We start from the raw sequence: 72,089 nt of genomic DNA, 5'->3' as shown, positions 1-72,089 counted from the left end.
AGGAGGAGGATGATGATAATAAGATGATTGATAGTCAGGACAAAGAAGGGGAGGGTAACCCGGTTAAGGATAATTTGGAAACTGTGGAGACTGTGAAAACCACTATACTACATAACAAGGAAAAAGGGGGTCAAAGTGATAGTGGTGACAAAGATACCATTAAGGCTTTCTGTGAGACCATCACCACTTTGGTGAAGGATATTAATAGTTTGAAAATAGATACACAGGCCATGGCAAGAATTACAGTTGGTGACAAGCCCTTGGCGGAGCATGTTAAAGAGTTAGTGGTCGTTCTGCATAATGCGCAAGCTATTGAATGTATGGTTGGAAAAATCTTAGCCACTAGGAAAAAGTTCAATGAGATGGGAGATAGAAAGGAAATGGACAACAAATTGAAAGATTTTGGTAGCAGAATTGACAAGCTGGAGCACAATGTCAAGCAGCTTGCTGATCAAAATTTCCAAATTCTTAAATCTTCAATGGACAACATGAACATCTTTATCAACAGGTACGAGAACAATGCGGAGAAGGAAGGTGATAAAGAGTAGGTGAACAAGAAGGGCCCTGAAAGGAGGACCAAAGCCAACACAAAGAATAAGGTCGACATCAAAGGTCGTGAGCTGGAGGATATGAAGACCTCAGTGAACAACATGAAACAAATGGTTGTTCACACTGAGGAGATCCTAAATAGTATTTAGTTCCAGTTGCTATCCTTGGTTCTGTCTCTTTGCTATCTTTTGCTTTCTTGTTGCTGTCTGTTTTGAGTTTTATGTAATTATGTAATGATGTTTTAAGCTGTGCCCTTCTGGTGGGTTCATTTTGACTTTTTGAAGTGATCAGGCACTTTTTTATGCTTTTCTGTTCTCCTGGCTTGTAAAAGGTTCGGGTACCTTTCAAATACCTGTTTTTACTTAATCAAAACAACACCTCATTCATTATCCTTCACAAAAAATGATGACATGTTCTTGCAACATCCTCATAATGCTCCACTTCATATTGAAGTGCTTATCCACAAAACACAAGTAAAATGTGTCTTCATAGATGGGGGAGCTGACATGAACATTTGTGCATTAAGATTAGTCCAAGCTTTAGGTTTTTTTGAAGAAGCAGTGGATCCCAGAAAGAAGATCACCATAAAAGCGTATGACGAAGAGGAGTGCTTTTCTAAAGGAATGGTGATATTCCCTCTCAGAATAGGACCAGTATAGAGGGACGGAGTTTGTCAAGTATTAGACTTGAATTTATCCTACAACATACTTCTAGGCAAACTTTGGATCCATGGTATGAAAGCAATTCCTTCAACATACCATTGATGTGTAAAATTCCCCTATGATGGACAAGAGATCACTATTTTAGTGGATTCAAATCCCTTTCAACATTGCAATAATCTGAGACCGTCTTAGGATGTAATAGTTCCCCATAGTAGAGAGTCTTTTTCTCTTAAACCATCACCCAAGGAGAACTCTTTCACAACAATTGACCGCCAATGGAACAAGAGAGTACTCTCTACAAGATTTACCACTCTCTCCTAGGTCTTATGGAAAATCATCAACTTCAAAAAAACAACCCACGACAAAACCTCTCAAGATGTTTGATGGAGCATTTATTAAAGCATGAACCTTATCTGAAGAGATGGAGGAAAAATATGTTTTACAATGGCTATATAAGGATGAGGAAACTCAGAAAAAAGTCAATAATGTCAACATACCCATAGATAAATATGGAAAAGGATTCCACACCCTACAAAGAATGGGATATTCTGGCACATGTCCCATGGGTAAAAGGAAAGAAGGTATTATAGAGCCCATACAACCTAAATCTGAAAATGTAAAGGACAAGTCAGGATTAGGTTTTGGTCAGTATACAATAAGAACAGAAGAAGCGACTTCCACTCTGCAAGGACAAGAAAGAAGGCCAGAAGATCTAGGGGCAAGACAAGCAGAAGTAACATATAGCCTAGAAGAGAAAGAATATGAGAGAATATAGGAAGAGAATTCTATTAAGAGATAAGACGAAGCAACAACTCACAAACAACAACAAGAAGTAGGAGAAAGAAAACAAGAAGAACTTGCTAAAAAGACATAAGAAGCTCCTCATAACCTTTATGAGAAAATATTCATATTGCAAGCTTCTAATGAAACCAACTCTCAGGAGTGGGAGTGGGACACATGTTTAGAAAAATCTTTTGAAGAATCTTGCTCTATTAAGGATGTTAATGTCGATGTAATCCATTCGCATGAGGGACAAACATCAACTTACATACCACTTGAATTAGAATCACAATTTATCAATTCTAACTTCACCAAGGACAATTAGAGAGTAATCAGGGGAGTTTATTCTGAGGAGAGTGACATCGTTAACTCAATTGACAAAACTAAAAAACCTTGACACCTCTGTTATGACCATTGAGGTCTTTGAAACCAACCAATCAAATGATCCTTTACCCTTAATACACCCAAAAATTATTGACTGGGAAACCACTAGACTCAAGGAGATATAGACCTTCTTGAATGATCATGCCATTACTTTGTATCTCAATGTTGTCTAACCTAAAACCCCAAACGTGTCTTCCACTAGTGAATTTGATTACACTTTGTCTAGTCAGGGGAGTGTCAAATCTTTCAGTCACAAAACTGAAATAAATGAATCAAAAAATAGATCTAATGTTGAAAACCATTTTATGGCAACATTAGATCAAGGAAAAGTAAAATGAAAAGGATGTATCAGATGGTGAAAACCTCCTTGAGGCGCCAGAAGATGGGATATTTAACACTCTAGCCTAACATTTTCAAGTGAGATCTGCCATATTGATTGAGCCGAAAAAAGCAGTCAACATTGACATTGTAAAAAATCCTAAGATTTTGCATACAACAACATCACTATTAGAGCAAGAAAGGAAAGAATACAGTGATTTCTTCAAGAGGAGACAAATCAACTTCACTTGGTCATATGTAGACATGCCAGGGTTGGATGTAGAACTCATAATGCATCACCTAAATGTCGCTCCAGGAGCTAAAGCCATCAAACAAAAATTGAGAAAGATGCATCCTCACATAGTTCTTCTCGTCAAAGCAAAACTGAAGAAGTTGTTGGACGTAGGATTCATAAGATTAGTTGCATATCTAAACTAGGTGTCCAATATTGTACCAATTTCCAAACTAGACAAAAGTATCAGAGTATGCACAGACTTCAGAGACCTGAATAAAGCATGTCCAAAAGATGATTTTTCACTACCAAGAATCGATATCATTGTAGATCTGACAACCAGACATGAAATTTTTTCTCTAAATGATGGATTATCCGAGTACAACCAAATCAAAATAGCACCTGAAGATTGAGAGAAAACAACTTTCGCATGCATTATGTTTGATGTAAAAGTAGGTATACTAGCAATAGGAGTTGTCAAAGGAATAGAATGATTAACTTGAGTAGGAGGTTGTGTATAACCTAAGGTTTCGGCACAACTCTTCATAGGCATCACATTCAAATCCACAATGTGTGCAATACCATGCAAAATATCAATTCCATTCTTATCACTTTGAACCATACGTTTTAGACACTCAATTAATGAAAGAGCTTCACTATCAGGGTATTCTTGAGACATCCATTGTCGAAAATCATCAAATTGGTTATCCAACTTTGAAAGTTGTTCTACAGAAACCTCTTGGAGAGCTTCTTCATCATTAAGAGGATTGGAGGAATTACCCATGTCCTCGTTAAAAGGGCCATTCAAATTAGGTTCCATCTCCTCAGTAATTAAACCTTGGAAAGACTTAATTCTAAGGCTTCATCTAACGGGAATAGTGTAAGTAGGGCTTATTGTTGTAAAACTCATGCACTAAAGAAAGAGAGAAGATTTTGAATTTTAGAGGTAGCAAATTTCAATAAAATCAGCCAATCTCCTAGATTTAAGGTGTAAAATACAATCAGGACAATCTCCCGAAATTTCGGAAAAAATGTCCAGGACCGTGGCGCTCGGAGTGCACACGGTCCTCGCAACTTTTTTAAAAATTTTCAGGGATGAAAGTAATGATGATTTTAAAGCTAATCTGAAAAAATTGAGTGATTTTACAATCTGTAGATAGGCCAAATTAAAGTTGTAATCTCAAAATTGAACCCTACCAAGATTGTTGAAAAATGTAAAATTTGAATTTTTAAAAAGAGAGGGAAACTGAAATTTTTAATTTTATGATTTTAGAGGGAATACCAAAAGCAATGCAGGTTTTGAATTTTAAAAGTTGACTCAATTTCATGCAAAATTCGAATTTGAAAGTGGAAATCAAAGTTGTAACAATTAAACACTTAATTTCAAAAGTCACAAACTGCAAAAATTTGAATAAAACACTGAAATTTCGAATGAATGCTAACACACTTTTCAGATTTAGGACTGTAAGAAACACAATTTTGATAAAAATTTCAATTTCAACAATTTTTGAATGATTAGAAGCCTCAATCCAAGCAATCCCTAGACCAACTTTGACTTTAATTTTGAAGGTGTTTAAAATTGATAAAATCAGCCAAAATTCTGGATTTTAGCAGAAAAATACAATAAGATCTAGCTCCCGAAATTTCGGAAAAAATGTCGGGGACGATGGCGCTCGGGGTGCACACGGTCCTCGCAACTTTTTTCCAAATTTTCAGGGATGAAAGATATTGTGATTTTATTATGGAATCCAAAGTTACAGCCGATTTGGAAGTGTTTTGATCAGTGAAATTATCAGTCAAAGGTTGAATCAAGAGGGTTTTAAAAATTAGGGTTTTGACACTTAACCACTTAATTTTCAAAATTAAAGCACAAATATGAATTGACAATTTGCAATAGAAGGGTAGATCTGAAACAAGCATTAACAATTAAACATTTCACAAGTTCAATTACTAAAAAGAAAATTTTAGGGTTTTTATGCAATTAACCTCTAAAATTTGCAAAAGATCAAACATGGAAATATAATTAGGAAAGCAAAATTTTCAGATCTAACCATGAATAATCAGAATGAGGATGTTCACGTCGGGTTCACCAAAAGGTAAAGCGGAAAAATCAAACCCTAGTCGTTCTCCCCTCCCCAACTCCGAGGAGAGAGAAGGGAGAGTCACTAGGGTTGATGGTTTTCACTTAGGGGAGACTTTACATTCAAAAGAGGGGTTGAAACCCACAAGATCCAATCCCATGCAATGTAAGATTGTATTCTATATGAGTTTCAAGGGTTAAGACATCAAGGATACCCTCTTTTGTAAAGAAATGTGGATAGAAAGATTAAGCTAGGAATGCATGAAAAGTGAGAAAGATTCGCTTATAAACAGAGATAGGAATGTAGGATGAAGCTGCAGACCTGGAATTAGCAGTGAAATGTTGAGACGGTGCTGTTCTGCAAATTTGAGCGAAATTTGACGAGACGATGGCGCCCGGCGTGCACACGGTCCTCCGAAAAATCCGCGAAATGAAGGGGGATCTGTTCGTCTCTGCACAAGGATTCCAGATCTTCAATTACAGCCGCGTACCTGCAACCTACACACAGAAAAGAGAGGACGATTGGGGGGTTAGGGATGAGGGGTTTGCCTTTAGGTCAAACCCCGGTTTTGGAATTAACCAAGAAATGAGAAATGCTGTAAATGTAATGTAAAACAAGTACTAATACCTTGTTGTAAGGATGTTTGTATCCTTATATGCGAAGGTATAGATGTTGTTGTATGTTGTATGTTGTATGTTGTAGTATGTGATCTCCTCTTCAATGGTTGAATCCTTGTCTTGAATGCAACACTTAGCCTTGAATGGAGACTTAGAATGATCAATTGCTTGAAGGAATGCTTGAATGCTTGAATGCTTGAATGTTTGAATATCGTTTCCACGCCTTTTTCCCTCTTTTTCATCTACCAAAATGGGAGAGGAAATGTAGTTTATATACTTGTCAATTAGGGCTAATAGACTGATTTTCCCGACCTTAGGCCGACCAGGAAATGTTATTTTCCAATTTGCAAACAAAAAGACCCGAAGTCCCATAGGAGACCGGGCCCAAAATAGGGCCAAGGACCAGGGCGCTGGGCGCCATGGTCCCACCTCCAGGGACAACAGGGTGCAAGGAGGATCAGGCCAAGGTGCTGAGAAATGCAGTTTTTGGTGTCATGAACAAGTTTCGGGGTCTCCATTCAGGTTCCGTGTTGCATCGCCATCGTGAAGACCCAAATGCAGTCGAAATTGCAAGTGTTGCAATTTTAGGACGCTACAGTGATTAATCAGATTAACAATGAATATCAAACAAAGAATGATAAAATCATGCCTTATAAGAAGATGGTTGATGCTTTCAAAAATTACATTGTTGAGATCATTGCACAAGTTCCAAGGAATGAGAACAAAGCAACATATGCCATGGCCACAATCGTTTCTCTCTTACAAACACAGGAAGATCAAGATTGTTATGAAGTCCTGGTGGAAGAACTGTTTTAACCATCCCATGACTCTTCTGATACCCAAATCATCTGTCACATAACCAGACCGAATTCCTCCCTTTATGGAAAGACTTACACCTACTTGAAAGATAATATCATTCCTCCTGATCTTTCAAGGAATCAAAAAAGAAATTTCATCCATCAATCCCCTTGCACACTATCATCACTGACACTCTTTATAAGTGAGGTCTGGATAGCACTCTCCTCAAGGGGCTCGAACATGATGAATTTGAGAAGGCTTTATACGAAGTCCATGAAAATATTTGTGGCACTCATTCAAGTGGTCTCACGTTGGCTAAGAAACTCTTACGATTGGGTTATTATTGGCCTACTATGGAGAAAGATTCATTCACATATGTCAAGAAATGTAAGCAATGTGAGATTTACAACAATCTCATACATGCAGTAGCACAGGAACTCCATCCTCTAGTGAGTTTGTGACCTTTTTCTCAATGGGGTCTGGACCTGGTAGGAAAAATTCATCCTTATTCTTCTAACGGACACAAGTTCATCTTGGTAGCAACATAATACTTTACCAAATGGATTGAGGCAGTGGCTCTAACAATGGTCACAGGAAAAAAAATTTCTTCTTTTATCCTAAACTAAATTATCTGTAGCTATTGTATTCCCATCTCCATCATCACTGGTAATGGAAGTCCATTTAAGAATCAAGACGTCCATGAGCTTTGTGAGAAATTCCACATCCAACATAGATTATCGATTCCATACTATCCTCAGGGAAATGGTCAAGCTGAAGCATCCAACAAAACTATCTTGAAAAATCTGAAGAAGACAATTAATGAGGTTGGTAGAGACTGGCATGTTTAGCTAAATCTTGCTTTACAGGCTTACTGTACTAGTATCCATACACCCACTGCAACAACACCATATTTTCTTGTGTATATATTAGAGGCAATCTTGCCTATTGAAGTAGAGATACCTTCTCTATGAGTGTCACTAAAAGGGTTCATTCCACATGAAGAACAACAGGTATCTAGATTGCAAGAACTAGAGTTGCTAGAAGAACGCCATTAAAATGCTTCTGATCACTTGAAGGCATATCAGTAAAAGATAGCGAGGAGTTACAATCACAAAGTAAAACCTTGAGTGTTCCAATTGGGAGTCCTAGTCTTGAGGGAAAATCCACACAACCAGCAGGATCATGAGAAAAAGGGGAAATTTGAACCAAACTGGTTAGGTCCTTTTGTTGTGGTTGCTGCATATGGGTCTAGTGCATATAAATTATCAATGCTAGAAGGTGATTGGTTTGATGAACCCATCAAAACTATGCATCTAAAAAATTTCTATGATTGAAAAAGAAAAAGAGTCTAAAAATAGTGAAAAAGCAAAAAATCCAAAAATAGTGAAAAAGCAGAGAAAATCCAAAAACAACAAAAACAATTAAAAAAATCAAATATGGGGAAAATGCAATAAAAATAGATGGTGAAAACCTGGCAATAGGTGCTATCTGTCAGCTGGCTCTTACATCTATGAGTTCATGCTTCCTTCCGCCTTCTGCATCCATCTTTCACATTTGTACATATCCATCATGAAAAGCCTTTTGTACATAATCGATCATTGACATCTTACCATGACTTGGATCATCGTATATATCCATAATAAATTTGTTTCTAGACTGGGGAAAAATCTTGAATCTAGCTAGGGGCAAAATCATCAAGCTTAAACAAAATAGACAAAATGACATTTAGACAACACTCATTACAACAAAAACTGAGACACATCCAACATTGAACACAAGATTGAAACTTTCACACGTCAATTGCCAAACACAACATTCAAACACATATCAATGGATGATGTCTTCTGAATAATGGTTTAAATACTTTAGCATGATTATTCAACTGGGGTATTCTTAATTTTCTCTATCATGGTTTCAGAGTGACTCAAGGATGTCTTGACTAGAGGAATGAGGGCAGAACGTGATATTTTATTGTCTATTATTTTAAATTAATCATTAATATGTGTAAGTTTGTCTCAAGATATGATCCACAAGGCATCATTGAGGACACTTCGGATTTGAACATAGAAATGATTAATTCTTGTCTATTTTATGCAAGCATCACTCAGGTCATCTTGGTTCAATTATACCAAGATGCTTGTGATAACTTGCAATATCAAAATCTAGGGAAGCAGTGCTTAGGTCATCATGGTTCAATTATACCATTGATGTTTGCACTCGCCACATTTTAAAGGCTGAATGATGATAAAAAAACATGATCAAATGACTGGCCCAATTTTCCAAGGTTGAAGACTTCTAAATGGTGTTATCTCTTTTATTAAGTGATTATGTGCGTGTGTACATCAACAAAATCAAAGCCTATGAATCTATAGAGGTCCATCCCCAAAGGCTGTAGGCCTCGCTGACCCTCTTGTTCCCCCTTGGATCAATCAATACATTGAAATCTTCCTACAACATGATATCAACAAAATGCCAATTCTTTATCCAATCAATCACTTTGATCAATTGATCAGCTATCCTATTCAATCACTTAAGATTTCCATCAATCTCTTTGTGCACCCATCAATTATGCTCATTCATCATGAGGTCATGCATCTAGTCTATCCAATCTTGAGTTTACATAATTGACACTCATCAATCATGAAGTCAATCAAAATCATCCTATCAAATCATCAAAGCTTTGAGTTTATATCATTGACCCTCATCGATCAAGAGGTCAATCAAACTCTATCAATCATCACATCAAGAAAAACATTAAAGAAATTACATAACTAACACTTTCATCAACCAAAGTTGCAAGAATCAAATAAATTTTATCAGGAAATCAATTTTACAAAAATCCAATCCAAAAAAATCAAAAGGAGAAATCGTCAATTCTCTCAATTGATCTCCCAAGGGGGCATCCTTGCATCATTATCTGACAATCAGCATGTGGGGCATCAAATCAAATCATATCATCATATCAAATCAAATCAACATCAAATCAAAATTTTCTTTGAATCGACATGTCATCACACATTGCTTCAAAGAGGGCCAAAATGCATACACCTAAAAATGGTCTGGAGATAATTGATTAAATATGCAGTTATTTAATTAATTAACCTTCCCAATTAATTAGATACACAATTATTTAATTAATTCCCCTTTTATTCTTCTACTTATAAATAAATCTAAGGATTTGTTTGTACAGTTCATTTCAATAATTCCCCTTGATTAATTAATTTCCCCCTATCAAATTCAATTCTTCTAATCCCATAATTAATAAAACAAATTAAATCAATTTGTTGAAGTTAATTATCCATTTTCTAATTTATTTGAATTTCTAAATTCAAATGAGCACATGTCTCCTAACTTCTAACCACCTAGCCTAACCACCTTCTAACATAGCCCATTCAGTCTAATCTTGGGTCTAACAAACCCTATCCCTTCTTGCACATCCTAACCTCCTTATCCTAACCTCCCATGGGTTGGATATTCCCTCTTGGAGACACATGACACCTTTGTCACATGTCTTCTCCCCTTTAACATTTTACCTCTCATGAACAATTTGTTAGAGATTCTTAGACACTTGTCACCCCAAAGATGACATGTGTCTCTCCTTCAAACTTCTTTTCCAACTTCCTTAATATTAGCCCTTGATATCTCCAAATCGAATCTTGACCATTGATTCCTGCCACCTTAGTCTTGGCCTTGAAAATCCTATAAATACCCCTCATTTTCAATCAATAAACACCCCCTGGCGTCTTAGTTTAAATCTGCATTATTACTCTAGTAAATCATTTTGAGCATTTAATCTAAAGTCATGTAGCTACTCATATCTTGAGTTGTCATCTTGATGGTCATTGCTTGCTGCTGAGCCACATCTATACACCTTCAAGGTCCTTGAGATTAGAGGATGGAACATTTCAAAGGAGGCTAAGAGTTTGCATTTGTTTTAGTTTTCATTTGCTTCATATTAGTCATATTGTTTCATCTATGTGTTGTTTACTTTGCTTTATTGATTGACACACATTTTAAACACTCACTTATCACCTATGATCTGATTCTCTGAATGATTTAATCTTACATACCTAGGAGTCTTAGGATTTCTATGATTCTCAGAATCTTGAACACTTCTTTTGCACTAGCATCTCCTTCATTCTCGGGCTTTTTTGAAGCAATCTGAACTTGATTCAGGGTCTGCACTTGCTTTCCTTTATCTATACTGAAAATCTGATCATATAAATCATATCCAGAGTATTTGGGTTGATACTCATTTCCTTCATCAACATTCACATTAGCACTTCCAATGATCTTCCTCAATCTCTTATTATAACTCTGGTAGGCCTTACTCTTAGTAGATTAACCAAGAAAGATTCCTTCATCACTTCTAGCATCAAACTTATCTAGATCTTCATCTCTTTTGACATAGCATTTACTACCAAAAATTCTGAAATATCTAGCTATAGGAGAATGACCAAACCATAACTCATAAAGAGTTACCAATATCACCTTTGATATGAATTCGGTTAAGAGTGTATATAGCACTACTCATAGCTTCTCTCCAATAGATATGCAAAACATTTCCTTCAATCATCATGGTTCTAGCAACTTCTTGAATTATCTCATTCTTCCTCTCTACAATACCATTTTGTTGAGGGGTCCGTGGTGAAGATAACTGTCTCTTCACCCCATGCTCTTCACAAAAGGAATTTAACTAACTATAAGTAAATTCTCCTCCTCTATCAGATCTCAGACACTTCAGCTTCATACTAGTCTTTGTCTCAATCTTAGCTTTGAAAATCTTGAACTTCTCCAATGCTTCGGACTTCTCCCTTAAGAAAGTGACCCACATCATCCTTGAATAGTAATCAATTAGCAACATGAAATACATGTCACCCTGCAAGCTTCTTAGTCTAGAGGGACCACACAAATCAATATGCACAAGATCCAATATCCCATTAGAAGTATATTGTTTGTTTTTGAAAGAAACTCTTGTCTGCTTCCCTAACTGACATTCCTTACATACAAGATTAGAAGGCTTTACAATATTAGGTAGATCTATTACAGCTTGAGTAGAACTTATCTTAACCATGCAATCAAAATTCACATGACACGTCCTTCAATGCCATAACCAACTTCCATCAACCTAAGCAATCAAACAACTTTTACCACCAACATTCAAGTGAAAGATATTACCTTTAGTCTTTGTACCTGATGCAATATCAATTTCAAAGCTACTCAAGACCTTACATTTACCACTCTTGAATTGAAAGTCATATCCCTTATCAACCATATGTCCAACACTCAAAATATTATGCGTTACACATTCAACATATAAGACATCATCAGTGTTATGCTTATCATTAAGAGAAATAACACCTCTACCATGGATTAAACCAGCTTTATCATCTCCAAATCTTACAACAACATCATCATAATTTTCCATACTCACAAAATTACTCTTATCACCTATCATATGATGAGAGCAACCACTATCAATAACCCATTCATCTCTCTTCAACTTTAGCAACCAAAGCTTTCTCTTCAACAATGCAGCTAGTCGAAATAACAGTCACCAGACCATCTTACTTGATAGCAATGAACGCCCACTCATCTCCTGAATTTCCTTTCTCAGACCCACCATCAGTAGCACAGTAACACTTCTTTTGATATTTAGATTTATATGGCTTAAATGGCTTCTTAGAAACTCTTTTCGGACACCTTGAGGCAAAATGTCCTATCTTATTGCATGAAAAACATTTAAGAGGCAACTTTCCTTTATATTTACCGACACCTTTAGGCAATCTTCTGCAATTAGGGCTTCAAGATCTTCAAGCTCTTTTTCATCTTCTTCAATCTCTCTTATCTCTTTCTCATCTTTGGATACTATTGTTGAACTTTCTCCCAGATAATACTTTTGCTTCCCGGATACAATAGCTTTAAGTGCAGATTCATATTTAGGAGGGTCTTCACCAAATTCCCTCAACTCAAAAGCAACAAGCTTACCAATAAACATGTCTCTAGTTACATATATCATGTTCTGGATCTCCCCAATAGCAGCAGCCTTATGCTTGTAAGCCGGAGGCAAGGATCTCAAGACCTTACCAACAATCTCAGATTCTTCCAATAATCCACCACCACATCTGATGTTCAGCACCAACTCATTCAATTTTTGCATAAAGGAGGTAATTTTTTCATCTTCGCCCATCTTCAACATTTCATAGTTTTCCTTCAAGCTCTACAACTTGGTAACTTTCACATGACTATCACCTTCATATAGAGTCTCTAGCTTCTTCGAAATCTCATGAGCAGTCTGCAAATCCATCACATTAGTCATCTCATAATCAAACAAGGCACTCAACAATGCTTCCTAACCCTAATATTAAATTCAACTTCCTTAATTGCATCTGGAGTGGTAGGACCATTCTGAGAATTATACACATTCTTAGTAATATTTCAATAATCTCTACCAATGCATCTTAAATGACATTCCATCTGGTTCTTCTAGAGAGTGTAATTCATTCCATCAAATCTTGGACTATCCTTCTTAAGAGAAAAGGATGTCATCCTAGATCTTCTCAAGCGATCAAGCTTCTTCCAGAGGGTCTAGCTCTAATACCAATTGTTGGAAACATTACAACAAATTGAGAGGGGAGGTGAATTAGTTTTCTCACAAACTCTACACAACTCAAACTTAAATTCAAATCTAATTATTAATAATGAAATCATAGACCATCATCACGTCAATAACACATATAACACCAAGATTTTTGATGTAGGAAAACCCGATTAAGGGAAAAACCATGGTGGGAACCTACCCACAATGAGATAATACCCTGTTAGGAGTAAGTATAAATATTACAATGGGGAATGCACATGCATTTAGGCACACTACCTAGAGCTCACTTCTCAAATTAAAAGAAGGGATACAACCCCGAGGAAGACTCACTGTCTTACAAAGATCAAGCAACAATCCGGATTACATGAACTATGAAAATAACATTTCCACACGCCTGGTTACAGTTCTGGTTAAACACCGTCTAATTTTCTATACCACATAACTTCTCTTCACACATCTGAAAGATAACACTTATTTGCACTTACTCAATCACACACTCATAGATACAATATAGATACATCTCACAAATGAATATTACATATATTTATACAACTCATCAACCTATATTTCAAGGTTGGCTAAACCCTTAATGCAAATTATAAAATAATAACCTCACACGCTAAAATAATTAATGGGAACCAAAAAAATGTCGGCTAAGACATAGTCTGGACCTAAATCAATACCGCAAACAAGAAACATCAACAATTATGTCTTGATCATATGCAACATGCTACAATCACCAAGAATGTCGCATAACACGAAGAACATCATCGGATCAAAAAAATAATCAATAATGCACACAAAAATCAATATGGACCATCAACACAAATAGAAATTGATATAGAAACATCCACAAGCAATGTGAATCACCACAGAAACAACCACAACATCACCACTTACTAGAATCTCCATCAGCATTAAATTGAACCTTAAGAACACATGCCAAACTGAATGTCAAACTGATAGATTCACTTGCGGACTTCCAAATCATGAACCATCTAAATTGAGGACACATGTGAATGTCCCAAACACTCTACCAAATCCACAAACCAAGATATAGAAATTCCAGAGCAATTTGGAGTAGAAATCAAAATATCGAATAACACGAACAATTGAATAACCAACCATAATATCGGATCTCTCAACATGATCACATCATCATGCAAACCTCTAAAACTTCTGCTAAATCAACCAGAGATAAGTATCTCTAAACCCATTAAAGAGAAACAAATCATGTGCAACACACTGGCTAAACCAACTCACTATATCTGACTGCAACACTGGAATACACAAAAAAATATGTTGACATCAATGACAACACATCATTCCAGCAAAATTCTCAGCAATATCCAACATATATGTGGCCTCCTAGTTGCATTTTTTTAATTATCAATATAGGACTGTTTCCATACTTATGTTGCATCCCTATTTTGTCCATCATTTATGGGATTACTGCATCCTCATGCTTAATCCTCATTTCATCTTATCAACATGGGATTGTTGCATCTCATTCTTCATCCTCATTTTATGCATCATTTGTCTTATAGGGGGTGTTCATTCTGAAAACCAGACAAAAAAAAGTCTTACACGAGATGCCTCATGCTCGAGACCAACAACATATACAACAGGGTGAGTGGAACTAGCAAAACACAACTAGAATATATTGACTCTCCTCCCCAACATGGATCACTTATCTTGATGCAACTTGCTAGCTTGTGGAATCCATGTTCCTTCTCTCTCTCCCATGAGCCCATAGCATAACACATTTGCTAGCGTTGGATCATATTTTCTTGTGATTTCAATTGGTGTATGTCCTTGTTCTTTCTATAAGTCCACTTGTGCTCTTGCAATAACATGCCAAGAATGATATTAGTGGTTGAGACATTTTGATTATCGAGGTCTCTTCAACTAGTTGACTTGGAGCTTGTGTTTTAGTACTAGCATTGTTTGCTTTTGATTATGCTTGAAGGTTACTTGCATGGTTTGATAGGATCCTATGCTTGGGGGATTGATCATGTCCCTCAGTATTATCCTATCCCTAGTTTTTCTTGCTCTCAGATGCTCTATCTCTTCATTTCTACTTTACCGAGAGTATGACCATAAGATCATACTCCACTAAAGTGGGGGATAGATGTAGAGTCATAAATTTTATGCCCTTAATTAGGGTTGTCCAATTTCATGCTTAGGTTAGCACCTACCTTAGTGTGTTGCATTTTGCATTTTAAAAGTTCCTTTAAGCATTTAATTAATTAATTAAATTAAATCTAAAGTCCTCTCTTATCATTCCACACATTATAAAATTGGGCCCTTAACCCAAGTGTGCCCCTTTTTATTTTATCTTCTTTCATTAATTAATTAATCTTAATAAAGTCCTATTTGGATCTTCAAGGATCAATTTCACATATCTAAACACCTTGGATTGATGCACCGAGCTAGGATTAACTTTGTAATCATGATACCTTGCATCCCTAAAAACTTGGAAAAAAGTTAGTCAGACCACGGTGATTCACCCTGGTCCGAACTTTTTCTCCCTGATTTTCAGGATCATGTTTTGGCAGTATTATAATGTTTAAATCTTGCTTTGTGTGAAAATATATCAATTCTAAGTTGGCCTGAAGGTGATTTTAACTATGAAATCACTATATAAGGCATCTCTCCCAATTCATTTTTCATAACAATTACACTATATGCAAGCATTATCATCAATTCAAGAGAAGGTCTAATTCAAGGAGCAACAAGCTACATTAATTCATCTTCAACTTATGTTTCAATTATGATTTAATGATAGATTTTATGCAATTTATCATTTTATTACATCAACACATGGAGGACTTGTCCTAATAGCATTGCATCACCTATTGAAGGTATAATCATTTACATTCAAGCATTTTAGCCTTTCCCTCAAAGGGCAATATTTTCCATTTTAGTTCAAGTTCAATTTCTATTTCAATTAGTGTTAATTCCAAACTTGGGGTTTGACCTAAGGCAAACCCCTATCCCCAACACAATTTCCCTTCTTTTGGTGTGTAGGTGGTAGATTCGAGAGCCATGCATGTGGGAAAGGATAGAGGAGACTGAGACAAAGTGAGCTGCCTTTTGTAAAATTTATGAAGACTCCTCAAGACAAGGGCACTGCAGAGAGACTAGGGCGATCAAGGAGGACCAAAGCGCCCAGTGCTTTGGTCTAGACTATTTTTCCTGAATTTTCAAGTATAGGCTCTGATCTTCTTCTCCTACTTAGATATTAGTTTACATCTCTGTTTAATTTCTATAACATTACGTTTTCATCATTTCATTTCAATTTCTCATTGTTGGTTATAGATTTAGCATTTCAAATTCAAAATCTAATTCAAACACAATTTCAACTCAAACAAAAGGGGAAATTGGACCTCAATCAACATTCAATCCTCGTATTATAGAATTAAGGTTGGATCTATTGAATCCATCCTCCTTTTAATGTAAGCATAACTTGTGAAACCCTAATTTTTCATCCATTACACATGTTTACAATTTTAAAAAAAATTGATAGATTTTTCTCCTTTCCAAACAACTCTTCAATTTCTAACCTTAAGAATCCTAGCTTTACAAGAAAAATCAATTTTGTAATGGTTTCAAGTCCTTACCTCTTCAACAACAATGGTGATGGTGCTAGCTTCCTATGCTAATTTCTCATACTCATGCTTATCTCTCTTCAATGCCCAATTGCTTCTTTGAATGAAGATTAAAAGTGGAGAATAGGAATTAATAGTCTTTGCTCAACAATGTATTCAATGCTCACCTACTTCAGCTCCAAGTAATTAATGTTTAGTATTGTTGGGAGTTGTGTCATTTTGGCTTTTCAAATTAATTAGGTAGACTCGATGGGCTCCACCACAAGTTTTAGAACTTCATATTGGTTATGCCAAAACAAAGATTTTCTCTTTTCACTTTATCATTGTTTCTTCCTTTAATTGAAAAAAAGTGTCAAACTCTACTAAAGGTTTTAAAATTTCTTATAAATCTCACTTTATATGATGTTCCTTCTTATTTGTATTGGTCCCTCTTTAGTTCAAGATGTAGCGTTGGAGTTTGGTAGACTTTTCTAACATCTCCAAAATCTACTTTGTTTTAAGATCCCAAGACCTATGTTTATTATTTTTGTACTTGGAGTGTGAATTGGAAGATCCAGTTCTAATACTAGTTCTAAAATCTCTTGTGGTCTGATCTTGCTTTGGTTTCATCTTTCCACTTTTTCTTTCTCCTTTTTGGCACTAAGTATGATTTGAATCATTCGGTTTTGACATGGTTAGAAAACTGTGTCGAAGTTTGATACTTGTTTTAAAACTAGGACTTGAGTATGATGAGGACAGTTAGATTCTGACAAGGTTAGGAAACTACGTCAGGCTCTAAAATGACTTTTAAAACTTAGGATGTAGGCCACTAACACTTTGAAACACATACAAAGAGGATTATCAAATAATAGGACAAGTATATGAAGAATTGTTAGACCTCAATGAAGGTTTGTAAATAAGATGAAACTTTGACACATTTTAGAAGAAGGTTATGTATAGAACTTTGGTGGTATAAGTAGAAAATGTATGTTATTAAGGATTGATTTATCATATTCAAACTTCCAAGAGGGAAAGGAATGAAATATACATATAAGTGAGGAAACCATGGCAACACACATAAATCCCAAATTCCTATATTTTTTTGTTAGTATGCAATGTACAATGTATATAAAAAAAAATCATAATAATAATGAAATTGAACATGAGTTTTACAACAACAAGAGATTCTTTTCTTATTAATTTTTACATACCAAGGTTTACATTTCTCAAATAATCTTTGATGAATGCATATATTTGCTAACACAAAATTATCTAAGAATTTTTTTATAAAATCCAGTTTGAGTCATATCTAAAAGATGTTTTGGATGAGGATCACATATTTTTTACCCCTCTAAACTTCAAAATATCTATGGAATTAGATGACAATCTTGTATGATCATGCCAATATTTATCAATCAATGATTTAGTTTCATATCAGACCTTGGGAGTCTACCATTAAAACTCCAACAGTGGTTGATTGGATCATTTTCAATGGTAACTCTTCTTTTGGCCACTTATGCCAAACTTTTATGATCTTTATTCAAGTATCCACTAATGTTACTTAACATTCTTTTATTTGAAGTTGTTTTGTTAACTACAACTATTGTTATAACTCATCGTACTGCATTCTTATCTTTAGATCAACTTATTTTTCCAATAGAATCAATGGCACTAGTAACAGTAGATATAACTAGTTTAAGTGATTCATCTTTCTTTTTTGGTTTCATATAAATGTTGACAATTTGGAGGAATTGATTATGTGTTGCATTGATGTTTGTCATTGATGTCAACACTAGCTTGTTTGGTTGTCTACCAGGTTCTGGTAGAGTGGTTGGATTGTGATGTTGATCTGGAGACTATCTCCAGTATTCTCGGGTATGTTCAGACTGGTGGAATTGGTTCGGTTCGGTCATTCATGTGCGTGTCATGTTCAATTATTTCGGGATTTGGTGATCTGGAAGCTACCATATGTTCTAGTAAGCCTTTTGGTTATCGGTAAGGGTTTTACCGGTAGAGCTTTGTTGAAGATCTTTAGATGGATTCGATATGTGGTGTTGGTGTGGCTTCTAGAAGGTTTCCGAGATGCTGATGGGTATCATGTTCATGTTCCAATTGATTGGTGGTGTTGCATTTAGCACTGGACCTAATGCTATTATGTTAGTTTATGGACCAGTTTATGTAATGTTTTGGGGGATGCTCCCGATGCGTTATCGGTTGGATTTATTATTTGGTTAATGTTGTTTCGACCTTAGGCCGACTTGGATTATCATTGGTTTGTGGGTTTATGTAATGGATTTATTGTATTATGTTTTAGGTGGTTGACCTAATTATTTAGGTCCCAAGTTGGTATAAATATGATGTAAGATCTCTTCTATAGATCATTGTCATGGGTTATGGGATTATCTATGTGCGAATAAAGTTGTAATCACGTGCAGAAGTTTTGGTCGATCATAGGTGATCGAATTGGGTTTGTGTAAGAGGTTTAAGACCTTCGACATTGAGCTTAAATGGAATTGTACTCAGGCATAGGAGATTCTATACTTGTAGTTCATTCTTATTTCCGAATTGTAGACCAAAGTTTTCTTTACTCAGTGAGGCTCCTTTGTGATGGGTAGTGCGCTCTAAGTTGCTGGCCTTCCTGCATGTGTAGGCCCCTTATATGTAATTTTTATTCATCTGATCAGTGGATAGATATTGTGGGTCTCCAATCCCATCATAGTTTTTCGTCATTGAGGTTTTCCACATATAAATATGTGGTGTCATGATGTTCATCTTTGTGGTTGCATTATTACTTATTGTTATCTATTTTTATGCATATCGGTTGCTAAGTTTATATGTTAATAAGGCTAAAATTAATCATTCTGGGAGAACACTAATTCACCCCCCCTCTCAGTGTTCTTAGATTCCAACAATTGGTATCAGAGCCTGGTGCCTCGAAATAAGTATACTAGCTTGAGGAAGATCATGTATCCAGAATCTATGGAGATGAGTTCAAGGAAGGAACTTCAAGTAGCACTTGAAGACTATGATGTTGAAAGGTTGAAGAACATGAAGCTGCAAAATCAGCTAAGATCTGCGAAGGAATTCATCTTTACTCTATAAGAGAGATTGTCATCTGCACAAGCCAAAAGGAAGGAACTTTGTGATCAATTACAAAATCAGGATGATGGAGAAAATAATGCTTTAAAGGAACTATGTCAGAAGTCGAGTCAGGAAAATGGTGTCATGAAGAATGAAATGCAATCCCTACCATGAAGATGTCTCAAGAGATTGAAGATTGGAAGAAGAATGAAGAAAATCTTGCTAAATCTCTGAAAGACAGATCTGAAGAATGCATTAGGTTGGTGCATGAGAATGATATATTGAGAACCGAATTGGTGCAATCCCAAAACAATGAGCAAGAGTTGGAAAGAATGGTGACAGTCCTAAGATGTGATTTGGATTCTGCAAATGAGTACAAAGACAATTTCAAAGCTAGTTCTACAAAGCTTGATGAATTATTAAAGAATCAAAGGGACATTGGAGACACTAGAGGTCTTGGATTTGAGCATGGAGAAAGCTCCGGTACTACAAATCCGGATTATACATCTGGTCAGAAGAACAATCAGGAGGATCCACCAGTCAACCAGAATCAAAGGTTATCAATAATGCAACCTAATGCACATAAATTTAATGGTAGATGCTTTGTTTGCAATAAGTTTGGTCATATGGAATGTCAATGAAAAAATAGAGTCAATCAAAATAATAATTCAGGTACCAGTCAATGTTTCAATTGTAAAAAGTATGGTCATAGCACAAAAAATTGTAGAATGAATGTAAAATGTCATGCATGTGGAAGGTTTGGACATATGGCTAATCAATGTAGGTCAAGAAATGATCAAGGTTACAACAAGGCAATTCAGAAGAACAATGTCACCTATTATGCATGCAACAAAGTTGGACACATTGCTAAATTTTATAGAAGCAAGAACCTACCCATAGGAAATGACAAATCCAATGAGAAGGGAAAGAAAAAGGTTGATGATATTCAGATGGAGCATGAGAAGAAGCAGGTTATGAAGTCTGAGAATCAATCAAGAGAACACAAAGGTTCTTGCACCTACAAGAAACCCATCTGGTAACTAAGGCATTTTCCTTAGGGGGAGGCAAATTGATGACAAATCTTGCATTGCCCTCGGTAGTGGTCTGAAAGCCTGTTTTAGACTTTGGAGAAGTTAGTTTGAAGGTTGATCGATGAATATTTGTTGGATCTTGAATCTGGTTTGGTTTACCGGTAAGTCACTTTATGAGTTATGGTTTGGTCATACACCTACTATTAAGTATTTCAGAATCTTTGGAAGTGAATTGGAAATTTTGATCCTAGATGTGATGAAGGGATATTTCTTGGTTATTCAAATGAAAGAAAAGCATATAGATGTTATAATAAAATATTGCAAACAAATGTGGAGAGCGCTTATGTCAAAGTGGATGAGCAGTACATAGGTCAAATTAGAACTTATGAAAGAGAACCGAAAGTGGAAATGATCATAACTAAACTGATAACACCTGCACCAAAACAAAATGTTGAACCAATTACCCCAACAGTATTAGAAAATTCAACAGTAACTGAAAATGAGGGCAGAGAAACAGAAAGTCAAAAGACTCCTAGGTATGTAAGGTTGAATCATTCAGAAGATCAGATCATTGGAGATAAGAGCAAAGGAGTGATGATAAGGAGAAGGTTGGGCACTGATGAGGTATGCTTAATTTCTTAATTTGAACTGACATCAGTAGATGAAGCATGTAGGATGAATGTTGGATGAAAGCTATGGAAGAGGAATTAGATCAGATAGAAAAGAACAACACATGGACTTTTGTTCCCCGACCTAAAAATAAGAATGTTATTGGAACTAAATGGGTTTTAAGGAATAAATTGAATGGAGATGGACAAGTTGTGATGAACAAGGCTAGATTGGTCTGCAAAGGATATTCTCAAAAGGAAGGAATTGATTATGATGAATCTTTTGCTCTGGGAATAAGGATTTTCAGGTATGGTTTATGGTTGAATATGACTTTACACTATGTGCATATTCAGATTCAGATTGGGATGGAGATATAGGTAACCAAAAAAGCACATCTGGTAAAGTTTTCTTTCTTGAAAAGAAACTTATTTCATGGATTAGCAACAAACAGTCATGCACTTCTTTATCTATTGTTGAAGTTGAGTATGTTGTTGCTGCTACTAGCTGTACAAAAGTTCTATGGATGAAGAAAATGCTAAAGGATATAAGGGTAGATTGTAATGAACCGATAGTTATTCACTGTGATAACTCTGCTGCTATTGACATATCAAAGAATACCATATTTCATTCTAAGACAAAACACATATCAATCAAGTATAACTTTTTGAAAGAAAAGGTAGAAGCAAATGAAGTCAGATTGGTTTATGTGAACACTAAAGAGCAAATTGCAGACATCTTCACTAAACCTTTTCCCAAGGAATCATTTGAGTACTTTAGAGACAGATTGGGGGTCTCTGACCCTTCGGTAGAGACAAGTGATGTTGATTGGCATAAGTTCGGTATTCATTATTAGAATTATCATTCATTCTGGATTGATGAGTTGGTGCTACTACTCAGGGGGAGTAGTTAGTTGTGTTGTTTAGAGGATCTATGGTTTTTCTTTGATGTTTATGTCATATTTCTGGCATTGATGTCAAAGGGGGAGAGATATACATGTGAAAAAGAGAGATTAACAAAGATATCAGTCAGAGGGGGATGAACATAATTTCAGATTGGTTATATCCCACTAGGGGAGTTTGGTTTAGGTCTATGGATGGTTAATTGGTACGAAAATAATTGGTTTAGAGATTCATTGATATATCATTTGTGGGAGATTGTTTGATGTCTTCCATTGGGGGAGACTTGTTTGACATTTCTTGGCACTTGGATGTTTTTCACATCTAGTGTTGCCATCAATGCTAAAGGGGGATATTGTTGACAATTTGGAGGAATTGATTATGTGTTGCATTGATGTCAACACTATCTTGTTTGGTTGTCTACCAAGTTCTAGTAGGATTGTGATATTGATATGGAGACTATCTCCGGTATGTTCAGATTGGTGGAATTAGTTTGTTTTGGTCATTCATGTGCGTGTCACATTCAGTTGGTTTGGTATTTGGTGATCTGGAAGCTACCATATGTTCTAGTAAGCCTTTTGGTTATCAGTAAGGGTTTTACTGATAGAGCTTTGTTGAAGATCTTTTGATGGATTTGATAAGTGGTGTTGGTGCAGCTTCTAGAAGGTTTTTGGGATGCTGATGGTTATCATGTTTGTGTTCCAGTTGATCGGTGGTGTTGCATTTAGCACTGGACCTAATGCTATTATGTTAGGTTATGGACCAGTTTATGTAACGTGTTGGTGGATGCTCCTGATGCATTATCGGTTGGATTTATTATTTGGTTAATGTTGTTTCGGTCTTAGGCCGACTTGGATTATCATTGGTTTGCGGGTTTATGTAATGGAGTTATTGTATTATCTTTTAGGTGGCCGACCTAATTGTTTAGGTCCCAAGTTGGTCTAACTATGATGTAAGATCTCTTTTGTAGATAGTGGTCATGGGTTATGGGATTATCTGTGTGCGAATAAAGTTGTAATCATATGTAGAAGTTTTGGTCGATTATAGGTGATCGAATTGGGATTGTGTAAGAGGTTTAAGACCTCTTGCATTGATCTTAATTGGAATTGTACTTAGACATAGGAGATGCTATACTTGCAGTTCATTCTTCTTTCCGGATTGTAGTCTGTAGTTTTCTATAGTCAGTGAGGCTCCTTTGTGATGAGCATTGCGCTCTAGGATGCTTGCCTTCCTACATGTGCAGGTCCCTTATATGTGTAAAGTGGAAAATCGCGATCGAACCCTAGTTGCTCTCCCCTCTTCCAACTCCAAGGAGAGAGAAGGGAGGTTCACTAGGGTTGATGGTTTTCACTTAGGGGAGAGACTTTACATTCAAAAGAGGGGTTGAAACCCACAAGATCCAATCCCACACAATGCAAGATTGGATGCTAAATGTGTTTCAAGGGTTAAGAAAGCAAGGCTACCCTCTTTTGTAAAGAATGTTGATAGAAGAATTAAGCTAGGAATGCATAGAAAGTGACAAAGATTCGCTTATAAACTGAGATAGGGATATAGGATGAAGCTGCAGACCTGGAATTAGCAGTAAAATGTTGATACGGCGCTGTCCTGCAAATTTGAGCAAAAGTTGTCGGGACGATGGCACCCGGCGTGCACACGGTCCTCCGAAAAATCCGCGAAACGAAGGGGGATCTGTTCGTCTCTGCACAAGGATTCCAGATCTTCAATTTCAGCCGCGTACCTGCAACCTACACATAGAAAAGCGAAGACGATTGGGGGGTTAGGGGTTTGCCTTTAGGTCAAACCCCAGTTTTGGAATTAACCAAGAAATGAGAAATTGCTGTAAATGTAATGTAAAACAAGTACTAATACCTTGTTGTAAGGATGTTTGTATCCTTATGTGCGAAGGTATAGATGTTGTTGTTTGTTGTATGTTGTATGTTGTATGTAGCATGTAGTATGTGATCTCCTCTTCAATGGTTGAATCCTTGTCTTGAATGCAACACTTAGCCTTGAATGGAGACTTGAAATGATCAATTACTTGAAGGAATGCTTGAATGCTTGAATGCTTGAGTATAGTTTCCACGCCTTTTCCATCATATCGAATGAAAGAGGAAAATTTCATTTATATACTTGTCAATTAGGGCTGATAGACTGATTTTCCCGACCTTAGGCCGACCAGGAAAGATAATTTTCCAATTTGCAAACATAAAGACCCGAAGTCCAAAAGAGACCGGGCCCAAAATAGGACCCAGGGACCAGGGCGCTGGGCGCCATGGTCCTGGGGGACCAGGGCGCTGGGCGCTCTGGTCCCACCTCCTGGGACAGCAGGGTGCAAAGGAGGTTCAGGCCAGGGTGCAAGAAAATGCAGTTTTTGGTGTCATAATCAGGTTTCGGGGTCTCCATTCAGGTTGCGTGTTGCGTCGCCATCGTGAAGACCGAAATGCAGTCGAAATTGCAAGTGTCGCAATTTTAGGACGCTACAATATGTAATATGTATTCATATGATTTGTGGATAGATATTGTGGGTCTCCAATCCCACCGTGGTTTTTCCTCATTGAGGTTTTCCACATATAAATTTGTGGTGTTAGGTTTTTATCTTTGTAGTTGCATTATTACTTATTTTTATTTGCTTTTATGTAGACCGGTTACTAAGTTGTGTTAATAAGGTAAAAATTAATCATTCAGGGAGAACACCGATTCACCCCCCCTCTCAGTGTTCTTGGATTCCAACAATAAACTCCTAGCTTTTTTCATATAAATCTTTCTTTTTATTATAATTTTTTTTCTATAAAATATATTTGCATGTGCTCTAATTTTCCTCTAAGAAACTAAACCATGAAGATTATCCAAGACATTGCTTTCAATATTAAAAAATTTACTTTCATTTTCATTCAAAGAAGGGGTTGACTCATTCTCAACTTATGTTTCTTTCTCTTTGGGAGTAAAATTGATATCATTCACTGAATATTCATCTTCTTTCAAATCTTCAATTTGAATATCAGTATAGTTATGTGGATTTCAAGACATATGAGAGTTTGCATCAATAGTAACATTTTCCATGCCATTGAAAGTTTGATCTGGAGACATACTTTAGACTTGTTTATATATTCATATTGTCTTCTATATTGACCTCTTTGACATTTGCATCATCTACATTTCTCACATCCATCATGGTCTCATGACTGTCCTCATCTTCAACAATCATTGAACTAGGTGCTTCAATATTTTCAATTCTTGTATATTTTCTATTCTATATCTTTTTCCTTCTGCCTCCTCTCTATGCACTTGCATTACCTCAGGTGTTACAACCTTCCTTTCTCTCTACTTTTGATGTTGTTTTGATCCCATGTTTTCAAATCCCTCTTGATTCAAATATAATGAAATTTACTATAAACTCCAATTGACGAGTCACTTTGAAGCTCTGATATAAATTTTTATCTCCAATTGACACCTTTTTTATTCTCCTTCAAAACAAAGAATGTACAATTTGACTTCAAAATTCCCACAATAGTTGACTTCTTTCAAATCCAATTGAATATAAAATTATACATAAGCTAAGAACAAGCCAAAAACTACAAAATATTTTGTCAGTTGTACTAATCCAAATGAGAAGCTATCTAATCATTGTCATTTATCATTTTTTTAAAAAGATTTGACAAGTAACAACTATATTTTAAACAGGCACCCATTCCTAAAATCGGGTTCCATTTTTTAAATAACAGGGTCCCATGACATAAAAATAATGGACAAAAATATAACGAGTGCTCATTATTAAAACATGCATCCATTATTTTAAGTAATGGGGTACCCTTTTAAAAGCAGATGCTCATTTTCTAAAATTTTAAACCCAAGCATACCTATGCATTGGGTTTTGGGTCGAGAACGGTATGGAAATCCCAACCCTTAGCCTTGGACCTGCAAGTACAAGGTTGGATCAATGACAACAAAATACAGACTTCTGACATATGTTTGATGCCCTTTTTTACATAATTTTTTGATGAAATTCAAACCCATTATAGATTACATTGTGTAGATTTCAAATATGTATTTTTTTAAAGATTTAATTATGTTTTCTATTTTCCACTTAATTTATAGTGAATTTGATCCATAAACTTGAATTATCAAGTTTTCTTATTTATTTAATAACTTTGTATTTTTTATGTTTTTTGAAAAAAAAATATATGACATCAATATACACAGAATTCTTTTTAGAATCAAAATAAAATTAAAAAATGATAAGTTTAGGTCTAATCATGGAGGTTGTACATGAGGAGTTTTTAAAACAACAATTAGGGCCAATAAAAAATTCAAAAAAAAGTTACAAAAAAAAATCCTCATCAATATTCAATGTCTTATAGATCTTTTCCCAAGAGGGTTAAAAAAAACTTTTATTTAGATTAAAAAAAAATGGTGGTCATACACATGCATGGTATGGTTCTAAAACAAGCATTTTTAAATAGTGGTTTTTATAAATCTCTTTTGGAAGTTGATTTATATGGTTTGGATATTAAATTAAATTATATATTTGAAAACTAGATTCGAACTATTAGATTTCATATAATTGAACTTTTTTGAGATTCAAATTTTAGATCAATTATGACAAATTCTGAAAGTTAGGGAAAACACTTCCACTTTTTGAACAAAAAGTGGACCCAACTTCTTGCACACAACCTGTAGGGTAGGAGAAAATGGAAGTTTCTCCAACTTGACAATGACATGATGGAGCTCCAAGGTGGTGGCCTCATATGAGTGGCATTAGATAGTGCCAACGGGTGATCATATATGCAAAAATGATTTTTTCTATTCATCATAATCATTCCACAATTATTACAACCCATCCCATGTAGAGAACATCGTTAAAGATTCTAAATGCAATGGATATAGTCTAACATGAATTTATAGCTCAATAATGACATATTGAAGTACAATTACTTTTTGGTTGCCTTGGACACTATAGCATGCCACTCAATACAAAATTAGATTAAAAAATAATTTAAAAAGATAGGTTGTCTTAGAAAACATCACCCTATCAGGACATTTTAATTTTTTCATACTTGACCATAAATTTGTCTTTGTATACCGTGGTCAATCAAAATGATGGCACTACATATTTGGATTAAAAATACCAAATTTACTAGGCATAGATTGTGAAGCTTCTTTTTTGTCAATTGTTCACCCATAGGTAAGTTGACACATTTATTGGAAGTTGACCTAACAATAATGAAAAATCAACATAGATAATCTAAAAGGTGCAGCTAAGAAGAGACTTTGCAATCAAATTCTAGAGAAGAGATCTTTCAATAATATTGTTAGAAGAATAAATTATAATGGTTGAATGGCAAGTCCTTTGTAAGTTGGCTTGTGATTATAATGAAATAATGTGATTTTTAGCCATATTACACAACAAATTTAGTAGAAAGAATGAAACATGCAATTTTCAACCTTTTTAAACAAAGGACATTGTGTTTGAGAAATATTTGTCAAACATCTTATATGATGTGTTTTATTTTGGGACCAATGAGCCTAGACGTTCCATGAAATAAAAATTTTGAAAGATGGGAATTGAGGGGCATGCCACTCTCATCAAGCTTGTTAAGAGCTTCACAATTGTTCTTTAAGAAATTCCCCTACATGAGTATCACCATGTTTGGTTCTTTGAACCCAACAAATTCCTTCTTCTTTTTGAGATGAATTCACCTTCCTTTGTCTCATGAGCTAGAATAGGAGAGTGGTATGAAGTGGGAAGAGAAGTTGGTCAAGATACTAGTTGTAAAGAGAGAATCGACATTCTATTAAAGTGAGGCTTGCCACCACCTATGATGACTCCTTGATCCATCCTGGATCAATCAATATTTTCACCTTGTTAGGCTTTGAAACTTGAAGTCCAACAACTAATTATTGAGAACAAACACCTTTAGAGATAGGATTATAAGCATTACTTTTCTCGCTCATTATGGTCCAACCATCACCCTATTTTTTAGGAGAGTCTTCAGCAGGCTACCTATGTGGAGGCTTAAGAGATTTAGAAACTAGTGGACAATCCCAACTTTTATAATTCAAGGATTGACATTGATAGTAGGTTTTCAAAAATTTTAGATGCGTGACACTTAGGATGAGGCTTTGAGCTCTTATCTAAGTTGTATTAAATTCCTTAATATCCTTAAATTCCTTAAATTCCTTAATTACTTATTAAGTTGTATTGTTTTCATGTCTTTGCATAAGCTTCATTTTGATTCATTTTCATGATTTAGATCACTTTGCATTATGGATTTAGAGAATTTACTTTGTCAATTATAAGCAATTAGGGTTTACTCTTTAGGGTTGCTCTAGGTTGTTTACTTTCATTCTTAGGATCTTGCATATACACAAGGTTCTTGCACATACATTTTCAGTACATTATCAGCTATTCATGGAGGTGGAAATCACCAACATGAAGGTTTGACTAAGTAAAAAACCCTATATAGCCACCCCAAACCTTCCCTTTTCAGTTGCAGGTACAGAAACAAGAATTTGGAAGTAGTTATAGGTCTGGAGAAGGCATCTAGACCACCCAAAAACCTCAGATGTGCAGGAATCTATCAAGGAAAGGGGTGTGGTTCCCTAGTCCTACCCAAGATAGTGGTGTGGGGTCCCAGTCCTGCCCTCTGTCAACAGGACTTGGCAGATCAACACCTTGCAAATTACAGAATCCCTCCTATCAGCTGCAGCTCCAGCTCTAGAATTGCAGAATCGGGACAATGGCGTGGCACCCTGGTCCCAGACATTTCTACTCAGATTTCAGACACATGTGCACCTTTGAATTTTCCTTCTAATCTATACTTTTCAGCAATGTATCAGTTGTTCTTTGATTTGCATTCTCAGATTAGGATTTGCTTGCTTATTTGTTTTATAGGTTAGATTGCATTTTGCATCATTCCTCTCTCTCATTTACAACAAAGGAATAGAAAACCTAAGAGTTAATCCATGGCTCTATCTTTCTCATAAGAAGTAGTGGATGTGTGTTACCTCCCTAGTCTCTTTCATATTCCATGAGTGTGTATGAGAGTGGGATTAGGGTTTCCATACTTAGTCTCACTTTTTACCCTACACATCTATGATGAACCCGACATGAACACAAATTCATTTTCATTGCATTGTATTTTTAGATTTAGATCTAGTTTATTTCATTTGCTTTTAAAACAAAAAAAAATAGAGAAAAGAGAAAAAGAAAAAAATATATATATAATATAGGTTTCTTTCATTTTCCTTGCATTGTGTGTTTAAATTTCAAGCAATTTTCATTTCAAAATGTCAAATTTCTATTTGCAATAAGTTCATGCTTTTGATGATGTATGCAATATTATTGATTATGAGTTTAGTAAGGATGAATTAGATGAAGCTCTAGATGAGTTTGTGAACCCTAAGCCTTCTAAACCTTCATTTTGTCAAAAGTTAATCAACCTTGTTACTATGCCATTTCTTGGAGATGAGAAAGGTAAGTTGAATGATCCCTCTCATGGGTATATTCCTATCAACTCCTCTACTAGATCTAGCAACAAAGTTGATTCCCATGATTCTCTCTCTAATGTTATTTCTCCTTTTGAATCCATGGATAAGCCTTTCAATCATTATGACCTTGCTTTATTGGATGATGTCCTTGATGATTTTATGTCTTTGCCTAAACTTTAAAATAAGAGTAATGCATCTAAAAGGTTAATCAACATGATCAATGTGAATGAACATAGGAAACCTATTTTTGTTGTCCAAGGTGCTTGTCCTTCTCCTACTTCATCTCTTCCTAATCAACCTCTTTTCACCGTTCAAGGTGGATATGGTCATGATTCCCTTAGTACTCCAAACAAACCCATCATTACAGTTCAAGGAAGGAATCCCACTAAGAGTCCTTATAGATATGCTAGACAACTTACTAAGGAGAGTTATAATGCAGTTGCCCATACCTATAACATAATAAACAATAGGCAACCTAACCCTCCTCTGCTTGTTTCGACTCCTCTACCTGATCCTCAAATCATTCTTCCTCAAGAACCTTGTATTTCACAAGCCCTTGGTAAGGAATATGATCTCGTGGAACAACTTAAAGCTACTCCTGCCAAGATATCCCTTTGGGATTTGCTTCAAACTTCCTCGACTCATCATGGAATGCTACAAGATGCCTTGAAAACATTAAATTTCCCACCCACAGTGACATCTAATAATATGGCTTCCTTGATTCACTTTATCACATCACCTAAGGCTCTGATTGTGTTTACACAAGATGAGATGCCTTCTAGTGAGATTCAACAACAATATGATCCCTTAATGATTGTGGTCATCATAAATGATAGTGTGATAAGACACACATTAGTGGACAATGGTTCTTGCCTTAATATTTGTAGCATTAACTTGTTTCATAAGATCAATGTCAGTACATCTCTTATCAAACCTAATTCTCTCACTATTGGTGGCTTTGATAATGTTGCTAAATCCTCACTAGATATCATCACCTTTCCTGTTAAGGTAGGTCCCGTTACTTTACCTACTCCTATCCATGTCATGTCTGGAGAGTTGACATACAACTTGTTGCTAGGAAGACCTTGGATTCATAGCATGCAATTTGTTCCCTCTACATTCCATAGGCAAATCAAATTCATTCACAACAATACAACATACACCTTGTTAGGAGGCATGAGATTTCAGGCTTGTTTACAAACATCAATTTCTAAATGTCCTTTAATCAATTCTTCCCCAACTGTCTTAGATGATTCCTCTAAAGATTCTACTCCGATTAGTGTGACTAGTTCATCATACCTGTCCCCTATATCTGAATCCATCCCCGATACTTCCTCAAGTGGACCTAAGGTTCTTGAGGAAGAATCTTCTCAACCTAATTCTACGATTGAGAATACTTTCTCTCCTGAACAGATGCTTGCAGAAGATGATTGGGGATCCCTTGATTTCAATCCTACTTTCGTAGGGGAATATAGAATTCCCCCAAAGAACCTAAGGTCAAAAGAAGAAAGAAGAAGAAGAACCTAAACAACAATCTATTTTTTCTAGGCCATTGAGTAATAACTTTGTGGCGACTTCTTAGATTTTATCTCCCTTAGTTTCTAGTTTAGAGGATTTTGATCCTTCACTTTTTCAAAATCCTCCTTCTTCTTCGGAAATGACTAACTTTATGGTCCTGGTTTTCACATTCTAGCTAAGAGTGGATATAATGGAAATGGATGCGGTGCTCAAGAACAAGGGATCAAAGTTCCCTTGGAAAACAACTTTCGTGATATGACATTCGGGCTTGGTTATGATCCTTTTCAGCGTACTAAAGCTTCTAAGAGACCATCTATTAGTGTTAATGTTATTTCTGCTTCTCTCTCGCTAAAATATCCTGAATATATTGATTTTAACCCTTCTTGTGTCTTTTCTTTTTGTATGTCTTTTCTACCAATGATTCCTTAGTTGAATTCTTGGAAGCTTATGACAACCTTCCTCGTTATCACCATAATCGTAGTTTTCCTTATTATTTAAATGTGAAAGATTACTTTGAGAAGGAAAGAAATAATGATGAGATAGTTAAAGAATTTCCTCAATTGAGAGATGCTCCTCAACAAAGTAATCTCCTAATAAATGACACCATTTATATCAAGATCGATCCTTGTGTTGAAGATAAGATCATCAAGATAGGGAAATGTCTTGACGAAGAAGAGAAAAAACAATATGCTAATTTGTTACATGAATTTCATGAGATCTTTGCTTGGATATATTCTGACATGCCTGGCGTAGATCCTAAGATTGTCACTCATAACATTGTCCTAATTCCTGATGCTAAACCTATGAAGCAAAAGATTCGAAAGATTCACCCTAAAATGGCATAACTTGTTAGAGCTAAGATTGAAAAATTGTTGGATGCTGGATTCATCTGTCCTATCAATTATTCCCCATGGATTTCAAACATTGTGGGGGTGGATAAAGCTGAAAACAAGATTAGGATGTGTACTGATTTTTCATGATTTGAACAAGGCCTCTTTAAAAGATGATTTTCCCCTCCCGAACATTGATATGATAGTGGATTCGGTAGCAGGGCATGCTTTACTATCCTTTATGGATGGTTTCTCAGGATAAAATCAAATCTTTATCAATCCCCAAGATCAATATAAAATTGCTTTCACAATTCCTTGGGGTATGTTTTGTTGGATTGTGATGCCTTTTGGATTGAAAAATGCAGATGCAACTTATCAGTGTGCTATGACTCTCATTTTCCATTATTATATGCACAAGACCTTAGAAGATTATGTTGATGATATCTTAGCCAAATCCATTCTTCATATAGATCATGTTAAGTTCCTTCATTAAATCTTTGAGAGAATTCATAGGTACAACATGTGTTTGAATCCTTGAAAATGTGTTTTTGGTGTGGATAGTGGAAAACTATTAGGATTTATAGTCTCGCATCATGGCATTGAGGTGGATACGAAGAAGATAGATGCTATTGTTAATATGCCACCTCCTAAGAACGTTTCTCAACTAAAGAGTTTGCAAGGAAAGATCCAAGCTATTTGTAGGTTTGTTTCTCAGCTTGCGGATCGTACCTTTCCTTTCACACAATTGCTTAAAAAGAATATCACTTTACAATGGAATGAGGATTTTTTTCAAGCATTCGAAGACTTAAAAACTTATTTAGCCAATCCTCTTATTCTTCAACCCACTGATCCTACTAAGCCTTTTCTTCTATACACCGTTGCTTCTCCTCAAGCTCTTGCAACCTTATTGGCACAATGTGATAAGGATGGTAGAGAAAGCCCGATTTATTACATAATCTGCACTCTACTCAATTACGAAGTTCGATATTATATGATAGAGAGACAATGCCTCGCTTTAGTCTTTTCAACTCAAAAGTTGAGGCATTATCTCTTGAATGCTGAGATTCATGTTATCGTTAAATTTGATCCTCTTAAACATCTTTTCTCCAAAACTGATCTTTCTGGATGCTTAGCTAAGTGGGTTATGGTGTTGATCGAGTTTGACCTTAAGTTTGTCTCACAAAAGGCAATAAAGGGTCAAGCATTGATTGATCATTTAGTTGATGCTCCTTCACCCTTCTCCCTACCTAATCCAAAGTATTTTCCCGATGAATACATTATTTCCAATGAGGTTGATGAGACTTGGGAATTGTACTTTGATGGCTCTAAGTGTCATACAGGATCAGGGGCAAGGGTGGTCTTTATCTCTCCTAAGAAGAAGCCTATTCCTTTGTCATATCATCTCAATTTATTATGTACCAACAACATTGCTGAATATGAAGCTCTTATTTCTAGAATTAAAGCAACCTTGGCGTTGAGTGTGAAAAATCTACATATTTATGGAGATTCCCAATTAATCATAAGACAAGTGATAAGAGTTTATCAAGCTAAACAAGACAAATTATCACAATATAAAGATCTAGCTTTATCCTTGTTACAAAAATTTGATTCTTATACCATGGAGCTCGTTCCTCGAAAAGATAATCGACATGCTGACGCAATGGCATGTGTTGCCTTTCTTGTGTCTCTAGAGAACCCCTTGGTAGATCTTCAATTCACTATTTACAAACTTACTTCCTCGGCTATTGCCGATAACCCTAGTGATACGTCATATTGTTGCATTATAGATTCTGACGAATGGTACTTGCATGTCATGAGATATTTGAGTGATGGTACCTTTCCTGACTCTGCAAATAAGAATACTAGGGCTAGGGTTCACAAATTAGCTACTAGATACATTATCCTTTCTAATGTCATGTATAAAAGGAGTTATAATGGTCTTCTTCTTCGATGCTTAAACAAGGCTGAGGTCCCTATTGCTCTCAAAGAAGCGCATTCAGGTGCTTTTGGGGGGCATTTTGGGGGTAGGTCTTTGGTTTAGAGATTGCTTCGAATGGGATATTATTGGCAAACCATGGAAAAACATTCTTTTGCCTTTGTTAAACGATGTCATCAGTGTCAACAACATAGCAATTTGATCCATTCCCCTGCCCAAGAGCTTTGATCACATGAAGTATCTTGGCCCTTTTCTACATGGAGTTTGGATCTTGTTGGTAAAATATCTCCTCCTTCATCTCAAGGACATACTTTCATCATAACTTCCACTAATTACTTTACGAAGTGGGTGGAAGCTATTCCTCTTTGATCCACTACCACTAAAGTAATTTGTCAATTCATTTAGGGAAACATCATTTCTTGATTTGGGATACCTTCCACCTTAGTTTCAGATAATGGAACATTATTCAAAAATAGGGACGTGAAAAAGTTTCTCGAGAAATATCATATTCAACATAAATTTTCTACACCTTATTATCCTCAATCAAATGGTCAAGCTGAGTCTTCTAATAGGATAATTGAACAAATTCTTCAAAAAACTGTAAACAAGCATGGTAAGGATTGGCATACTCAATTAACCTATTCTCTATGGGATTATCACACGAGTGTACGTGTTGCTATGGGTTGTGCCCCTTATAATCTTGTTTATGGTGCTAACGCCATTATGCCTTTGGAGTTATAAATTCCTTCTTTCAGAGTTTCTCTTAAAGTTATATTGGATGATGACTCTTATAGAGAGAAAAGACTTCAACAACCTGAGATGCTAGATGAACAGTGTATCAATTCCCTCGAACATATTCAAGCACATCATAAAACTTTGCAATGAAGCTACAATGGTAGGGTCATTCAACGTTCCTTCTCGGTGGGGGATTTGGTCCTTTATGAGAATCAAAGCAACGTGAATGCCCTACCTGAGGAGAAAGAAACGTTTAGTCCTAATTGTCTTGGACCATACATCGTTATGGAGGTCTATGGATCAGGTGCTTATAGGATAGCAGATGTGGAAGGTATGCCTCTAAAGGAGCCCATAAATGCTATGCACCTTCATAGATACTCTCTCTCTCTCTCTCTCTCTCTCTCTCTCTCTCTCTCTCTCTCTCTCTCTCTCTCTCTCTCTCTCTCTCTCTCTCTCTCTCTCTCTCTTTTTCCAGTCTTCTTTCTGTTCTCTCTTTATGTCTTTTTCTTCAAAATTGGGTAATATGCTAGCATGTCTTCATTAAATTATGTAGGATTAAATGATGTTATATTGTTTGGTCTGCATTACTTCATTCTTGACAAGCATGTTTCATTACTATATTGTTTGTCTTGGATTATTTTTATGTAAATTACAATGGATTTACATTTCATGTGTGTTAGCATACTATACAATTTCTTATGTGTTAAGTGGAATTATATCATGTTGTATTTAATTAAAGTTAATTAAATCACATTAGTCATATGGTTCTCATACTTAATATATTCTTCCTTTACATAATCACACTAGCATTTGATTAAGTACTTAGTTATTTAATTAAATCACACATGTATCAATTTAATCATGAAGCATTGAGAAATCAATCACATGAAAATTAAATAAGATATACATGCTCATAACTCAATATGTTACTTCTAATCTAAGAAATGTGTACATTGTTTAAGCATTAAAAATAACATATTCATGAGTGTTATCATATATACATCAATACATCAAAATCATCTCCTATCCCTAGGACTAGTAGTAGGAGGATGGTGGCTAGATGCTCCCTCCTGATCTAGTCGTGTGGGTGACCCCATGGGGGTGTATCATGATACGGACCACGAGTGACTCCGCGAGGAGCTCCTGCAATTTCTCTCCATCATGATCCCTCTGTATGTGGTTGCCTCTGTCTACGTCGCCGCTAGGTCACACTTTGTCTATCATAATCTATCCCGTAGGACCTCCACCTCCATCTGAATAGGGGAGAAAAGGTCCTCATGTTGTCCTACAATCCTTTGGAGTCTCTATGGTATCTATGTAGAACTCAGAACGTGTGCAGTCACAATAAGGTCTGTCACTGCATTCTGAATCAGAGAATGCCACTCCTAGACGGTAGCTGTAGGATAGAGATATTTTTCATCAATAACCTTCTATATCATCAAATCTAAAGCATGTAAGTTGCATATGTTAATAAAAAATAGAGCACATTACCTGGATCTCCCTCTCGCCAGTGAGGATTGTGGACAATGACTGTCTGAGACTGAGATCTACTAGGCTCTCCTCGCTTGTATTGTCTTTGTATAGTCGGTGTGGGTTGTTAAGGATCAGGATCAGGACCCCTCTCTGTCTATCGTGGGAGACTCGATGGATCTATGGCTCTAGTATCCTCTCTGGAGTGATGAACTATACCTGACTCATCCTCCTTGTCCTCGTCCTCATCCTCATCCTCATCCTCATCCTCATCATCATCTCCATCCTGATCTCCCTCTCTGGTATCGGGATTGCCTACATCTCCGTTTGCCTCCTGCTTCTCTGTGTCATCACCCTGATCATCTGAATCCTCCTTGGATGCATCAGATCCCTCTCTGTCACCTGACTGTCTCCATGGTCTGGGGTTCCCTCTAGGGAATCTTACTGGGAAAATGGCTCCAGGGTATATTCTCCTCCACCATGTGATGTATTGTCGGTGCATGACTGAATCATCTCTATAATCTGTTGCTATGTCCTGATCTGACCCATCTAAATTTGCGATGTCAATCTCATCACTTGTAGGCCTAGCAATGGCTCCTAGCCTCAACATCACTCATGAGTGTCGGATGTATATAGGCACGTCAGGAGGAACACACTTCTCGAACCCAAACTATCATCGAACTCAATCGAAGTGGAAGGGAACAAGTATGTGGCTATATCGTCCCTCTAGTAGACGGCTCCTCTACATGCTGAATATCTGTCTACATTGCCCTACCCACATAGACATCCCGAGGTAGGGTCTCCATATGATCCCGCCCGTTGTCAATCTATCCATGCTCAATCTCCAATACAAGAGATCGTCGAATCACCACTCACAGGTAAGCGGATAAGCATATACCCTAGGCTTCTCTAGGACCAACTCTATAGGGGCTCCACCAGGTCTAGTGCATGCCATATGCTCAAACATCCACACCTATAGTAGTGTGCATGTCATAAGGTTGCATCCCTATCCTAATACATACTCTCCAAGGTCGTGATATAGATGCACAAGCATGCTCCGACCCCAAGAGTATACTCTCCTATGTCTCTCCATGGCTTGTATGGTGTAGGTGAGTCCTCTATGCATATGTGTGTTGCACCCATTTAGGCACACAACTAATGCAAGGGTCACAATCATGAGTCCCCTCACCAATGGAATCTCACCTATAGGGTGTAGGAGCTAGTTGACCATAATGCGACCCCTCATCTCACTGGGTATCACTCTCCCAATGGCATATGCTTGTTCTCTCATGTAATCCTCCTCTTTTCGATCGTATCGATATTTGACAGTCTCTCCTCTAATGGGTAGGTGCAAAATGCGGTATACATCCTCTAGGGTGACTGTCATCTCCCCCATTGGTAGTAAGAATGTCGAGGTATCTACATCCCACCTTTCCATCAGCACCATAAGCATAGAAGAATGGAATCAAATGGCTGACATGGTCATCGCATCCCATAAACCCACTGCATGAAGCAAATCCCTCTCTCCTGCTATCAGCCTCAGGATCTACTCTCAAAGGCTCCGAAAAGTGAGACCGGCGGTATGCTCATGGATGTACGATAAGGTAGGCAAAATGCAAAGCAATCTCTCATCAGTAATCGATCAATCATCTATTATCATCTACTCAGAGAAATCATTCTATCATTCCTAGCATTCCTCACCTAATCTTGTGTGGTCGTTGGTTGCCCCAAACAGGGACCAGGGCGCCCTGGGTGGACAAGGGTGCCCTATTGGGACCATGGTGCCCTACTGGGACCATGGTGCTCTAGAAGGACCACGATGCCCTAGGACCTTAGGTGTTCAAAGGGTGGGTCCTGACCCAGACTAGTCGATGACATCATCACTTCTAAAAACTTTGAAAACATGACAAAATCAAATGTAGTCAACGGTAAGTCAACTCACCTTGTCGAGCGGATGACCATTGAGTACAGACTGGAGCAAGATCTCCATCCACGTAGGTTGCTTAGCCCGCATCGAGGCATGATGGCTTGTATGTGGGCTCCTCTGCAGTGACTAGTGACAAAAAGTTAGAAAGTGACAAATGAAGGTGTCACTTTCATATTTATGTATTATGCACTATTTTGACTTTATGTTTTTTAATTAAAACCCTAATTTCTGCACTTTTTCTTCAATCTATCATATCTTGAGATGGGAAGCTCTGATTGTCACACCGTCAGTGGCATTGTAATTGTGAGTTCTCCCTCTCTCTTTGTGTTAGTTCCATAATGTGCTTGGACGAGTAATCAAGCCTTGTTGTGAACTAGCTTCATCAAAAACTTTATCACAATTCGCTATGAAAAACATGATACATCGTTTCACCTCACAAATAAGCATGTCAAAACAAGGGGGACATATAGCAACCCATGAATTTTATCACCTTCCTTAGTAAGAATTAGGTGATTTTGTGATCTAACATATGGTTTTGTAGGGTGTAGTTCCTAATTGTGTACTACAGATATCGCTGGGGGCTTCGTTCAACAACTTATGGATATATTCTTTTTCAAATGATGTTTACTTTTCTATACTTTAGCTTGAGTATGCACATAGTGTCATATGACCGCTAAAGTGGGGGCTAAATGTAGTGTTGTAAATTGTACACCCTTGTTAGGGTGGTACAATTTCACACTTAGGTTAGCACCCGCCTTAGTGTGTTTTGCAACTTGCATTTCTCATTCCCCTTTAAGCATTTAATTAATTAATTTAATTAAATATAAGGTCATGTTTCATCTCTTTGCACATTACAAAGCTGGTCCCTTTACCCTAAGTGTGCCCCTTTTCATCTTATTCCTCTAATGAATCATTTAATCATAAACCCTAATTATATCTTATTTTGACCGTTTAGGCCCAATTTTGCATATCAAAACATCTCGAAATTAGTTGTAACTTTGGGATGCGCTCTAATATCATCATATCTAACTACCCTGGAAATTTGGTGAAAAGTTGGTTGGACCGTGGCGGGAATGCACATGGTTCGCAACTTTTTTCCCAAAATTTTAGGAGCACAATCTTATGATATTATAATGCTTAACCCTAAAACATCAGCGGGAAATTCAAATCCTAGGTCAGCCTAAACATGAAATTAAGATCTAGGGTTTCATACTCAAGAGCTCTCTTTCTTCATTTGAAGGGGTCTTCTTCTAAGAATCTAGGAGCAAGTTTTTGGAGTATTAGAACCTTCTTTGCAGCGAAAGAGTAGATCTTTGAAGTCTTCAACAACATTCAATATTCACCCATCAAACATTAATCAAGCATCATTTTATCAATTGGGGGCCTTTGAAGATGTAGAAGAACAATAGGAGCTCAACGACTGATGATTGGCTTGTACCTCTCCGTTGGGGTTGGGTATTGTTTCATGTTATTTTAATGTCTTTGCATAAGCTTCATTTTGATTCATATTCATCCTTTAGATCACTTTGCGTTGTGGATTTAGAGCATTTACTTTGTCAATTATAAGCAATTAGGGTTTACTCTTTAGGGTTGCTCTAGGTTGTTTACTTTCATTCTTAGGATCTTGCATATACACAAGGTTCTTGCACACACATTTTCAGTACATTATCGGCTATTCATGGAGGTGGAAATCACCAACACGAAGGTTTGACTAAGGCAGAACCCTATATAGCCACCCCAAACCTTCCCTTTTCAGTTGCAGGTGCAAAAACAGGAATCTAGAAGCAGTTACAGGTCTAGAGCAAACATCTACACCACCCAGAAACCTCAGAAGTGTAGGAATACATCAAGGATAGGGGCGTGGTTCCCTAGTCCTGCCCAGGATAGTGGCATGGTGCCCTGGTCCTGCCCTCTGTCAGCAGGACTTGGCAGATCAACAAATTGCAAATTATAGAATCCCTCCTGTCAGTTGCATCTCCAAAATTGTAGAATCAAGACAGTGGCATGGCACCGTGGTCCTAGACATTTCTCCTCAAGTTTTAGACATAGGTGCACCTCTGATTTTTCCTTCTAATCTATACTTTTCAATAGTGTATCAGTTGTTCCTTGATTTGCATTCTCATATTAGGATTTGCTTGCTTATTTGCTTTCTAGGTTAGATTGCATTTTGCATCATTCCTCTCTCTCATTTACAACAAAGGAATATAAAACCTAAGAGGTAATCCATGACTCCCTCTTTCTCATAGGAAGTAGTCGATATGCGTTACCTCCCTAGGCTCTTTCGTATTCCATGAGTGTGTATATAAAATTAACTGAAAGTAATAAACAAAACTGGAAACATAATAGTGTTGAAAATAAATCTAGTTGTACAACAATGGTTGTAGAAAATTGTGTAATAACACAATAGTTTGTTGGGGGTTTTGCTACTATAACTATCTTCATTAAAATTGTTGCTGCTACAAATTTGTTGTTATAGAATGACGACTCTCTAATCCTAGTTACTCTCTAATACTCTTTGCTTGATTAAAAATTTGAATGTATAAGCTGATTGAATCTTTAAAAACTACCTAATATTTTTCCCATTATCCATTTAAACAAGGAAGAGATTTATTCTTCTAAGTGACAACAAAACAATGACTAAGAAGTAGAGTCCTATTACAACTTGTCTTCTTGACTGATTGGAAAAGACCTTGTTTTGGACTCATTTATTACTAAGATGATTTTCTATATATATTTTGGTGTTCATAAATAGAATAAAATTCATATACAACCTTCTTTCAAGTTAAACCTCGAATTACAATAAATGAAATAGGTTTGACTAAGTATGCTATCTTTCTTGTTGCCACACCAGTTTTGTCTTAGTCAACTTTTGGTGAATGTTGCTCCTTTATTAATATGAATAAACTCAAATTATTTAATGGGTCTTTAGATATCTCTTTAATATTTCCAAATCATTATGAATATCTTAATTTCATTAAGAAACAAGAGAGATATGCTCATTGTACTAATACTGGGTTTTGACTTTTTCTACACTTCTAGTCAACAACTTCATGGTGACAACTATCAACTTGTTTCTTCTTCTTGCCAACTGCATGAATGGCTCAAATATCCCACAAAAAACATGTTAATACTTCTAAATCACTTAAAATTTTATAATCACCATTATTTATTCATCAAATACCTAAACATATAAATGTTTATTAATCATCATTTATCATAATCAACGCTTCATAGAAATAAGGTAAATTATAGAAATGTATTGGAATGACAATATGAAAATGGATTAAAGTGACATAAATAATGGAATAAATAGGAAAATTTATATGTTAATAATACATCACCTCAAATGAATTTAACAATATTCCTCGTTGATGAGAAGTTAGCATCCAATCACTCACGATGGCTAGATAGCCATGTTGTTTTTCTGCACTTCCAAGCTGACAATCCCAACACCAAATGTTGGGTCACATTGACTTGCAACTACATAAATGAAAAGAAAAAATCCTTAATCCATGGTAAAATAAATTACTTGCAATACATATAAAGTTGAAGAAGAAAATTTTTGTTGTAAGGATGACACACTTTGAGCTAGGTTATTGATAGTGGCTTTAGTGGATGTTGGAGTTTGACATGTTGGATTGAGATGGAGGTGTAACATTATGATAGGTAAGTGGAGGTTGAGATAAGGAGGTGGAACATTATGATATGTTGGTAAAGGAGATGGTTGGGAAATAAATGGAAAACTAACAATAGAAGGAGGTATGTAGGAGTATTGATTAATAGGATTATTCCCATGACTAACATGTGTAGGGTTAGCATTTTCTGTAGATGTAGTCATGATAGAAGATGTATATGTAGATACATTAGGCAAGGATGTTGGAATAGGAATGAAATTCTCAACTTGATTTGTAGGATTAGAGTAACCAAGAGCTTCGACACAACTTTTTATTGGCTTAACTTTAGTATCAACAATATGAGAAACACCACAGAACACTTCTACACTATGCTCATCAATTTGAATCATCCTCCTCAATCCTTCAATCAAGGAGATTGCCTCACTATTAGAGTAATATTGACCCATATATATTATTGAAGTTTATTCAATTATTTGTCAATATTCCCAAATCGATCAATTGTTAGTCATCCTCATCATGAGAGTTATGAGGTGAATGCCTCTCAATAATGTTAGGCATGTCTTGTGTAGGGATAGAAGAATTATCCAAATTCGCATGGAATAAATTATGTAACTCATGCTCAATTTCCTTGGAAGCCATAAGTCTATAACTTTTTTACATTGGAATATTGGATGTAGGACTAAAGATAACAAAATTCATGCACAAAGAAGGAAAAATTGGATGGATAGACTTGAAATCACAATACTTATGATAATGCAAGCTAAATAAATGATTAAACAATGCAATTTATTTATAGAATGATTGATTAACTAATGAATTAAGAAAATAGATTCTTCTAAATATAAAAATAACATGAAATATCAATCAGATCTTAGTAAATAAACCATAAATTATGCAACCCACATGTGAATTTTTAACAAAATATTTAGGATTTTTGTGAATTCAACCTCCAAATGTTTGTATTTTAAGTGCATGACTGATGTATGATTGTAGATGTGAATTGAATTAAATGTATAAACATTAGATTTGAAATCAAAATTAGAAGAAATGAAAAAACTAAATTGGGTTCACCAAAAATGTAATGGTGGGAAATAGGGTTTACCGGTTTATGCATGCAAACAAGGAATTACACCTACATTCCAAACATTAAATATTAAAGGGAGAGTGAATTTAATTGATCCAATCTCACTTTAAAGTATGAAATGGATTGAATGCATATCAAATTCACTTCCTTTGTGGCATTGAGTTGAATATGTATTAAGGGGATTGAAGTAGAATGCTAACTCTAGGGCTAAAGGTGCAAAATTGACATAACATGAACAATAAGTATCAAATGCAGCATGCAAACATAAAGATATATCTGAAGTAAGGTAACAAAGAGGAACCTTTCTCTAAAAATTTGACTTAAAAGTATAGGACAAGGTGGCTTGGGGTGACCCTGTCCTCTAGTTGTTAGATGCAGATGAATAGGAAACTTACATAATTAGAATGTCGCTCATAATCTTCTCCCAAAATATTGTCAAAAATTTGTCGGACAAGGTGGTGTGGGGAGGCCTTATCCTCCTCTTTTTGCTCTTGCAAAATTCAGGTTTGATCATCTTCAAATCTTCTATTGGAATCTTTGATTGTAGCTTTTGGATCCATCGCCTACACACAAATGGAGTTGGTGATAAGGGTTGCCTAGGTCAAACCCCATGTTTGGAATTAACCCTTGAATTTAAATTGAAATTGAAATTGAACTTGAAATGGAATTGAATTAGAATGGAAAGCTTGTCTTTTTAAGGTAAAGGCTAGATCTAAGTTTAAATACTTGAATTGGAACTTGATACCTTGATGAATCTTGCTTTGAAGTGTTCATGCCAAGGTTGATGTTGTCATGTGGAATATCTTCATAATGTTTTGATCAGGGATGTCATATTGAATCTTGAAATTTGAACTTGACCTCTCCTTCATTGCCTTGAATATGTTTGATTTCTTGCTCACATGAACGTTGGGAATTGATCTTGTGAAATTACAATTGAGATATGATCAAATGAGGGTGGGTAAGACTTTATTTTATACCTAACCACACCAAACATGTTTAAAATTTTGAAGTGGGTTGAAATGAAGAAATTTTTCCTACCTCCAAAATATGAATGTTGAGGGGTTCAAATTTGGACCCCTTTTGGGAGGACAAGGGTTCCAAGGGCATCCTTGTGGGAAATTTTTCACACCTCCAAAATAGGACTGTTGAGGGGTCCAAATTTGGGTACCTTATGGGAGGAGAACAATGCCAAGGGCATCACTATCCTACCCATCAAGGATGAAATTTATACAAAGTCCCAAAAAGGTGTTGAAGATGTTGATTTTAGGGTTGTGTGAGAAACATCAAAATAGGATTAGGGTGCGAAAGGCTAGAATGCTCAAGTGAGGCCTAGGTGAAGATGAATTTGTATAGGGATACAATTTATGATGCTACAGGGTTCTTTCAAAAACATTGTGTATAGAGACCTAAGACAGGCATATGTTGGAGGGTTCTAGATGTTTTTCTTTTTAGTTGATCATATTTGTATTTATATGGTTTATTTGATTATTAGAATTAAGTTAGATTTGGGCTTGAGTGAAAAGGTATCAAATCAAGTGAGAAAATAGAAGTTTGAATGCATAAGATATTACATGGCTTTATTGAGGAAAATAATCCTTAGTGGTTCAAGTGATTAAAAAGTAAAGAACAAGGGTTGGATAGGATTGTGACATAAAAGGGTCATGGTCATGTGGAATGGAATGTTTTTAAGATAGTTACATTTCAAAAAGTAAAAAATAGAAAAATTCATGCTTATTATAAATAAAAATTAAAACAAATGCTAATTAAAATAAAAATGTGAGTTTCTATAAACTTTTTTCTACAATATATAATGATTCATTTTATCATACTTCTACATTTTTTTGACTAATTCAACATATATTCACCCTGATAAATTTTGTTTCGTAAAATATGTACATAATTCTTTTTCAGACACATATTATTAAGAATATACCATAAAATTTATGTCTACAAAAAATACAAGTTGTTGAATGGTGGAATGGATCAAAATACGGAGAGGGGGAGTGAATCGGTATTCCCGTGGCAATAAAAAATTTATTGATATTTTAACCTTAACAACTAATCTCATCAACATGAATTAGTAATGCAGAATAAATAAACAACCTAACCACAAAATGAGCACCAGATTTTTATGTGGAAAACCCAAATGGGAAAAACTACAGAGAGGGTTAACTCTCAATATAATATAACTAGTTATATGGTGTTTATAAAAAGGGTGTCTCATTGCTTGATTACGAAAAATGGCTCACTATCAGAATGCTCACATCAATAAAAATAAGTGAACTAAGGAAAATTGCATCTCCAAATGCATGAGGTAAGTTCCAAGGCAATCTCAAATAACAACTCAACTCACAACTGATCCGATAAGGGATCTCTCCAGCCCATCCTTAAAAACTTGCAATAAATATGGTAAGGGATTACTACAACATTGTCTTCAATATGGCAATCTAACTTCTTGTAGCAGATCCGATAAGCAATTATTGCAACACTATAACTGTACTCAGACTTACCACATAAACCTTCGCTCTTATACACATCACACTCCACTACTCATGCTACATACTGCTCGCATACACATTGTTCCACTGTCTTCTTACTTCACTTGAAAATCACACTCTCTACTACTCTCTTTACCTGCATAGCTTGCATACCACTACTCTATCGCTCGCACACTTCATACTTTGTAATGCATACATGCTCATATATATATATATATATATATACATATATATATATATATGTATATACATATATATATGTATATATATATATGTATATATATATATATGTATATATATATATATATGTATATATATATATATATGTATATATATATATATGTATATATATATATATCAGTAAGCATAGACATCGAGATAATATGTTGGCCAAACACAAAAGATTTACGATAATACATTTCTTGGATCAACACATTGCCTAATAAAGCCTTGACCAAAAAATAGAGTAACCAAGTTGGCCTTTACTGATCTCTTACACACTTCAATTACTAGAAAAAAACAAGGGTCTACCAGACCCATAGATATGGACCCAATAGCACAAATTCCAAGCATAACAACTTCCATCATCAAGATATAGACGCCACATATTTCAAAGCATAGGATTCATAAATCATAAATGCAATACAAACATTTGGATAACATTACAACTAATACAACTTCAACCATGACTAGCAAATACTAGATTCCAGAGCAAGGGATCTTCTGGAACTCTAGTAGATCATACATACTTAGCTTCTCAATATCTATTCAATATCACTGCTATGCTTACTACATACATTATTTGTTCATTATCACTACTCTTATCAATATGCTACATTCGTTCCAACTGGATCACCAAGTTTGACATAAATGACAACAATTACAACATTCACACAAGTCTAACATAAGCTTATAGGTTAACTTGATATGTTCCTTGATTATTCCTACTAATATTCAAGTCTTTTGTTCTTTATAATATTATAGTCTATTATATACTAGCATATACATCTTTAAATTAATCTATACAGAATATGGTGATAGATATCCAAGTGTAAGAAGCAAGATGGTAGGAGTTTTTTCTTAAAAACCAAAAGAAATGTTACTTACTTAAAAAAATAGAAATTGCATTCATTAAAATCATGTTTGCAGCTAGAAGACAACAAAAATAGAAAGTTGAAATCATTAAAGTAAATCAAATATCACTAGCATTCATTAAAAAGGACCATAAATGTGTCTCTGCATACCATGGGCAATTAGAATGATGACACTCTATATTTGGATTGAAAATACCAAATTTACTATGCCTAGTTTATGAAGCCTCTCTCTTGTCAATTGTTCACTTGTAGGTAGGTTGCCAAATTTATTGGAAGTTGACTCAACAATATTAAAAAACTCACATATAATCTAAAAGGTGGACCTAAGCAAATACATCTTGAATCAATGAATCTTTTCACCTTGTTAGACTTTGAAACTCAATTTTCAACAGCCAACTATTGAGGACCAATACCTTTAGTGCTAGGATTATAAGCATTTATTTTATCACTCATTATGGTCCAGCCATCACCCTATTTTTGAGGAGCAGAATATCTAGTAGACTACCTGAGTGGAGGCTTAGGACATTGGGTAACAAGATGACAATCTCATATTTTGTAGCTTGAGGATTGACATTGATAGTAGGTGTTTGGAAATTTGAGATACACGACCCTTTGGGTGAGGATTTGAGCTCTTATCTAGGTTGTATTAAACTCCTTAAAGTCGTTAGAAAGGATGACCTCAACACAAACCATTTTTTCATGATAAGAAAAATAAATGTTCTTTTTCAACTTGGACAAAATGTCCCTTCAAGGATGCAATGTTATCTAGAAAGAACCATAGTAGCAATGAGAAACTAGGGAATTCAGCTTAGATTAAGACTTAAAGAGAGCATTCCTTAGAAACAATGAAGTCCTATGTCTATGGAGTAAAGACTAAAAAAGAGGTGTGAATGTAACAGGGGTTGTGTTAAAAAAAGGCTTCAAGAAAATGCAAAAGAAACAAACCATTAGTAAAGTTTTGGATCATGCAAACCCCATGAGGGACCTAGATGGAGTTGACCCAACTCCTTAGCAAGCTTTTAGAGGGAATTCTACTAGCAAAATACTCGACAAAGGTATAATTTTCAAGATACTTGCATGCATTATAAAAATCATGAATAGATAAAACAACATTAGCAAATATAATAGTTACCTCATGGGCCACTTTCAGGATGAATTTGCAAGGTCATTTTAGAACTACTTTTTTGCAAGAAATGAGCATCCAACCATCAAGATGGACCATGTCATCAATGGTTGGATGCTACATTGAATTTTTTACTTCTCATCGATGAGGATCATTTACGCCTTGTTCACTATGCATCACCTCAAATGAATTTAACAACATTCCTCTTTGACGAGAAGTCAGCATCCAACCATCAATGCCATGGTACATTTTGATGGCTAGATTTATTTTTTTTTGCACTTCCAAGCTGACAATCCCAACACCAAATGTTGGGCCACATTGACTTGCAATTATATAAATAAGAATTAAAAAAGTTGTATAAAAATTAATAAGTCTGACAGAGAGCACACGAATCACACCACTAGAATCATATAGATTAAGCCAAACCAAAACCCTAATCGAACTCCATATTTAATAATCACGTGCATAAATTTATTTTATTTCAGCTTTTATATTCAAACTCATTTTTAGGGTTTTATGGTAGTCATTTCATGTTAGGGTCAAGGAATATGATCTTTTTTTAAGTTTTTAAATACACCTAACTACCAAACACTGGATCATTGTTTGGATCACTTTCAGCACAAAATTTGGGGCTTTCACAAATTCCATGGCAATAATTAAGGAAAGAAGTTTATGCACAGTATCTATTCAATATCACTATTATGCTTACTACATACATTATTTGTTCATTATCACTACTCTGCTCAACATGCTACATTCGGTCCAACCAGATCACCAGGTTTGACATCAATGACAACAATGGCAATATTCACACAAGTCTAACATAAGCTTATAGGTTAACTTGATATGTTCCTTGATTATTCCTACTAATATTCAAGTCTTTTGTTCTTTATAATATTATCTTCTATTATATACTAGCATATACATCTTAAAATTAATCTATACAGAATACGGTGATAGATATCCAAGTGTAAGAAGCAAGATGGTAGGAGTTTTTGCTTTAAAACCAAATGAAACATTATTTACTTAAAAAAATAGAAATTGCATTCATTAAAATCATGTTTGTAGCTAGAAGGCAATAAAAATAGAAAGCTGAAGTCATTAAAGTAAATCAAATCCAATATGAAATTAAATCAACTATGATATAGTCTTCTATAGCAAGGTACACCCTTTTTTTTGGTATAGTAAATTTAAATGACTTCTAAACCCACTTCACAATAGAGATTTTATTCTTGCCCATAGAAAAATCTACTTCACAAAGAGTTGTAAAAGTAAGTTTATTGTCATAAAAGGATTGCTAAATGATGGAGAGCCTATAAGGCGCCACACTCACACACTATCGAATGGCTTGTTCAATATCATATGAAGGCACATTAGCCTAAAAATCCTATAGGTTATGGTAGACAAAGGCTTAGAAAATATCGATGAGCTTGATGAAGACCTACTAATCTCTTATATTCTTCTTTTTTTTGGGGGGGGGGGGGTTGGGGGGGGGGTGGGGGAGGGTGGGGAATTTAACAAGCTTATATGTCTTGAACTTGAATTATTTGGAAGCTTTATCCCTAATTTTGAGCCAATGCAAATTTTGTGTCTTGATTCGATCTGCCCAAGCTATATGATTATTAGTAATTTTATTTTAAAAAACATACAATTGTAGAGTAGGTGAAAATGGAAGTTCCTTCAACTTGACAATAACATGATGGATCTCTAAGGTGGTGGCATTAGATAATGCCAATGGGTGATCATATATGCAAAAATATGTAGTTTATGTAATAGAATCATTCCAGCATTGATCCAACCCATCGTATGTGGAGAAGATGGCTAAAGATTCTAAATGTATTGGATACAGTCTAATGTGAATTTATAACTCAACAATGACATATTGACGTACAATTGCTTTTTGGCACGGGGGCTTCACTTAGTGAACCTAGGTTATAGCACGTTTGTTCATGGCATACTAAAGAATCCCCCTATTTTCAAAAAAAAATTCCCTAAACTCCTTTTTCGTCACCCCCTCCCAATATACATCCCGAATTAAAAGCCCCCCTATTTTCACCAAATATTGTATTTTTTCATAGTTGGAATTAAAAACCCCCCTATTTTTACTGATAGGAAATATATTGCACCCTCATTTTTGGGATATTAAAACCCCCAATATGAATGCACATGATATAATATTTCCTAGCTAGTGAAGCCCCCATGCTTTTTGGTTACCTTGAACACTATAGCATGCCACTCAATACAAAATTAGACTAAATTATTATTCAAAATAATATATTGCATTAAAAAGCTAGCTTAGTCGCACACCTCGTTTTCTAAGGGATAAATGAGCACCATGTATGTTGTGTTTGTTTTTCATTTGCTTGTGTGTTTTAGCCTTTAGATAGTGGGCCTGCCTCCCGATTTGCCTGGCACCTCGCACAGGCATTGGTGAGAGGGAACGACCCAAAGTGGTGATGGGGTTGAAGACGAACCTCTTCTGAATCACTATAAATAACTATGCATGCAACAAAATTTGTAGACAACGGGTGTTGGAATGGTATAGTGACGATTAAATTTGTCAGATCTACGTCCACTCGGATGGATGTATCACCCTATCAGAACATTTAAGATTTTTTTCATACTTGACCATAAATGTGTCTTTGCATACCATGGGCAATTAGAATGATGACACTCTATATTTGGATTGAAGATACCAAATTTACTATGCCTAGTTTATGAAGCCTCTCTTTTGTCAATTGTTCACCCATAGGTAGGTTGCCAAATTTATTGGAAGTCGACTCAACAATATTAAAAAACTCACACATATAATCTAAAAGGTAGACCTGAGCAAATACTTTGCAATCAAATGTTAGAGAAGAAATCTTCCAATAATATTGTTAGAAGAATAAATTATAATGCAAGTGGCAAGTCCTTTGTAAGTTGTCTTATGACTATAATGTAAAAAGGTAATTTTTAGCCATATGACACAACAAATAGTAGAAAGAATGTAACTTATGCAATTTTCAACCTTTGTAGACAAAGGCTATTGACTTTGGGAAATGTTTGTCAAACACCTTACATGATGTTTTTTTAATTTTGGGGTCAATGATCCTAGGCATTGCATGAAATAAAAATTTTGAAAGATGGGAATTGAGGAGCATGTCATCATCATTAAGCTCATCAAGAGCTTCAAAATTGTTCTTCAATAAATTCTCCTCTATGAGTGTCATCGTGTTTGGGTATTTGAACCCAACAAATGCCTTCTTCTTTTTGACATGAACTCGCCTTCCATTGACTCATGAGCTAGGATATAAGAGTGGCAAGAAGTGGGAAGAGAAGGTGGCCAAGAAACTAGTTGTGAAGAGAGAATTCTAACTTGGGAAATGACATTCAATTAAAGTGAGGCTTGCCACCACCTATGATGACTCCCCTATACATCTTGAATCAATGAATCTTTTTACCTTGTTAGGCTTTGAAACTCAAGTTTCAGCAGCCAACTATTGAGGACCAACACCTTTAGTGCTAGGATTATAAGCATTTCTTTTATCGCTCATTATGGTCCAGCCATCACCCTATTTTTGAGGAGTAGAATATCTAGTAAACTACCTGAGTGGAGGCTTAGGACATTGGATAACAAGATGAAAATCTTAAATTTTGTAACTCAAGGATTGACATTGATACTAGGTGTTTGGAAAGTTGAGATGCACGACCCTTTGGGTGAGGATTTGAGCTCTTATCTAGGTTGTATTAAACTCCTTAAAGTCCTTAGAAAGGATGACCTCAACACAAACCATTTTTTGATGGTAAGAAAAATAAATGTTCTTTCTCAACTTGAACAAAATGTCCCTTCAAGGATGCAATTTTATCTAGAAAGAGCCATAGTAGCAATGAGAAACTAGGGAATTCAACTTAGATTGAGACTTAAAGAGAGCAATCCTTAGAAACAATGAAGTCTTGTGTCTATGGAGTAAAGACTAAAAAAGAGGTATGAACGTAACAGGGGTTGTGTTAAAAAAAGGCTTCAACAAAATGCAAAAGAAACAAACCATTAGTAAGGTTTTGGATCATGCAAACCCCATGAGGGACCTAGATGGAGTTGACCCAATTCCTTAGCAAGCTTTTAGAGGGAATTCTACAAGCAAAATACTCGACAAAGGTATAATTTTCAAGATACTTACACGCATTATAAAAATCATGAATAGTTAAAACAACATTAGCAAATATAATAGTTACCTCATGGACCACTTTCAGGATGAATTTGCAAGGTCATTTTAGAACCACTCTTCTGCAAGAAATGGCCATCCAACCATCAAGATGGACCATGGCATCAATGGTTGGATGCTACATTGAATTTTTTACTTCTCATCGACGAGGATCATTTACGCCTTGTTCACTATACATCACCTCAAATGAATTTAACAACATTCCTCTTTGACGAGAAGTCAACATCCAACCATCAATGTCATGTTGCATCCTGCTGGCTAGATATTTTTTTGTTTTTGCTCTTCCAAGCTAACAATCCCAACACCAAATGTTGGGCCACATTGACTTGCAATTATATAAATAAGAATAAAAAAAGGTGTATGAAAAATAATAAGTCTGATTGAAAGCACACGAATCACACCACTAGAATCATATAGATTAAACCAAACCAGAACCCTAATCAAACTCCATATTTTAATAATCATGTGCATAAGTTTATTTTATTTCGGCTTTTATATTAAAACTCATTTTTAGGATTTTATGGTAGTCATTTCATGTTAGGGTCAAGGAACATGATCTTTCTTTTAAGTTTTTAAATACACCTAACTACCAAAAGACTGGACCATTGTTTGGATCACTTTCAGCACAAAATTTGGGGCTTTCACAAATTCCATGGCAATAATTAAGGAAAGAAGTTTATATTTTAGAATAGAAACGCTCCTTTCAGGAATAAGAATACAATAATAAAATAATAATAAGTTGTCTTTATTCTCCAATTTCAAGATAAATATGAAGAATCCTGAGGGCACTATATAAATACATATTAGATTTAAAGGCTGAATTTCTGCCCTCAGCTGTTTTATTCTAGAAATAATAATAAACAAATAAAAGTGGTTGAAAGAATTTTAGAATATGTGATGTTAGAAATTATAGGTATGAGAAGCTATGATAGAACTCATAGAATGACAAAATCAAATCAATTGGCTTAAGTCAATAATATTCTTAAAAAAATTCTCCACGTTGAGATAATCAACAAAAATTTAAAAACACGTGCTTGTCTTTGCACGGTGAGGTTGTTTGTTTCTTAAAGATCTCCCTTCATGATTTTTTTTAAATTTTTATTTATTCATTGTGAACATCAATGAAACTTTTTTTGATTAATTAATGTGATTGATTGATGAATCCTAATGCAAGCTAAAGTTTTAGCACTATTCATCTTGTCGGAAGATAGCTGAAAAAGTAGCCGTTGACATTATATTTCAATTTTATATTGAATCATGGGGCTCCCATATCAAGTTTGGTGTATTTCATTCCAAGAAATGGAGAAGAGGATTGGGTAGCATGATTGAATGGGGCATACCAATCATTTCAGTTAGTAAGCCTAGGCATCCAAGCTCCAAGTGGTTGGCAGAATTTTAGGGTATGTGGTCTTAGGTATAGGTGTGAGAATCTTTGGCTATAGAGGTAGTGGTGTGTAATTGTGGAGGAGGTCCTAAATGTGAAAGAATTTGTATGGAAGTAAGAAAGTTGTTTTAGAAGGCTTAAGATATTTTGTAGAGTTAAATATTTGTTTAAAATAAGTATTTTTTAGGGTTTGTTTGATTGGTAAAAGGAACATCGAGTTAGGGTTGAGCGATAAAAATACAATTTGTTGGAAAAACGAAAGCTTAAAAGCATGTGACGTTATTATGTATGGTTTTGTTTAGGGGTACAATCAAGGTAATATCTTAATAGCTAAAAGGTAGAGAACAAGAATTGAATGAAAGTTATGAACTCATGTCAAGTGGAATGTTTTTAGAATTGTTTATGCGCCAAGAAAATAGAAAGTGGTCCAAATCACACTTATTATAAATGATTAATAAAACAAATGCAAAAAAGGAAGGAAAAGTATGAAGTGCAAACTTATTATATAACATTTAATTCCTCATTTTCACCACATTTATTCTAATTAATTTCAATAGAATTTCATTTCTTAATTAAAAAATATTTTATAAAATATGTACACCATTCTTTTTAAAACACATATGATTAGGAATGCTCTAAAGAATATATTAATAGTAACTAAATCATGAGGATGATGGTATGTTTCTTGATTAAACTATTCACCTAGTTTGGTGATAGCTTTGAGTCTTTCCTGATTACAATTGTTGGTGGGAAGGATTAATAATAGCATTGAGTCTTTTGCCACTATATACTAGAATCAAAGGTAAGGGAGAAAATATTTAAACTGTGCAAGGCATGACTAACATTATCTAGCTCTTCCAAGATAACAAACTAATAGTTATCAATAAAATAGTCATTAAGAAGCTAGATGTTAGAGTTGGGAATGCAAATAAATTTCACTCTTTTCTAGACAACTACATTGCGAAGCAAATATCATGGACCTTTTAGCCATAAGACTATAAAAGGTTGGAGCAAGAGGACATCCTTGACATACATATCTACAAATCTCAAAATAAAAGGATTTTCAATCATTAATGGTGAGATGGGCTAAAATGTCTACAAAGAGCACTTGAATTGAATTAAAAAAATATGGTCAAATATAATATTCTAAAGCATGGCTAGGATGAACAACCATTCAATGCATCATAGGCTTTGGTGAATTCAATCTTTGATAAAAATGTCTCAATATTGAGAGTGATGGGCCTATTTCATACCTTCCTAAACAACAATAACATTATTGAAGGGATACCTACTTTTGATGAAATTACTATGCTTATGTTGATCAATAAGTAGAAGGAAGTGATGGATAGTTAGGACATGTAATTCAAAGATTGAAACTGATAATATGTGTTTGAAAGTTGAGATACACAACCCTTTGGGTTGCTTTTGAGCACCTATCTAAATTTAAATATAGTCTTTAAGGTCGTTAGATAAACCAATCTCAACACAAGCCCTTACTTAAGGAGAAGCAAAAGAATCCTACTTAAAATGGACAACATGTCACTTCAAGGATGCAATATGATTAAAAAAAACATAATGTCAATAGAAGACTAGAGAATTCAACCCAAATCAAAAGTTGAAGAAAACATTCTTGAAAGAACAAAATCTTAAATCTACATGATAAAGACTAACAAAAAGATGTGAATGTAGTAACAAATGTCATGTTCAAAATTTATAGATTTCATGATAGTAATTGAGGACATAGTTTCACATTTTAGAATGGATGTCAAACATAAGCACTCCATTCAATTTAAAAAGAAAAGAAAAAGAATACTGAGACACCACCCAAGTTTGGGGAAACTTGTAAATGCAGTATTTCACACCTACATCCTTGTGAGATCCAATATGCTACAACAACAACAAATAATTCCTACAACTCTTGATTGCCCCTACACATATTGTGAGACATCCCTACTACAAACTTTGTGAGATTTTCCTTGGCTTGTACACTAAAATTGAAGGATGTTGTAGTTCTACTAATATCTTATATGCTCAATTTTCTAGGAAAATTTACAACCTTAAAGGGCTCAAATTTGAATTATTTGGAATCTTTATCCCTAACTTTGAGCCAATGCAAACAAGCCTTAGTTTGATCTGCCCAAGCTATATGATTATTAACAATTTTATTCAAGTAAAGTTGAGAAACACACAATTGTAGAGTAGGAGAAAATGGAAGTTCCTCCAACTTGACAATGGCATGATGGAGCTTCAAGGTGGTGGCCTCATATGCGTGGCATGATAGAGTGTCAATGGGTATATGCAAAAGAATGAATTATTAAATTCAACATAATCATTCCATCATTGATCCAACCCATCCCATGTATAGAACATAGTTAAAGATTCTAAATGCATTGAATATAGACTAATGTGAATTTATAACTCAACAATGACATATAATCAATTGTTCACCTATAGGTAGGTTGCCAAATTTATTAGAAGTCAACTCAACAATATTGAGAAATCCACACATATAATCTAAAAGGTGCAATTGAGAAGATAATTTGCAATCAAATGCTAGAGAAGATATCTTTCAATAATATTGTTAGAAGAATAGATTATTATGCAAGTGGAAGTCCTTTCTAAGTTGGGTTATGATTATAATTCCATATGACATAACATTGAATAGTAGAAAGAATGAAACATATGCAATTTTTAACTTTTGTAAACAAAGGACATTGAGTTTTGTAAATATTTGTCAAACATCTTACATGATGTGTTTTATTTTGGGTTCAATTAGCATTTTTTTGAAAGATGGGAATTCAGGGGCATCTCATCATCATCAAGCTTGTCAAGAGCTTCATAGCTGTTCTTCAATAATTTCTCCTCTATGAGTGTCACCATGTTTGGATATTTGAACCCAATAGATGCCTTCTTCTCTTGACATGAAGTCACCTTCCTTTGTCTCATGAGCTAGAATATGAGAGTGGTAGGAAGTGGGAAGAGAAGGTGGCCAAGAAACTAGTTCTGGAGAGAGAATGCAAGTGGAAAGTGGCATTCTATTAAAGTTCAAGGCTTGTCACCACCTCTGATGACTCCCCTATACATCTTGAATCAACCAATATTTTTACCTTGTTAGGCTTTGAAACAAGAGTTCCAATTGTCAACTATTGGGGACCAACACCTTCAGTAGTAGGATTATGAGCATTTATTTTATTGCTCATTATGGTCCAACAATCACCCTATTTTTGAGGAGGAGAATCTCTAGTAGACTACTTAGGTGGAGGCTTAAGACGTTCAATAATTATGCGACAATCTCAAATTTTGTAATTAAAGAATCAACATTGATAGTTAGTGTTTAGAAATTTTAGATGCATGACACTTTGGGTGAGGCTTTGAGCTCTTATCTTGGTTGTATTATACTCCTTAAAGTCCTTAGATAGGTTGACCTAAACACTAACCATTTTTTGACGATAAGAAAAATAAATATTCTTTCTCAACTTGGACAAAATGTTCCTTCAAGGATGCAATGTGATCTTGAAAGGGCCATAGTGGCAATGAGAGACTAGGGAATTCAATTTAGATTGGGACTTAAAGAGAGCATTCCTTAGAGACAATGAAGTCTTGTGTCTATGGAGTAAAGACTAACAAACATGTGTGAACGTAATAGGGGTTGTGTTAAAAATTGGCTTCAACAAAATGGAAAAGAAAGAAACCCTTAGTAAGGTTTTTGATAGCCTCCATGCAAACTCCTAGTGGGACCTAGATGGAGTTGACCCAATTCCTTAGCAAACTTTTAGAGGGAATTCTTCCAACCAAATACTCAACAAAGGTATAGTTTTCAAGCTACTTACATGCATTATAAAAATCACGAATAGAAAAATTAATGCTAGCAAACAAGATAGTTACCTCATAGATCACTTTCAGAATGAATTTGCAAGGTCATTTTAGAGCCTTTTTTTTTCAATTCTAAACTAACAATCCCCAACACCAAATCTTGGACCACCTTGACTTGCAATTATATAAATAAGAAGAAGAAAAAAAAAAAAGCCTAAATGCATGAGAAACTAAATTACTTGCAATACATAAGAAGATAAATAATTTTGTCCAAGGGGTTGAGCTTAACTAGTTAAAACACTGAGTTCTCACTGTGGAGACCCAAGTTCAATTTTCAATAGGGACATCTGAAGTGGAATTCTAAGTTGTGACTCTTGGCCTTCCATAGGATGGGGAAGGTCTTGGGGTCAATCTAATCAAACATAATAATAATAATAATAATTCAAAGATATGTAATGGGGATGGGGCCCCCTACTGTGTCCCCACTGGTTCATAGCTCAAGTCAAAAGCTATTCAGGCTTCGGCCAATTACCAATCGAAAAAAAAGAGAAGATAAATAAGTCTAATTAAGGCACACTAATCACATCAATAAGATCATGCAGACCAAACCCAACCAAAACGCTAATCGAACTTCATATTTTTTATTTTTTTTATGGAGGTTCAAACCTACAAGCACAACAATCTAGTAGGGCACAAAGCCTGCGAGCATACCAAACCTCTTCGGCTAAGAGCCAAGAATTAAGAGGTATCTATTCTGCCAAGTTTGCCTAGGGCATGGTCTTGACCTCATCCCTTATGATGTCAAAGGCTTGCACTTCCTTAATAGTTGATCCTTGGTAGGCTGATTTGAAGCCATTCAACTTCACCATGTACATAAATTAATAGTTGATCCTTGATGGGCTGATTTTTAATAACCTTGTACATAAATTAATTTTATTTTAGTCTTTGAATTCAAACTCATTTTTTGGATTTTATGATAGTCCTTTGATGTTAGGCACAAAGCATATGATCTTGAGTTTTTATATACACGTAACTATCAAAGACTGGGTCATTGTTTGTATCATAAAGTCCACTTTCACCACAACATTTGTGGCTTTCACAAATCAAATGTTTGACTGAAGTTATTTGATTTCATTGCAGTAATTAAGGGAAGAAGTTTATATTTTAGAATAGACAACAAAACAGAAGCGCTTCTTTCAGGAATATGAATACAATAATAAAATAATAATAATAATAAGTTGTCTTTCTTCTGCAATTTCAAGATAAATATGAAGAATCGTGGCTGAATTTCTGCAGTACAAAGATTTAATATTTCCCTAAACTGTTTTATTCTCATTGAAATTTTGCAAGACTCGACTGAAATAATAATAATCTTGAGATAACAAAATCAGAATAATTGAATTCAATCATCAAGACCTCGATTTAAGTCAATAATTTTATTTTTTTTAAAATCTTCACGTTGAGATAATCAAAATAATTTATTTTTTTAAAACATGTGCTTGTCTTTGCACGGTGGGGTTGTTAAGTTCTTTAAATCTCCTTTCATGATTTATTTATTTTTTATTTATTGATTGTGAAGATCAAAGGAACCTTTTTTGATTAAGTAATGTGGTTGATTGATTGCAAGCGTGTGGTTTTTGCTGTAGCCAAAGTTTTAGCCGTGTTCATCTTATCGGAAGATAGCTCAAAAAGTAGCCGTTGACAATAATATTTGAATATTTTATTGCATCATAGGGCTCCCATATCAAGTTTAATCCATTTCATTCCAAGCAATGGAGAAGAGGATTAGGTAGTATGATTGAATGGGACATACCAATCATTTCAGTTGGTAAGCCTAGGCATCCAAGTTCCAAAGGGCATAATCTTTGGGCCATATATATTATATGTGAATAAAATATTATTAGTAAGTGAAGTTAAATGGTTTATGTTTTTTTAAGTAGAGATTAAGTTTTATCGAGTATAAGGTCTATGATGTTTTAAAGAGGTAATATTTAGATTATATCTAGAGCAATTTTGGTCGAGCGAATATTGATTAGTTTGTGACTCTTAACTAAAAAAAGTTGATTATCTGTGTAACTTTAATGTGTGCTCTCGATGCCAATCAGTTACAAAAATTATCAAAACTTGTTTATCTTCTCAACAAATAATGAGAATAAATTTTTTGTATAATACTAAACATCATACTTTTAATTTTTTGAATGTCTATTGAGATGACTATTGTTGCTGCTATCCCGCATGTTCTTGGTTTGAATGGGGCTATCGCAAGGGTTGTTGCTACTGGGACTTTTGTGGTAAAACATCCTCTAGAAGGGAAATTATCATTGTTGGTTCAATGACTCTCCTCTCTTCAAAAAGGGATACAAGGATCTTCTCTATGGGTCTGCCTTGCTTTGCGACAGCTCCTCATGTGTCGTCCCATCCACCTTCACCTCTCAATGTGAGTGGGTCTATTACTACTGATGATGGTGGTCTGGTCAGGGCTTCTACGGGTGTTGGGGTCCCCCCTCCTCGACTGTTTTCCACTGCTAGTGGGTGAAGCTTTGCTCATGTGGCCAAATTTGCTGCTAATCATCCTCCCAAGGGGAAATTTTGTCCTCTTTCTTGTGCCAAGACCTCCCCTATTGTGGTTTGTGGCCAAGATGTGGTGAAATTTTTTGCTTTCTACGAACGTTGTGGTTTGGTGCATAGATTTGTTGGGTTATGGCCTTCTCTCCTCAATCTACATTATTGTGTGAGTGAGTCTTGGAAGTTGTTGGTTGCTGATAACATTCAGCTTTTCCCTTATGCTAAGGGTTTTTTCATTGCTTCCTTTGGTTCTTTGGAGGATCCTGACTTAGTGTTGGGCATGATATGGGCTTGGGGAGTTTACTCTCTCTCAGTCAAACCTTGGACAACTTCTTTTATCCCTCCTACTAAACCACTCAATGTGCGTCTAGTGTGGGTTCACCTTCCCAATCTTCCTCGTCATTTTTGGGAGCATTTTTGTTACAAGGCCATTGGCAACTTGATCAGTGGGTTCTTGAAGGTTGATGATTCCACATCCTTCATGGGTCATTCTACTTTTGCTCAAATTTTAATTGACATTGATATCTTGATGGCTCTCCCTAGGGATGTGGTTCTTATGGTTAAGGATAGGCCATGGACTCAATCATTAGATTATGATGGCCTCCTCTTTCATTGTCATAGATGTTTCTCAACAGATCACTTAGCTTTGGATTGTTCGCTCTCACACCGTAATGGTACTAGTACTTGGTGGAAAGATGCTAGAGCTAACCATTTGACTGTCAAGGCTCCTGATTCTGATGACCCTTCACATGACGACTCCTTTTGGGATGAGGTTGTACTTCTTACTATTGTTGTGGCTTCTGCTACCCCCTGGATCCTAGTAGTGTGTCCTCCACGAGCCTTGAGGTTTCTACTCATGTTGCTCCTATTTTGCAGCAATGATATGCTCCTGCTAAGTCTACTCCAGGTGTTGTTCTACAACAACAGTTTGCTCTGGTGCTGACAAACACTCTAAGGGGACTTCCTTTCTTGATCTCACTTGCAATGACGGTCCTAATAATAATATTGCCTAGATTGTTGTATGTCGTAGGCGTAAAGGTAAGTAACTCTTCTGAGTTGAGTTGTGAGTGATTCTCCATACTCTTAAGGTGGGTTCCTAGCTCTTTGCTATTGTGTTGTTGGTTTGGCAACCCTTTAACAGTGGTCTTCTGACTTGCTATTAATGGCATGTTTGACATGGTCTTTTATAGAGTCAATGCTCTTGTTTTGCTACTTATTTTAATCAAAAACATAAATTTTGTGTAAATGTAGTGTTAGGGTAAATAAATGTAAATGAACACAAAAATTAGATTACTTTAATTATGGGGTTCAGGTAATAATGATACAAACATACTTTTTGAGATTATAAAGGAGGGAATACACTAAAATATTAAAAGTTTAGGAGCGACAATGCACTACTTTGTTATAGATCATGCTTAGTTATCCAATTTGACACTCTATGATAAGATCTAGAATTATATAGTCTATTAATTGAAAGATGATATGTCCTACACATGGGTTTAATTATATGAATATATAATTGAACCTCATAATTACAATCAACATAAATCTATATAAATATTTTTTTTTTAAGAAATTACCTTTACACTTGTGACTTGCAACTTTAACCTACTCATCTTTGCTATCTTAAAAGGTGTTGTCTACAAATATTGTGAGTTTGTTGTGTTAGGAGCTATTATCTAAGCTCCTTGAAACCATTTAACCATTTGAACAAGTTGAAAGACAATTCAATTAGTTGTGCAAGATGACTAATTTGTCATTAGGATGCATATACTAATGTTCTTATGATCTATTTTTTGGTGATTGTATTTTGATGCAATATATAAAATTCTAGATGGATTTAGTTGGATCAAAATGGATGCCTAAAAGTGAATTAGGATCTTTCCTTTTACATCACCCTAGCATGCAAAGCACAACATAGTTTATGTGCTTGAGTAGAAAAGAAATGGCTAGTAGAAAGCAGGTTGATTTGGGCCATATTAAAATTTATAATTGAAATTTAAGTAAGGAACCATGTTCAAATCCACATTCACTTAATTGACCCAAGCAAGGGAATGAAATACATGTAGATTAGCTTTAGAACTTTAAGAATAATGAAATCATGTTTAGGACCAAAAACATAAATATACAGTGCTTATAAAAAATGAAGTATACATGTCTATTGGTTATATAATACCTTCAATGCTTTTACTAGTTAGATATGTTCAATTACATAACTCTCAAAGTATTGATAGAGAAGTGAGTCATGATTCAAATATAATTGTTCACTATCAAAATGTGTATGACCACCCACTTCTAAATACAAAGTGTGAATCATTTATTCATTTTTTTTAATGTATTCACATATTTTGTCTAAAAGAAATTAAAACCACTAATTTTCAATAATAAAAAGTGATTACTTAAGACTTTTTGAATTGGTGTCATATAGAGAAATTTAAAGGATAGAATCAAGTAGATGAAGATAAAAGATTCATATTATGATTTTTCTTGATAGAACTTAAAATGAGAAAACAAACTTGTAAGCATAGGAATAAAAAGACGGCAGTGTTAAGAATTTCCTTAAAATGTTGCTCTCATTACAAGGATAAGTGGAGAGATGGGTAGGATATAACCAAAGAGCAATATGAGAGGCCTTTTATGAAATGCGGAGAGAGGTTGGTAAGGAATAGAAAAATATTTTAAGTATGATAATAAATATAAGAGAAGGGAATGATGGATACATGTGAAGAAAATACAAAATAGTCTCACGGAATGCACACATGAATGATAAAGAAAATACCTCTAACAACTTGTGGGAGAAATATATTTCATACCAACTCTTTGAAAATGTTTTTAGTTTTAAAAAGTTTAGGGATACCATTTTCATGAAAATAGAAAAGCCAAGACCATAATATTTTGGAGGTGAGGAGAGGAATTTAGAGAAGCTTTGCATTTTAATCTATTTTAGATACCTACAATCATAAGCTCTCCCTTAGAATAAAATAAATATATAAAAATAAGAAGTGTAAAAGGTCGTTCTTCTCTTATTTCAAGATCAATCTGTAGAATAATGAGCCCTTACCCAAACCACCAAGGGTTGATTATTGAGAGGTACACCATATATATAAATATATTGTAGATTTAGAGGTCCAATTCTATAGTTGGATAGATTTAATATTTCCCTATACTATTCTATTCTCATAAACAAGTTGAATATGGTAATATTCTAAAATAATAATAAATAAATCAGCAAGCAATTTTTGAGGTACATGAGTGAGAAGTCCTATTAAATGTATGTTCCAATAAAATTCATTGACAAAATCTTAGAGTTTGGGGTCTTAGGTATAGATGTGAGAATATTTGACTATAGAGGTAGTGGCGTGTAATGATGGAGGAGGTCCTAAATGATTGAAAGAAGTTTGTATAGATGAGAAGGATGTGTTAGAAAGCTTTAGATATTTTTAAAAGTGAATGTTTATTTTAATAATTATTTATTAGGATTTATTAGATTGGTAAAAGGGAATTTGAGTTAGGTTTGAGTGGCAAAAATATAATTTGTTGGAAAAATGGAAGTTTGAAAGCACACAATTGCTAATATCTTAGATAGCTAAAAGGTCAACAACAAGAACTAAATGTGGGTTTGACATATGAAGGTTATGTTCATATGAGGTGGAATGTTTTTTAGAATAGTTTACGTGCCAAGAAAACAAAAAAAGGTCCACGCCATGCTTATTATAAATGATCAATAAAACAAATGCAAACATGGAAGAAAAAGTGTGAAGTGCAAACTTATTCTATAACATGTAATTACTCATTTTCACCACACTTCTACAATTCTCTAACTAATTTCAATAGAATTTCAGTTCTCAATATTTAAAAAATATTTTATAACATATGTACACCATTCTTATTGAAACGCATATAATTAGGATTGCAACATGAAATATATCCACCTAGATTGTTCATAGCACTGAGTGTTGCTTGACTACAATTGTTGATGGGAAAGAAGCATTAATAATAGCATTGTGTCTTTTGCCACCATTAACTAGAATCAAAGGGAAGGGATAAATATTTAAACCTTGCAAGGTATGACTAACATTATATTGCTCTTCCGAGATAATGAGTAAAGAGTTATCAATAAAATGGTCATTAACAAGCTAGATATTAGAGTTGGGAAAGGAAATACCTTTCATTATTTTCAAGGAAACTATATTAGCAAGAACATAAGACTATAAACGGTTGGAGCAAGAGGACATTCTCGACATATAGATCTAAAAAACTCAAAATAAAAGGTTTTTCAATCATTAATGGTGATATATGCTAAAGCATCTAAAAAGAGTAGTTGGATTGAATGAAAAAATGGGGCCAAATATATAAGATTCCAAAGCATGGCTAGGATGAACAACCATTCAATGCAATCATAGGCTTTGGTAAATTCAATTTGATAAAAATGTCTCAATATTGTGAGTGATGGGCCCATTCCAAACCTTCCTAAACAACTATAAAATTATTGAAGGTATACCTACTGTTGATGAAACTAGTATGCTTATGTTGATCAATAAGTGAAAGGAAGTGATGGATAATTAGGATGTCATGTAATTTAAATATTGCCATTGATAATAGGTGTTTGGAAAGTTTAGATACACAACCCTTTGGGTAGGCTTTGAGAACCTATCTAAATTTCAATGCAGTCTTTAAGGTCGTTAGATAAACCAATCTCAACACAAACCCTTTCTTGAGAAAAAGCAAACAAATATTGCTTAAAATGGATAACATACCTCTTCAAGAATGCAATATGATTTTAAAATACCATAATTTCAATAAAAGACTAGAGAATTCAACCCAAATCAAAAGTTGAAGAAAATTTTCTTGAAAGAACAAAATCTCAAATCTGCATGATAAAGAATAATAAAAAGATGTGAATGTAACAAGGGTCATGTTCAAATTGCAGAACGAATTCAAGAATGGGAGGTGGCCTAAGAAGAGAGGAACCCGATAACCTTTCTAGATGGTGGGAGATGCCCAAGGTTTGGACGAAGCTGGAGAAGGGTTTTATGACGTCATTCATGGAAAAATTGGTGGATTATGACAAAAGCAGAGTTAACTTGGCGATTACTAGAGTGACTGAAAACTGGAAAAATGGCACTTTCAAAATCCATGGTGTCAAATTCAAGCTAGACGCGGACCTCATCTCTACGGTCACAAGTATGCCCCATACTGGCCTCAATTTTTTTAGGGACCTAAAAGTCTCCAATAATGTTGTGAAGCTCTTTCTGTGCAAAGATAAGGAGAGAGCTAAATTAGGCAAAGCATCTGGGGGTATTATGAAGTGTCTAACATTAAAAAAAATTGGGGTTTTGTGCTTAATGCCATTATGGAGTATATCACTATGGAGGGCTACTTCACTAGTGTCCATACCTATCACTTTGTGCTTCTGAACCACTTTAGGCATGAGAAAAGGGTGTCTCTTCCTTATAACCTTTTCAGGTCCCTGTCGCGCTCATTGAACAAGCACAATAAGAACCCCTCTTCTCCTGTGCTACATTATGGTCTTATTTTTCTCATTTATGAGCATTGTAAGATTTTGGTGATTCAGGAAAACAAAAGGCTATCAGTGTCCCCAGGCAAAGGAAAGAGGAAAAGTGAGGATTCTGGGCCCAGCAAGGATGAGCAGAAACAGAGTAAAAAAGGCTAAAAAAGGCTCTACGGAGAAAAATATGGAGGACACAGATTTGAGCCATAAACATAAGGATGTGGAGGTTGATCCTGAGTATACGAGAAAAGAAGGTAGTGATATGGAGACTGATGATACTGACAGGGAGGAGAGCTGGAAAGATGAGGAAGTGGGGAAGAGGAAGGAGGAGAAGAGGAAGATTCCAATCAGAACAACTCAGTCAAGGAAACATCTAGAATAGACAGTGGTAATGAGAAGGAAAAATAGGAAGAGGATGAGGGTAATAAGGAGGAACCTACCCACAGTGTGAGCCCCGGTGATCTCAACAACTAGCCCATGGAGGAGTCGGATAACCAAAAGAAATAGGAGGACAAGGAAATGGAAACAGAGCTGAACAGGGATAAGGAGGATACGAGCATGGAAAAGGACAGAGTTGGTGATGAGATGAATACTGGTATGCTTATCCTAGATAAGCTTAAGAACTAGTCTGATGCTCGTCTGGGTTTTGATAGATGGGTTTATGAAAGAATTAATAAAATGAAAAAAAAAGGCTAAACATCAGGAAGAGTAGGGACAGAAAGGTGAAAGCAACCTGGAGCAATGGAAAAAGGAAATGGACGAAAAGGTGGAGAAGCTGGAAGTTCAGATAAGCAAGTTGGAGGAAGGGAAGGCTGCCATGAAGAACTTCCTGCTTTTGATTCCAGAGATCCTCAACTCTGCGACCAGGAACATGGAGGAAATAGCCAAATACCTTGATGGTCCCAGCACTACCAAGTCTATTGTGGACCTTGATGCTGAAGAGGTTGCTTTTGAGGCTGGGAATGCGGATAGTGCTCCTGGAGGTGTGGCTAAAAGGACCAGGGCGAGCTTGAAAAATGCTACCTTGGCTTCTTCAAAGGAAATCTCAATTCTCAGGGAGAATATCAAAGAAATGCAAGGGATTAGCGATAAATTGTCTAATGCCCTTAAAAACATAATGTAATTTGTCTTTTTTCTATTTTTGTTGGTTGTTGCTAGTAGTGTTGGACTTTTGTGTTGGCTTTTGCCCAACACTTTGTTGGGTTTTTTGTTGTCTGTCCCGTTTAGTTTCTTAATGCTTTTATCTTTTTTGGTTCCTTTGTAAAGGGCTTTGGGGTCCCTTCAAAACCTGATTTTCCCGTAATAAAAAACAAGGGTCATGTTCAAAATTTATAGTTTCCATGATAGTAATTGATGACAAAAAATCATATTTTAGATTAGATAATAAACATAAGCGCTCCATTCAAATTTAAAAAAAAAAAGAATGTAAGAATAATAAAAATAAATCGTTTCTCCTCCTTAATTTGAAGATAAATATGTAGAATTGTGGATGAGTCTCTAGGGCACTAGGGGTCGGGCATTAACAAATTTGGCATATATAAATACATGTGAGATTTAGAGGCTGAATTTTTTAGTCCAAAAGATTTAATATTTCCCTAAAATGTTCTATCATCACGGACAAGTCGAATACATGTAAGACTGAATTGAAATAATAATAAATAAATAAATAAATTTTGAGTTAATACATAGCTATTTCACCATTTTTTTATAGCTGTCCATTATAGAAATCTATAGCTATGATAGAAATTTGGAGAGAACAAATTGAGGATTATTGACTTCAATTTGAGCAAATATGGTTTAAAAAAAATCTCCATGTTGAGAAAATCAACAAAACATTTGCCTTGTCTTTCACCAGTGGGTTTGTTAGGTTCATAAAGATCTATGATGGGTGTCCATAATTATTTTTATTTATATTTGTAATAATTGTGAAGATCGATGGAGTCTTTTAGATTGATTGATGAATCATAGTGCAAGCATGTGGTTTTTGGTGTGGCTAAAGTTTTAGCATTATTCATCTTGTAGCTAAAAATGTAGGCGTTGACATAAATACTTGAATTTTATATTCAATCATAGGCAATGTCCTTTCAACTTTTTTTTGGGCATATAATATTATTAAAAATGAGGTTGAATGATTTATAAAAAAAATTATTATTAAAGATTAAGTTTTTTTTTAGTGTAACGTTCATGATGTTTTAAACAGATAATATCTACATTGTATTTTGAACAATTATGGTAGAGTGAATAACGTTTGATCCTTGAATCTTATCTAAAAGTGATTGATTATTTGTGTAGCTTTAATTTGTGCTCTCAATCTAGCAATAAATTATAAAAATGGTTAGAATTTGTTTATCTTCTCAACAAATAATTATATTAAATTATGTATAAATGTCATCTTAGGATAAATAAATGCAAATATGCACAAAATTTAGATTACTTGAACTATGGAGTTGATATTGTAATAACACAAAATGTATTTTCCCAAATTATAAAATAGGGTGTTGGAACTCAAATCCATTGCATTAATTTTGCTCAAGTCCCTTCTTGTTTTTGCCTTTGTTGACCTAGCTTTATAACCAATCTAAGATATTCTTTTATGGGTCAATGTGTTTATGCTACATTTTTCTCTCATGTTGTTTTCCCTTTTTCATATAGTCAATCATCCAATCAAAAATAAAAAATCGGTTAAAGTGTTTTGTCCACTTATTTAAAAGGCTTCAAAACCTCTGTTGGGAGTTGACAAGGTTCTCCTAACCTTGTCAGCACTCGACATTATTTCTCTAACCTTTTTGAAAACCATAAGTACTTTTGTTATCAATATTTTGTTGAGGTTAGAAAGCCTTTGTAAAGAGACGATAAGGTTCTCACAACCTTTTTGAAGCCCAATGTTGATTTTTGAACCTGTTCATTTTGTCAAGTAAATGTTAAGTCTTGTTCATCAGGATTTTTAAAGGGTTTTAAAATTGTTATTAGGAGTCAACATGATTTTCAGAATCTTGTTGGAATGTTTCATTACTTTTCTAACTTCTATGTTAAGAAAAAATGGTAAGGTGAAGTGTTGGCAGTAGTTTGTGATGGTTTGCAAACCAGTGTCAAGTCTTAACAGGATTCAAAGTCTGACATTGTTTGAAACTTTTGAAGGAGCGTTTAAATTTTTGGTGTGTAAGCAAGTGGGGTGGTTTTGAAACCCCTATTAGCTCCCAACAAGGTTTCCACAACCCATAGGTAGCCAACAAACTTTTTTTACATTTTGTGAAGACAAAAGGATAAGGTTTTTGCTCATTGGTTGTTGAAAAGTGGTAGAGGTTTGGGAATGTGTGTTGTCTTCCAACAAGGCTCACACAAATTTATCAGAGCTAGAAAATACTTTCTAAACCTATTGAAAATTAAAATAAAGATATTCTCATTTTTTTGGAGAGGATTTTCTATGGTTATTGAGCCTCTTATGGTTCACATTGGACCTGTTCTCTTGTCAACATACCCACAAGTGTTGACATGGTTTAATTTTATAAGGCCTTAACATTTAGTAGATGAAAGGGTGTGACAAGAAAACAATGCTAGCATTATTTCAAAGAACATTCCAAATGAGATTTTGCCACTAAAAATAGGTGGCACTATACCTTTACTTGCCACCTACTCACCTTAATGGTGCTATCTCTCCTAGGTACTCATCACGATTGTAAAGGGTAATTTGCATACTATAATTTATTATAGATGCTATCATTCAATTTGAGAAACCCATTTTGAGAGAGATCTATCCTCAATCATTGATTTGGCATTGCTATTGTGAAGTGATTAGGGCTTGATGCCTGTGGGTGTTAAAACATTTTTGGTTCATTTTTAATAGGCTTTTTTAGTTGTCTTCTCTAAACGAAAAAGAGTTGCTAGTGTTGTAAGGTATCCATAGATGCCAATTCATTTTTTTAGATACAAATTTATGGAATTAAAGGAGATTAGTACTACATGTGATTTTAATTGTAGAATAGGACATTATGTATAAAAACACGGTTCTTAGTTGCAAATAGAGATTTTACTTTTGTTGGCAATAACAATGAAGGAAAACTAAGAGGGGGGTGGTGAATAAATTTTTACCGGATCTAACAAATTAAGCACGACTTCATATCTGATCAATTGTAGCAAGAACAAAGATAAGCACAATAACAACAACACACATAACACCAAGATTTTGATGTGGAAAACCCAGTTAAGGGAAAAACCACGGTGAGAACCCACCCACAATAAGATGATACTCTGCAGTAGTATGTGAAAATATTACAATGGGGAATGTGCATGCATTCAAGAACACTGACTAGAGCTCACTGCTCAAAATAAGAAACCCAGAAAAGCTACAACCTTAAGGGAAGGCTCATTGCCTTATAGAGATCAGACAACAATCTGGATTACATGAACTGAAAGAATAGCATCTCCAAATGCCTGATGATAGTTTCGGTTAAGCACATTTGTCTGCCTCACAACACTCTTTGCTCTATACTTCACACTGAAAGATGAATTCACGTGTTCGCACATACACCACTCTCTGATAATGCAGACATAACACCAAACACAAAATTACATGAATATGACACCCATTTATTGAAATCATCAACCTTGACTACAAGGTCAAATCAACCCTTAAGACCTAATTACAAAATTACATCACACGATACATAGACTAGCCACCAGACCAATACAATGCCATGATGATATATGATGGACCCAAATCAAATCCTCAAACATGCAACACCACCATAAATCTCCCCAAGATCATTTGCAACATGCTACACCACCGCAAATGTCGCATAACACAAAGAACATTACCAAACCCATAAGATCCTCAATAACATGCACAATGATCAATGTGGATCACCAAAACAAATAGGGCACAATTAGGAAACACCAACAAGCACGTTAGAACCATGTGCAATAGCTGCACCAACACCACTTAATCAAATCTTCATCGATCAACACGTTGATACTCAAGAACACTCAACATCAGCAACATGGACTAGAAAGATAACTTACAAAGCACCAAATCACGAACCATCTAAATTGAAGATACACATGAACATCCCAAACACTATCCCAAATCTGCAACTCAAGATATAATCATTTGGGAGCATAATGGATCAAATACTAGAACACTGCAACACTGAACAAAGAAATACCAAATCCTCATACCAAAATCCATAACTCGATCAAGTCACCACATAGCATCATGAAGCCAACACTGAATCAACTAGAGATACTTTATTACTAAAATCACAAATCTGCACAAGCACATGTGCAACATACCAAATGAAATAACCAACCCAACTCTCTCCAATATAGGAACACATGAACATACGAATATGTTGACATCAATGACAACAACATATCCTAGCAATAGCAATATCCAACACCTTTATTATATTTTCCTCAATATGAATGTTATATTGGGTTAGATGAATGTAATAGCATTCTGAAAAGGTTTGTCATGACTTTTCTCTCTATATATGAGGATGATTTAATCCTATGATTGTGGAATGGATTAGTGTATATTTTCATGTTTCAATGTTGGTATTGGAAATGAGTTGTTATGTATTTGTTTCCTTCATTGCAATAGTTGTATCATGGTTAAATGTTTAGGAATAATTTTTTGGGTTTAAAATGAAATATTGGCATTTTGAGTAGTCTTGGAGGGTGTTGTATTCCTCCCATGAGGTTGTCATGCCTCCAAGTAGTGGCTTGACTTGTTTCAAGTGGATATGAGTCAATCTGGGTTTGATTGGTGCTCTCCAGATGCATTTTAGATAGTGTTGTAATGTGTCAAAGTGTTCTATGTCATGGTTTTTTGTGTTATTTAGTTTTGTTGATTCTTTAGTGGGATTTTAGGGTGTTTTCTAGGTGTTTAGGGCTCTCCCCACTATATCCCTCATGTGTTGTGGTGCCTCATGTTCCTTGTTTGAACACTTTGTCCTTGCATCTTTTTTGGCTTTTTTGTGTTCCTCAAGTTCGACTAGGATGCTTAGTCTACTCCAACATGTTTGTGATGTTTGTGTGATCATGATATACATTTGGCTCTCTCACTCATCAAGATAGATGCACATCCAGAGGATGACAACACATCAAACTAATAACCAGGGACACTAGTGCCCAGATTGGACACTAGCAAACCTAGTGCACTAGAATATGGCTAGAGGACATTAGTGTGTCATGTTGGTGTCCCTTTGGCATGCTAGCATCCTAATAGAATTTTGTAGTCCCTTGTGGGTGTCCCTATCTAGTGTACTTGTCTAGCAAGGTTTTTGGAGCCCCAAATGGGTAGTTTGAGTGTGTCGAAGTTGTCATTAGGGGTTGGAGAGTGAATGAAACCTCTAAGATGATCTAATATGTTGGGAATGAGTTTTATGTAAGGAAAGAACAATGCAAAAACACCTTCCATAGTGTTAAATTCAAAGAGGAGAGAAGTAGATGTGACTTTCAATTTCAGATTACATTCATTAAGATGCACATTTCCAAAATAACAGAGTAGAACATAACAAGATTCACACACAAAGCAAACACAAAATTTACCTGGGAAAACCCTTATGGGTAAAAAACTCACCACCAAAGCAATATCTCTTGTATTATAATAATAAGACAATTACATACAAGTTACAGATTATGCTCTCAGGTGTATATTCATAGTCTTTGTTCCGACAGTGCTCAACCTATAGACAAAATTTGACCCACAAACCACACACATGGATTGTCTTCAATTCAACAGAATTACAACCCAATCAATCAAGAAACATGCTCTCTTGATTTTCTTCCAACTAATCTACAACTATTTCCTCATATATTTATACCTCTTTTAGGAAAAATAGTTCGATTCAGTTTCCTTGTGACTCCAACTGTCGAACTTTTCAGTTGTCAAAAAAAGACTTCAGCTCCGACTAATTATCAGCATCAGATTCAGCAGGAAACAACTACTCAAATGTGGTCCCTACTAAATCCCAAATATTATCGACAAATGTTCCAACACGGACCAACCATTGGCTTCCAACTCAGCAGGTGAAACCAAGTTA

This window comes from Cryptomeria japonica, chromosome 7 (assembly GCF_030272615.1).
Source record: "Cryptomeria japonica chromosome 7, Sugi_1.0, whole genome shotgun sequence".
NCBI lineage: Eukaryota > Viridiplantae > Streptophyta > Pinopsida > Cupressales > Cupressaceae > Cryptomeria > Cryptomeria japonica.
Note: the sequence above shows the minus strand (reverse complement) of the source record.